At 47.0% G+C, this 72,089-nt stretch overlaps 2 protein-coding genes and 3 pseudogenes across 2 annotated transcripts; 3 read left to right on the forward strand and 2 right to left on the reverse strand.

Moving 5' to 3' along the window:
• Positions 1-17,819: 17,819 nt before the first annotated feature.
• Positions 17,820-28,051, reverse strand: LOC125546968 (uncharacterized). Its single transcript, XM_087515642.1, has 4 exons — positions 27,967-28,051; positions 26,808-27,916; positions 26,572-26,709; positions 17,820-17,936 (listed from the first exon to the last, which is right to left on the reverse strand). Exons 1-4 carry the CDS (start codon positions 28,049-28,051, stop codon positions 17,820-17,822), a joined length of 1,449 nt encoding a protein of 482 aa, XP_087371768.1.
• Positions 28,052-33,844: 5,793 nt separating this feature from the next.
• Positions 33,845-35,671, forward strand: LOC125544977 (cytochrome P450 CYP94D108 pseudogene; annotated as a pseudogene).
• Positions 35,672-37,009: 1,338 nt separating this feature from the next.
• LOC125545070 (cytochrome P450 CYP94D108 pseudogene) lies at positions 37,010-39,130 on the forward strand (annotated as a pseudogene).
• A 146-nt stretch (positions 39,131-39,276) lies between these two features.
• On the forward strand, positions 39,277-42,514 carry LOC125544975 (cytochrome P450 CYP94D108 pseudogene; annotated as a pseudogene).
• A 138-nt stretch (positions 42,515-42,652) lies between these two features.
• LOC125544978 (Ribosomal protein L34) lies at positions 42,653-45,093 on the reverse strand. Its single transcript, XM_048708794.2, has 2 exons — positions 44,825-45,093; positions 42,653-43,120 (listed from the first exon to the last, which is right to left on the reverse strand). The coding sequence occupies exons 1-2, from the start codon at positions 45,048-45,050 to the stop codon at positions 42,867-42,869; spliced, it is 480 nt and encodes a 159-aa protein (XP_048564751.1). The 5' UTR covers positions 45,051-45,093; the 3' UTR covers positions 42,653-42,866.
• Between the last annotated feature and the right edge of the window lie 26,996 nt (positions 45,094-72,089).

Raw genomic sequence — 72,089 nt, forward strand, 5'->3', positions numbered from 1 at the left:
CCATCCATTGAACAAGAAGACCATCAAGAACAAATACCCACTTCCCAACATCAACGAGCTGTTCGAACAACTCAAAGGTGCTCAAGTATTCTCCAAGCTTGATCTCCGTATGGGTTATCATCAGATTCGAATCCGTGAGCAAGATATTCCCAAGACGGCTTTCAGGATAAGCTATGGTTCATACGAATACACTGTCATGTCTTTTGGCCTCGTCAACGCTCCTCCGACGTTCTCTCGCATGATGAACTTCATCTTCAACGCCTACACCAATGACTTCGTTTTGGTCTATCTCGGCAACATTCTGGTTTTCTCGAAGAACAAGGAAGATCATGCCAAGCACTTGTGTTTGGTTCTTGATAAGCTCAGGGAACACCAGTTCTACGCCAAGTTCTCCAAGTGCGAATTTTGGCTCGATGAGGTTCTTTATCTTGGTCATATCATCTCTGCCAAGGGCATTGCCGTGAATCCTGAGAAGGTGTCTGCAATTGTGAATTGGGAACCTCCTCAGAACGTGAAGCAACTCCGTAGCTTCCTCGGTCTAGCAAGCTACTGCCGAAGATTCGTTGAAAACTTTTCTAAGATCGCGAAGCCTCTCTCAAATCTTCTTCAGAAGCACGTCAAGTACGTTTGGTCTCTGGAGTGTGACATTGCTTTCAACACTTTGAAAGAGAAATTGATCATTGCTCCAGTTCTGACTCCGCCTGATGAATCCAAACCGTACGAGGTCTTTTGTGATGCCTCTCTCCAAGGTCTTGGCGCAGTATTGATGCAAGAGAAGAAAGTTGTTGCTTATACCTCTCGCCAGTTGAAGCCTAATGAGAAGAACTACCCCACTCATGATCTCGAGTTGGCGGCAGTTGTGCATGCTCTTTTGACTTGGAGACATCTTCTATTGGGAAGAAAAGTGGACATTTTCACTGATCACAAAAGTCTCAAGTACATCTTCACTTAGCCTAATCTCAATCTCAGGCAAACTCGATGGGTCGAAATGATTCAAGAGTATAATCCGAGTATCGAGTATACTCCAGGCAAGGCCAATGTGATTGCTGACGCATTGAGCAGAAAGGCTTATTGCAACAGTCTTATTCTCAAGCCTTATCAACCCGAGCTTTGTGAAGCTTTCCGCAAACTTAATCTACAAGTTGTTCCTCAACGTTTCCTCGCAAACCTTCAAGTCTCTCCTACCTTGGAAGACCAGATTCGCCAAGCCCAGCTTCTTGATGCTATGGTGAAAAAGGTGAAGATTGGAATTGCCAAGAGTCAACCCAAGTACAAGTGCTACCGCCTTGATGACAAGGATACTCTCTTCTTCGAGGATCGTATTGTTGTACCCAAAGGTGACCTCTGTAAAGTGATCATGAACGAGGCTCACAATTCTCTCCTCTCCATCCACCCTGGGAGTACGAAGATGTATCAGGACCTCAAGCAGGCTTATTGGTGGACTCGAATGAAGCGCGAGATTGCTCAATTTGTGAATGAATGTGATGTCTGCAGAAGAGTGAAGGCAGAACACCAAAGGCCAGCTGGTCTCCTCCAACCTCTTGCCATTCCAGAATGGAAGTTTGACCACATTGAAATGGACTTCGTGACTGGGTTTCCAAAGTCCAAGCGTGGCAATGATGCTATATTCGTTGTCATCAACAAACTCACCAAAGTGGCTCACTTTCTGTCTATCAAAGAGTCGATCACTGCAGCTCAATTGGCGGAACTCTATACCTCTCGGATTGTCTTTCTGCACGGTATTCCACAAGTGATCTCTTCAGACCGTGGCAGCATTTTTACCTCCAAGTTTTGGGATTCTTTTCAGAAGGCCATGGGCACTAACATCCGCTTCAGCACAGCTTTCCATCCTCAAACTAGCGGTCAAGTCGAGCGTGTCAATCAGATTCTTGAAAATATGCTCAGGGCTTGTGTGATCTCCTTCGGCATGAAGTGGGAGGATTGTATTCCTTATGCTGAATTCTCCTACAACAACAGTTTTCAAGCAAGTTCGAGCAAGGCCCCATTTGAAATACTGTATGGCAGGAAGTGACGTACCCCTCTCAACTGGTCTGAAACCGGTGAACGTCAGCTTTTGGGTAATGACTTAATCACAGAGGCAGAGGAAATGTGCAAAGTCATTCGCGATAACCTCAAAGCAGCCCAATCCCGTCAGAAGAGCTACTATGATAGTAAGCACCGCGATTTGGATTTTGAGATCGGAGATCATGTTTACCTCCGCGTCTCTCCTATGAAAGGTACTCGTTGCTTCGGTATCAAAGGGAAGCTTGCCCCCAGATACGTGGGACCTTTCAAGATTGTCAGCAAGAGAGGCGACCTCGCCTATCAACTCGAGCTTCCTTCAAACTTTGCAAATGTTCATGACGTGTTCCATGTCTCTCAGCTTCGAAAGTGCTTCAAGACTCCTGACCGCACCGTCAACTTCGAGGACATTGAGCTCCAAGAAGATCTCTCTTATCGTGAGCACCCAGTTGCTATTCTTGAAGAGACTGAACGCAAGACTCGCAATAAGTCAACCAAATTCCTCAAAGTCAAGTGGTCACACCATTCCGACCGTGAAGCTACCTGGGAACGCGACGATCACCTCCGTTCTGAGTACCCGGCGTTCTTTCAGTCCTAGATCTCGGGACGAGATCCTTTCGTAGTGGTGGAGTGTTGTAACACCCTGGATATGACTTTCCCAATTTGTACTCCAACTCTTGCCATTTCTGGCTTTAAGTTATTCTATTTTCTCGGGTTCGGGTCTTTGTCTCCGTGTGTTGTTATCGTTGTCGTGCATCTCATATCATGTCATCATGTGCATTGCATTTGCATACGTGTTCATCTCATGCATTCGAGCATTTTCCCCGTTGTCCGTTTTGCATTCCGGCACTTCGTTCTCCTCCGGTGATCATTTCTAGCTTTCTTTCATGTGTGGGGATTAAACATTTCCGGATTGGACCGAGACTTGCCAAGTGTCCTTGGTTTACCACCGGTAGACCGCCTGTCAAGTTTCGTATCATTTGGACTTCGTTTGATACTCCAACGGTTAACCGAGGGACCGAAAAGGCCTCGTGTGTGTTGCAGCCCAACACCCTTCCAAAGTGGCCCAAAACCCACCTAAACCCTCTCCATCATCTAGAGCGTTCGATCACGATCGCGTGGCCGAAAACCGCACCTCATTTGGACTCTCCTAGCTCCTCCTATGCCTATATATAGTCCCTTCCCGAAATTCGCGGATCCCCTCTCCAAAAACCCTAGTCCCCTTCGTCTCCACGCGCCGGCGGACAAAATTTCGTCTGGCCGGACACATCCGGGATCGCCGCCGCCGCCCGCAGCCAGTGGCGTGGCGCCACGTGGCGCGTCGCCACCCGCGCCCGCACCGGCCCGCTCGGCCCAGGGAGAGCCCCTGCGGGCCCGACGCCGCGCGCCGCCTCCTTCGTGCCCCGCCGCCTTCTTCTCCGAGCCCGGCCGCGTCGCCGCTAGCCGCCGCCCCGCGCCGCCCAGCTCAACGCCGGAGCAAGCCGAGCCACCCGCCGCCCTGCTCGAGCTCATCGCCGGCCACCTCGACGTCCGCCCCGCTGCCGACCTCCTCCTCCGCCGCAGCCGCACCTCCCCGCCGCCTCTACGGGTCGGATCCGGCAGGATCCGGCGCCCCAACCTCGCCGGCCTTCTTCCCGGCATCCTTCCCGGCGATCCTTGATCCGCGCGCCGGCGAGATCCAGATCCAGCTACAGTAAACCCTAACCGAGAGGTGTAATTTTTCTTCCAAGTCCAAAAATCTCAGATCCTTATGCCCCTGTTCATCGTGTCGTAACTTTGCATCCGTAGCTCCGATTTGGGCATATAGCATATCAAAATGTTCATCTCAGAGAGTACATCATTTCATTCCAATTCATTATTTTCATTTGAGTTCATCTTTATGCCCGAAATGCTGTTAGAAGAGGGCTACTTGAGATATTTGTCAGATCTGCTGCTCCATTTAGATATTTGTCATTTTTGCCATGATTATTGTGTGCATGATATGCCCATGAGTTCTACATATGTTTTGTTAAGGGTTTTGTCATCTTTCCAGAGGTGCAACCCAAGTATTTTTGTGATGTGTGTGGTGACTAGCACAAGCTTGCAAAGTGGTGCACTTGGTAATTCTGATTTCAGGGACTTAGCATTTCCACTAAGTCCTTGAGCTGTTTATCTCATGTAGCCATATGTTCATGTTGTTTCCTAGTGATCCGTGCCTCTTTTGAGGATGATCAGTAAGGATGTTTTATTAATCTTGTAGTGCTCTATCCATCCATGTCTTTGTTTGCAATTATGGAGCACCCTAGCTTGAGTCAATCGAGCTCTACTTTTGCTACTTTGTGAATCTGGGCAGATTGTCTACTTGTTAGCGATTTTGCCGTGGATGTTGTAGTTGATCCGTGCATGCTATGCCATTGTTCTTGCCATGTCTAGCTTGCATTTTGTGTATTCTTGATAGATGTATGCTTAGCTTATCATAACTTGCTCCGTAGTGAGAGCATCGAGCTCGTAAACATGCCTACTTGAGATATGTTTCAGCATGTGCCAGTTTTCACTAAGTCTGAAAACTGATTATGTTTTTGCGATGTTCACATGCTTGCTAGTATATTTTCTGATCCCTTTTGGCTCAAGGTCCCTAAGGGACTTTTGTTAAGATTTTTGAGTAGCTCCATGCCATGTTTTACTTTGTCATGTTCAGGTCCTGTAGCATGTAGTTTTGTTGCTCCGCAGAGTGCTATCTGATTTGAAATTCCAGACAAGTGCTAATTTCACTAAGTCCAAAATCTGTTTGCCATATGCATTTTTTCCATGCTTGTTTGAACCTGTTAATGGATGATTTGGCCGTAGCTCAGTGCTAGACTTTTGTTAAGCATCTTGAATGCATCCCTTCCATGTATTTTGTCGTCATGTTTGAGTGTTGTAGCATGTTCATCTCATTGCATTAAATGGCTACTTGCTGTAAATCGCAGACCGGTGTCATATTTGAATCGCTTGCCATTTCCAAACCGTAACTCCGATTCCGATGATCTTTATATCGTTTTCAAGCGATTTCATCTCATCTTTCCAGTGGCACACTTGGATTCCCAAGTTGATGCCAGGTTAATGCTTTCCTTGTCAAATCTTGCATATGCATCCCGCATCGCATCCCGCATAGCATATCATCTTTGCATCATATTGTTTGATCCTTGCACGTGGTTGATTGTGTCCTTGTTGCTTGTTTGTCTTGTTTGGGTAGAGCCGTGAGATGAGTTCGCTAACAAGGAGCCCGTTGAGTTTGCTTTCGAGGATCTAGTCAACTCTGACAACTTTGCAAGCAAGATGATCATACCCTCGAAATCACTACTATCTTTGCTATGCTAGATTGCTCGCTCTTTTGCTATGCCAATGCTATGATGCCTACCATTTGCTTTCAAGCCTCCCAAATTGCCATGTCAAACCTCTAACCCACCTTGTCCTAGCAAACCGTTGATTGGCTATGTTACCACTTTGCTCAGCCCCTCTTATAGCGTTGCTAGTTGAAGGTGAAGATTTGAGGCCGTTCCTTGTTGGAACATTATTTACTTGTTGGGATATCATTATATTATCTTGTTATCTTAATGCATCTATATACTTGGTAAAGGGTGGAAGGCTCGGCCTCTCGCCTAGTGTTTTGTTCCACTCTTGCCGCCCTGGTTTCCGTCATATCGGTGTTATGTTCCCGGATTTTGCGTTCCTTACGCGGTTGGATTATAATCGGAAACCCTTGATAGTTCACCTTGATTAAAGCTTTTCCAGCAATGCCCAACCTTGGTTTTACCGTTTGCCACCTAGCCTCTTTTTCCCTTGGGTTTCCGGAGCCCGAGGGTCATCTTATTTAACCCCCCCCCCCCCCGGGCCAGTGCTCCTCTGAGTGTTGGTCCAAATAGAGCCACTTGCAGCGCCACCTCGGGGAAACTCGAGGGTTGGTTTTAGTTGTACGTAGTGTTCATCTGAGTGTGCCCTGAGAAAGAGATATGTGCAGCTCCTATCGGGATTTGTCGGCACATTCGGGCGGTGTTGCTGGTCTTGTTTTAACCTGTCGAAGTGTCTTGAAGAACCGAGATACCAAGTCTGATCGGAACATCTTGGGAGGAGGTCTATTCCTTCGTTGACCGTGAGAGCTTGTCATGGGCTAAGTTGGGACTCCCCTGCAGGGATTTGAACTTTCGAAAGCCGTGCCCGCGGTTATGGGCAGATGGGAATTTGTTAATGTCCGGTTGTAGATAACTTGAACCTTAACTTAATTAAAATGAATCAACTGAGTGTGTTACCGTGATGGCCTCTTCTCGGTGGAGTCCGGGAAGTGGACACGGTGTTGGAGTAATGCTTGCACAGGTTGTTCTCTAGTTTCTCGCTCGCGCTTTGCCTCCTCTTCTCGCTCTCTTTTGCGAACTGGATAGCCACCATATATGCTAGTCGCTTGCTGCAGCTCCACATATATTTTACCTTGCCTTACCTATAAGCTTAAATAGTCTTGATCGCGAGGGTGCGAGATTGCTGAGTCCCTGTGGCTCAGAGATTACTATTACACCAGATGCAGGGCCTGATGATTCCGCTCCAGGTGACGCGCTCGAGCTCAAGTGGGAGTTCGACGAGGACTCTCAACGTTACTATGTTTCCTTTCCTGATGATCAGTAGTGGTGCCCAGTTGGGGGTGATCGGGACCGTGTCGCATGTTAGGTTATCTTCTATTTTGGCGCCGTAGTCAGGCCTTGAGTGTTTGGATGATGTAATGTTATTTATGTACCTTGATTGACATGGCGAGTGTAAGCCAACTATGTTATCTCCCCTTCATTATTATATTACATGGGATGTTGTGAAGATTGTCTTACTTGCGACATATGCCTTCAATGCGATTATGCCTCTAAGTCGTGCCTCGACACGTGGGAGATATAGTCGCATCGAGGGTGTGACAATGGTAATGTCTCTACTGATAGATAGAAGCGTCACTGACGATGTCTGGCCTGGCGGGGAGGCGGATCTACAGGCGACGTCCATCCCAACCTGTTGGGTGCCCTAATGTTACGAGGAGGAATCTCAGACTCTCCCTGGTCATGCTTTGTATCCTGTGTGGGGCCTGATGAAGGAGTCGAAAACATGTTCATCCACTGGGTGTGTTGCGACACCTGAGCCTGTATGTTCTCCTCGAGATGTTGATCACTCCCCCACGTATCATGTGATGCCGGCATAGACGCCTGATATCCGTAGGCTCCTGCATGATGGAACGTTAAGTCATGAAGAATGAGGTCGCCTCAATTAATATTGTAAACAATAAATATGAAGACACATACACGCTGGCTGTGATGGCTGCTCTAGCTCAAACACGAAGCTCGACGAGGGACCGTGCTACTGCTGCTGTGGCTGTGGAGAAAACACGAAGCTTGACGTGGGACCATAGTGTTGTGGGTCTTGCCACGTTGAACTGCCAGATTGGTCAGGACGGGGTGGCCTGGTTGCCGGCTGATGTGCTAGACGTGAAAGTGGTTGATGTCGGTGCATGGAGGGACGCAGCTGCTGCTGCTGGTGCTGAACAACGTCGCTTCTCTGGATGCACGTGATAGCATCGTAGACAGCCCATATCTTGTTCTGCATTTGTTCCAAGAAAGGCTGTAGCACAGGACGGTGCTGAAGAAGAGGTCCAGACGACAATGATCGTCCAAAGGTGGTCACGTCGTTGTAGAGTTCATGTGTCAAGGTAGCCTGCAAATTTTCATGACGATTATTAAGTATGCACGTCGAAGTATGTGACACCATTACTTAAAGAAAATATATCTTACCGCGTACTGCCTAGAGCCCAAAGTATCATAGCTCGGGTACATATCCGACGGAGTAGGATTAGGTATCTCCTCTGGGTGAGAGTGCTCAACGATACGTAACCGTGTTCCGGTCATGTAGCGCCGCAAATAGAGATTGAATTCATTGAGATCAAAATTGTGATTCTCATGCCATAGATGTGTGTTTGCTGTCTCCCATTCTATAACATATGGCTCTAGTCTAACTAGTCAGTCAGCAGTTGTCCTGTTCATGCCCTTTCTTGTCGTCCTAAAATTGTGGTGTGTGTTCAACAATTACTTAATGCTTCGAATGGAGTACTATGAAAGATAATGCAACATTGAAAAACTGGTTAATACTTGTGGATGTGTGATGGCACCGGGTTCTTTGTAGGGGGAGGGGGGCAACTCCAACTGCAGAAGACCAAATTGCCTCATAACCCTCTGTTGTGATATCTGCTCGACGAGACATCAAATATGATCTTCAATTTCGTCATCCAGTAATCTCGGTCCCTTGTGCATAGCACAGACATACCACCAGGGTATCTCGCATGTATGGTTGCTTCCGTGTAGGGATGCCAGATGACCCCAGTGTATGCATCGAACTGCTCGTTCAATGTCGTGTATGTCTTCCTAGTTTGATCACTAGCAAAGCGTCTCTGCAGAAAACAAAAGTTAGTAGCCGCTAGCATTGAACTATCTCTTGTGCACCAAAAAGTTGCATTAAACTATAACACGATACATACCTCGCGACGTGTTCAACACAGACCGAAGGTAGGCATGTCGATGCCGTCAGCATCAAACATGGTGTCTATAGGCTGATAAACACATACATCTGGTCGCCCTATAGAGAACCTCTCCCACGACCACAGCTGTAGGAATAGAGGGCATCCAAGAAGGGTTGGCTTTCTCGATGTAAGCTGGCAACCGTTGCACATACCTCGGTATGTAGCCGCTAAGACCGCGAACCCCAACTCCTCTGTTTGATCTGATCCGCCCTCTCAGCGCTCGCTATCTCGAGTGCCATAGGGATGTAGAGTGCGCTAATAGTGGTGACATGGTTCTCTGTGAACATCACCTTGCCAAAAAGACACATTAAGTAGGCCTCCAGGCTCCAAGTGGTCTGTTCCGCACTCAACGGCGCCCAGAACTTCTGGATCTACATTAAGCAAAGATAAAATTTTAGTAAGACGCAGGTATTTTCTGTAAAACCATATGCACGATAACTTGAAGATAAGAGGTAGGGAAACTAACCTGAAAATTGAGAAACCAATAATACTTAGGTCCATGATGCTCCCATACCGGATCCGGGGCATCCTGAAAAACACCATAAAACATTGTGTAAAATCTCGCTCCCAACCAGCCGGTGTATCCAACAGTCCTATAGCATGACCTGCCAACGGTAGTCCAAGCAAAAGTGACACATCCTCGAGAGAGGAGCCATCTCTCCCCATCATAAGTGAAACGTGTGGGTCTCTAGTCTCCAACGGTCCACTAAGCAGCTCAACAAGGAGGAGTCGATGGCAAGGCGTTTGCAACCCGGGATAGACTCAACCAGACGCGCGAAAGGTAAAAGGCCGGCCCATTTCAACCTACATCAGATAACATTTCAGTTAGTGTCTCCCATTAATATGCACATTAGTGAGCAAATTAATAAAGCACGTACCGCTAAACCCATCCTGGGTGTATCATCCAGTTCTCCTTAGGAGTGCGAGTGACCAGAGGCTCAAGCTTGCGCTCATACAATATCATAACACGATGACCTCTATCAATGTCCCCATTCAGCAACCACATTCCCGACATTCCTGCACATATGAAATTTAGAACATAGTGCCACACTTAATACAAATTCAGAACATAGTGTCACACTTAATACAAATTCAGAACATAGTGCCACACTTAATACAAATTCAGAACATAGTGCCACACTTAATACAAATTCAGAACATAGTGCCACACTTAATACAAATTCAGAACATGGTGCCCACTTAATACAAATTCAGAACATGGTTCCCACTTAATACAAATTCAGAACATAATGTCACACTTAATACAAATTCAGAACATAGTGCCACACTTAATACAAATTCAGAACATACTACTGCTAACTTAGCTTCTTCCTCTCCCTCTTACTCATCTACTGCCTTTACCTCTTCGTCCCCGGTTGCCTCTTTCACGCCCAGTACCAATGGCAGTGACGAAAGTGGGACAATTAGTGTCCCTATGGCCAAATTCATTGCATAGACTGCATTGCCTAGTCGGACCTCCTGCTTCGGATTCATCCATATCATTCCGGATGCGCCGACACTGCCGTCTGCCTCTACTTGTACGCATATGTTCTGGGTTTGGAATGTAACGCCTTTCAGCGGGGTTGACGCTGTTGAAGTTAGCCATTGATCGAAAACCGACCAGCTCACCTATCCAGGTATTGACGACAGACTCTTTCAGAAAAAATGGAGACACAAACGATATTGCGTCCATTCCAAGTTGTCCGCAAGCAGCAAGTACATGTGAGCAAGGTAGGTGAAGCAATTTTGGTTTGTTGCATGTGCACTCACACATTGGCCAGGCTTCATTACCAATTTTCACCTCATGCATCCTCAACTCATTTGCACGCCCGAATTTTTTGTTGGCTAAGCAGACCTCAAGCCTTCTTTCTTGATTACCGATGGCGACTATGGTGTGTGACCTAGCTTTTGCATCTTGTTGTCCATGTACTTCGTGACTCTTTCATAGTAACGTGTATTCGGGTTGTTCAAGATATGCTACTCTGCTTTTTAATGTCTATCTCTGAAATACTTCACGGTGGCATAGAAAATACCCTCAACAATGGTTGTAAGTGGCAATGCCCGGTTTCCTTTGAGGACAAAGTTGTATGTTTCCGCGAGGTTCGTTGTCATGACACCGTACATTGCCCCATGTGTGTCATGTAGCAAAGACCACCTCTCCAGAGGCTCATGCTCTATCCACTGCTGGAAGGTTTTAATCGACCTCCCGAGCCTTCTCCTAGTACCAGGTGGGTCAAAGTCTGGCAGGTCACATAGCCCAACAGGCTCCTCCATGCCGTTGTTCATGTTGCCAACTGTGCATCTACTGCTTCAACATGTACCCTCAGCGCTGCATCTCTTGCAGATTTCCTGTCCCTAACGTGTCTCTGCGTGCACACATTAAGTCTGTCCCGATAGGTCGGCAGCAGGCTGACTGGGGCGCCCGTGACCCAACTGCACCGACAGCGCCCGGGGCGACGTGGCCCGACCAATAGTCGGCCTGCACGTGGCCGAGTGGCCAGCTGCCGGCCCGCAGTTGGCTGATAAGGCCGAGTCGGCCCACTGCTGGCTGAAAGGGCTTAGTCGGCTTGCTGGTGGCTGATTGGGTATTGTTCTTGAAAATAAAAATATCAGCGTAATATTTATGTAAATTGATAAAAAATGTATTATCTTAAAAAAAATAGCCTACGTCCGAACATAAAAACAAACAATGTCCGAGAAATTTATAGGTCGGCGTTGAGGATGCCCTAATATATTTTCCTCTGTGCCCGGGCAGTACGATCGAGTATCATGGATAGGCAGGGAAAAAGTGAGCGTAGTGGCGAATGACTAGCTAACGCTCTGGTTCAGGCTTAGTTTAACCTAGGAGAACGACGGATCGGATGGCAACTCCAACTAATGACGCATGCTAAGATCGCTTTACTTTGCCCGGTTGCCCCGCCCGTTCCAATCATTGTTAATTAATGGAGTATATATAAACAGAGTGCTGTGTACTGCGTGGTTACGCAAGCACGTATCTCACGCATGATGATTGATGAGCGCGACCATGATCACTCCTGCAGCCGACTTGATGGCCGCCACCCGTCGATAAAACCACATTTTTGGTGGAGCCAGGCCTCCGGCAGTAGCAGAGAGCCAGATTAATTTTGGCGTTTGCCTCCTGCCACGAGACACCGAGACATATATCGCGCGTGCAGATGAGCGATGGTTTATGTGCAAAGGCGTCTAACCTCAGTGCCTCCTGCAAGTGCAGGTGCACTAGCTGAGATGCATGGTGTGTGTGTTTTTCCTTCTCTTATGTTTTCCTGTGTTTTCCTTTATCGATTTTCTATGTAGTTTTTTCTATGTGTGTTTCTCTATGGTTTTCATCGCTCTTATTGCATTTTTATTTCGGGCTGTTTTTCATTCGTCAAATACATGTCAGATTTATTTAAATACACATTGGACATTTTTCATATGCATGTTTCAGATACACACGGAAAATCTTTCAAGTACACATTCGACATTTTCTGAATATATATTTTCCGTTTTTTGAACATATGTTGAAGATCTTTTAAATAGACGGTGAGCATTTTCTTAACACAAATTGAACATTTTTCATAAATGGCATGAATACTATTATTGTCAAAACGTGCAAAAACATCACAAATACTTTTTTGAAAACTATGAAGCATTTACGTGATATTTTTATAGTTTACTAATTTTCCTAAAAATGTGACGAACATTTTTTTAAGTGCGCAAATATTTTATTAAATGCCAAGACCTTTTTTTTAATAATACGAACATTTTTATAAATTGCTACATTTACATGACGTAAAGCCTTTTTTGTAAACGTCACAGACACATTTTTTAAACCGATGAACATTTTATTTCAAATGCTATCAATATTTTCTAGAAGTTGCGCAAATATTATTTTTACACTACATGAACAATTTTAAATGCGTGATATCACTTGTAAAATGTAAGCAAATTAATTTTTGAAATATATGCACTTATAATATTCCAAAAAATCTATATCCATAGCTACTAATAAAGGGAGGTGTATTTCTCTAAATTTTTGTTCCATTCAAGGTATAGAATCATTTTCTTCCGTACATATATGAGGTGCTACTTCAAAATTTGTCCGTCCATGCATAAATATATTTTCGGGCCGGGCCTCCAAACTGTGCAGTCAAGGGGCCTACTTCGCACCTTTTTTTCCCTTCGATTGTGCCTATGGAGTCAATCCCCTACATGGGCCAAGGGGCCTGTTCCGCATCTTTTTTCTCCTTTAGTTGAGCCACATGAAAAAATGCACAAAAATAAATTAGCATTTTTTAACCTACACTCCTAGGACGACTGCAATTACATAACGCATGCTGCGTTGGATCTCTGTTGGGCCTGGAAAAAACTACCAATTCAATAAGTCGTCTCTTTCTATTATTATTAAATAGTACCACCTCACCTCTTAGAGCCAAAACCACCAATTTATATACGTCTTGGAGTTACCTATTATCGATCAACTCAATAAGTCAGTGTGGAAATCGATAAGCGGAGCTGAGGATGATGTCGTGAGAAGAAAAGAATGAGTCTCGCTAAAAGATGAAAGCAATATGTTGTCCTACGAGAGATGATTAAGTGGTGCATAATAAACGACTTGCTACATAATTAAAGGAGGTTCCATGTTATGCATATTGGGATTCAGTAAGTAGTGCTTAATTAAACAAAGTTGGATGGAAGACTTCATTGATAAATGCGAAGAAACTCGTTGTCCGGCGTACTAGAGGAATGCTTCGAGGGAGAGGAGGATAGTAGGGCGGGACAGACGGAAATAAGTGAAATAGGTGGACGCATGAGACGGGTAACAATGTGTCCCATCGCAACACACGAATATTTGTGTTAATATATAACAAAGTAGAAAAAGGACAAACCAACCAAATAAAATAAAAAAGGTTACATATCAGTCCTAGGCCGGTCCACTAGCGAGTTCCCTAGGCGAGTCGAGCTACTACCATCTCGCAAGTGTTTCCTATTTCCCCATGTGAGTCGGTCGATAGCAACCAAACGTGCAGCACCGCTCGTGGGATAGGGCTGGCCCGTTAGTCTGATTATGTAATATTCTATTTGTCCTTTTGTCTTTTTCTTTGTTCCTTTTCTTCTATTTCCAAATCTATGAACTATTTGAAATTCATAAAAATTCATAAACAATTTTCAAATTCATCATGTGTTTTTGAAAATCATGAACAATTTTCAAATTCCTAAACTTCTGAAAATCGAGAACAAATTTCAAATTCATGAATAGTTTAAAAACTAATGAACATTTTTAAAATTCATGAAGTTTTAATGAAATTCGTCTTTGTAGTTGTGGTTGCGCAAAGACAAAGCGGTGGACGGCGGCCGCCTTGGGATTCAGCGCCACAACGGTGTCGGGAGCAACTAGCTGAGGTGTCGTGGTTTCGACCTAGAAGTGACTCAATCAAGTACAAAAGGGAAAGAAAAAGAAGAAGAAGAAGAAGAACGCACAAATCTTTACGTAAAATCAATGACATAGAACTTATATGTGCAATATTTAGGGCACATATACATGTGTTTTAGCAAAATTGTTGAAGTTATAATTAGCCCAAGAGGTGCTTATTACCGCATCAACTGGTCTGCCCTATGCCCATGAACTTTTGTTTTTCAAAAGTCAATGCTAAGATCCGCGTGACACCTTGATTTTAGTTTAAGAAAACCTTTTATATTAATGTCAATGCTAAGATCTGTGTACCACTTTGATTAGTTTTCCATTTTATTTTAAAATTTGAAAGAGTGGGGTGAAGGGTTGAAGCTTCCCCACATGAATTTTTCATATATATATATATATGAACGGGCCAAAGCCTGAAGAAGAGTTTTATAGGCGGAAATTTACAGGGGCACACATGTGAGACTAGCCACAATGGGAGTAACTTCAGTAGTAACATCGAGTCCAACTCAGCAAATTTGCTTATGTGGCAATGAGTTAATGAGGAGAGAGATAGTAGTAGTAACTTAGCTAGTTACCGTAACATCACATGTCCCAATGCAATATGAGTCTATAACCTAATAAATGAAGCTATGCATGTTACCACACTTATGTTACTACCCACTATTAAGGTAGTAACATGGTCTAGGAATACGTGTATGTTACTAGTGTATGTTACTCTCCATTGTGGCTAGTCTGAGGGAGCACGCACCTGCTCACCCATTCCGGACACAAGGTTCCCTCGTGATCTGCAAAGAAGCTGGATCCCGCTTGTGACACATTAAATTCTAAGTTTTAATCTCTGAAAATTAAATGTTACATTAAAAATTGTGATTTTCTCCGTTGCTCGTATCAAGTTTAAAGTTTAAGGTTACTCACGGTGGAAAGTATCACATATTACTAGTAGCATGCATATAATACTAGTGTATAATACACTATCTTCATAGTGCATAATATCATAGAGTATTATCATAAATGCTTATATTTATTGTCATGCATGACACAAAGTAGTACTTTCTCCGTCCCAAAATAAGTGATTCGACTTTGTACTAACTTTACTACAAAGCTAGTATAAAGTCGAGTCACTTATTTTGGGACGGAGGTAGTATAACATTTAATATGATATACTCGCAAAAAAAATATTTAACATGATATGGTATCTACTCTAACCCTCTTTTTTTTAATTCTGTGCCACGTCAATGTGTTTGCTATTCTTGAATGCATGATACCAGCTAAGATACCACCATTATGGCCACCCTAAGCGACTTTTTTATACGAAAGTTGTGATTTTGTCAATCGCTTGTACTAAGTTTTAAAGGTTAAAACTTAACATATTTTTTAGAACTCTTTTTTGGCGAATAGATGTTTTAGAACTCATCAAAATGCCTCTTATTTAAAAGCCCTTATCACGAGAAACATAGATATGTGGATATAATTTAAATTAGACTTTTCGCTTAAAAGATCTAAAAAATTGAAAATCAAAAGCCAAAAGAGAAAACACACGCGAGGTGATGCACCCTGCATCTGCGTGCCACAAATTCTTTCCCGTAAGGGCAACTCCAACGGGCCGATCCAAATGAATGGCGCATTTTTCCGCCTTTTGTCCATTTGAGTCGGCCGCCCGCCCGGCGCCCGTCCAGTTTTGCATTTGGGTCGGCAGTGCGCCCAACGCGCCGACCCATTTCTTGTCCACGCTCAATTTTAAAAAAAGGCACGTGGCCATAGATCATTCCGGCATCATGCCAGTTCCGGCATACATTGTTGGCTTCAATAAATATCACCGTGGTTCATGCTGGCGCACTCGCCAACGACCGGCACACATGCCAGCACACGAAAAAAGGGTGGGACTTGAGTTCGACCACGCCATCGCGGCCCCGTGGTCATGCCAGCACACAAGCCGGCAAACAAAAAAGGAAGGTGCTCACGATCACGAGATCACTCGTCGATGAACTTGAGCATGCCGGTCTGCATCTTCTCGAACCACGACCTCTTTGTTGGTGACACGGTGTTGAGATCCACCTTCATGATCTCCACCCCGGTCATCATGCTCGCGAGAGGCACTTCTTTCGCCTTGGTCTTGGCGTTGGCGGCCTCGATCTCTAGCATCTTGCCTTGCTTCTCTGCCTCCATCTCAAGCATCTTGGCTTGCTGATGACCCACAATTATAGCGGATCAATTGTAGCTCTTTTTGATAAGTAAGAGTGTCAAACCCAACGAGGAGCAGAAGGAAATGGCAAGTGGTTTTCAGCAAGGTAATGTCTGCAAGTGCTGAAATTGTAAGTAGCAGAGTAGTTTGATAGCAAGATAATTTGTAACGGGCAAGTAACGATAGTAGTAGCAAAAGTGCAGCAAGATAGCCCGATCCTTTTAAGGCAAAAGACAGGCCAAAACGGTCTCTTATAATAAGGAAAGTGTTCTTGAGGGTACACGGGAATTTAATCTAGTCACTTTCATCATGTTGGCTCGATTTGTGTTCGCTACTTTGATAATTTGATATATGGGTGGACCGGTGCTTAGGTGCTGTTCTTAATTGAACAAACTTCCTACTTATGATTAACCCTCCCACAAGTATCCGCAACTATGAGAAAAGTATTAAGAATAAATTCTAACCATAGCATTAAACTTTTGGATCCAATCGGTCCCTTACGAAATAGCGCATAAACTGAGGTTTAAGCTTCTGTCACTCTCGCAACCCATCATCTAATTGCTACTCCACAATGCATTCCCTTAGGCCCAAATATGATGAAGTGTCATGTGGTCGACGTTCACATGACACCACTAAAGGAATCATAACATACATACTATCAAAATATCGAACACATATCAAATTCACATGATTTCTCTCGTGACCTCAAAAACAAAAGTAACTACTCACAAATGATAAACATACTCATGATCAGAGGAGTATTAAATAGTATATTGGATCTGAACATGTAATTTTCCACCAAATAAACCGTATAGTAATCAACTACAAGATCTAATAAACACTACTAGTCACCCACAAGCACCATTCTATAGTTCCTGTAACAAGATTGAACACAAGAGATGAACTAGGGTTTGAGAGGAGATGGTGTTGTTGAAGATGTTGATGGAGATTGTCCTTCCCAAGATGAGAGAGTTGTTGGTGATGATGATGACGATGATTTCCCCCTCCGGGAGGGAAGTTCCCCGGGGAACCGCTCTGCCGGAGGGCAAAAGTGCTCCTGCCCAAGCTCCGCCTCAATGCGGCGGCGCTCCGTCCTGAAAGTCCTTCCTCTATTTTTTCTAGGTCAAATGACTTATATACCATAAGATGGGCACCGGAGGTGGGCCTGGGTGAGCACAACCCACCAGGGTGCGCCTGGGCTCCCTGGCGCGCCCAGGTGGGTTGTGCCCACCTGGTGGGCCCCCTCTGGTACTTATTGGCTCCAATATTCCTCATATATTTCATAAAAATTCTTCGTGAAGTTTCAGCTCATTTGGAGTTGTGCAGAATAGGTGGCCCGACGTAGCTTTTCCAGATCCAGATTTCCAGCTGCCGGAATTCTCCCTCTTTGTGTGAACCTTGCATATTATAAGAGAAAAGGCATTAGAATTACTCCAAAACGCATTATTATGGATAAAAACATTATAAATAACAGTAAGAAAACATGATGCAAAATGGACGTATCACTTGCTTCTTCGCGTCCATCTCAAGCCTCCTCCTTTGGATCTCCATAAAGGCGTTCATTTGCTCTTCTTTGAAACGCCGGCGCTCCTCCTCCCTTGAGTCCTTCTTGTTCATCATGCCATCCACGCTTGCGATCAAGGCATTCGATGCCGCATCCCGCTTGTCCTCCTTCTTGGAGTTGGTCTTCCCCGCGGCCGTGCTGGCTCGCCGTCCCCAACCTCCTCCACGGCTTGCTTTGTTGGAAATATTCCCTAGAGGCAATAATAAATTGGTTATTATTATATTTCCTTATTCATGATAATCGTTTATTATCCATGCTAGAATTGTATTGATAGGAAACTCAGATACATGTGTGGATACATAGACAACACCATGTCCCTAGTAAGCCTCTAGTTGACTGGCTCGTTGATCAATAGATGGTTACGGTTTCCTGACCATGGACATTGGATGTCGTTGATAACGGGATCACATCATTAGGAGAATGATGTGATGGACAAGACCCAATCCTAAGCCTAGCACAAAGATCGTGTAGTTCGTATGCTAAAGCTTTTCTAATGTCAAGTATCATTTCCTTAGACCATGAGATTGTGCAACTCCCGGATACCGTAGGAATACTTTGGGTGTGTCAAACGTCACAACGTAACTGGGTGGCTATAAAGGTACACTACAGGTATCTCCGAAAGTGTCTATTGGGTTGGCACGAATCGAGACTGGGATTTGTCACTCCGTGTAAATGGAGAGGTATCTCTGGGCCCACTCGGTAGGACATCATCATAATGTGCACAATGTGACCAAGGAGTTGATCACGGGATGATGTGTTACGGAACGAGTAAAGAGACTTGCCGGTAACGAGATTGAACAAGGTATCGGGATACCGACGATCGAATCTCGGGCAAGTATCGTACCACTAGACAAAGGGAATTGTATACGGGATTGATCGAATCCTCGACATCGTGGTTCATCCGATGAGATCATCGTGGAACATGTGGGAACCAACATGGGTATCCAGATCCCGCTGTTGGTTATTGACCGGAGGACGTCTCGGTCATGTCTGCATGGTTCCCGAACCCGTAGGGTCTACACACTTAAGGTTCGATGACTCTAGGGTTATAAAGGAAGTTTGTATGTGGTTACCGAATGTTGTTCGGAGTCCCGGATGAGATCCCGGACGTCACGAGGAGTTCCGGAATGGTCCGGAGGTAAAGATTTATATATGGGAAGTCCTGTTTTGGTCACCGGAAAAGTTTCGGGTTTTATCGGTAACATACCGGGACCACCAGGAGGGTCCCGGGGGTCCACCGAGTGGGGCCACCGGCCCCGGAGGGCTGCATGGGCCAAGTGTGGAGGGGACCAGCCCCAGGTGGGCTGGTGCCCCCCCCCACAAGGGCCCAAGGCGCCTAGGGTTTGGGGAAGGGGCGCCCCACCTAGCTTGGGGGGCAAGTTTCCCCTCTACCCCCCCCCCCCCCTTGGCCGCCCCACCAGATGGGATCTGGGCTGGCCGCCGCCCCTAGGGTGGAACCCTAGGTGGGGGCGCAGCCCCCCCTCTCCCCCTATATATAGTGGAGGCAAAGGAGCAGCCCACAGACGAAGTTTCTTCTCTTGTTGGCGCAGCCCTACCTCTCTTTCTCCTCATATCTCGCGGTGCTTGGCGAAGCCCTGCTGGATCACCATGCTCCTCCACCACCACCACGCTGTTGTGCTGCTGCTGGATGGAGTCTTCCTCAACCTCTCCCTCTCTCCTTGCTGGATCAAGGCATGGGAGACGTCACTGGGCTGTACGTGTGTTGAACGCAGAGGTGCCGTCCGTTCGGCACTAGGATCTCCGGTGATTTGGATCACGACGAGTACGGCTCCTTCAACCCCGTTCTCTTGAACGCTTCCGCTTAGCGATCTACAAGGGTATGTAGATGCACTCTCCTTCCCCTCGTTGCTGGTTTCTCCATAGATAATCTACACGTAGGAAAATTTTGAATTTCTGCTACGTTCCCCAACAGTGGCATCATGAGCTAGGTCTATGCGTAGTTACTATGCACGAATAGAACACAAAGTAGTTGTGGACGTCGATATTGTCAATTATCTTGCTGTTACTAGTCTTATCTTGATTCGGCGGCATCGTGGGATGAAGCGGCCCGGACCGACCTTACACGTACTCTTACGTGAGACTGGTTCCACCGACTGACATGCACTAGTTGCATAAGGTGGCTAGCGAGTGTCTGTCTCTCCCACTTTAGTCGGATCGGATTCGATGAAAAGGGTCCTTATGAAGGGTAAATAGCAATTGGCATATCACGTTGTGGTTTTTGCGTAGGTAAGAAACGTTCTTGCTAGAAACCCATAGCAGCCACGTAAAACATGCAAACAACAATTAGAGGACGTCTAACTTGTTTTTGCAGGGTATGCTATGTGATGTGATATGGCCAAGAAGAATGTGATGAATGATATGTGATGCATGAGATTGATCATGTTCTTGTAATAGGAATCACGACTTGCATGTCGATGAGTATGACAACCGGCAGGAGCCATAGGAGTTGTCTTTATTTATTGTATGACCTGCGTGTCATTGAACAACGCCATGTAATTACTTTACTTTATTGCTAACCGGTAGCCATAGTAGTAGAAGTAATAAGTTGGCGAGACAACTTCATGGAGACACAATGATGGAGATCATGATGATGGAGATCATGGTGTCATGCCGGTGACGATGATGATCATGGAGCCCCGAAGATGGAGATCAAAAGGAGCAATATGATATTGGCCATATCATGTCACTATTTGATTGCATGTGATGTTTATCATGTTTATACATCTTATTTGCTTAGAACGACGATAGTAAATAAGATGATCTCTCATTAAAATTTCAAGAAAGTGTTCCCCCTAACTGTGCACCGTTGTGAAAGTTCGTCGTTTCGAAGCACCACGTGATGATCGGGTGTGATAGATTCTTACGTTCGAATACAACGGGTGTTGACGAGCCTAGCATGTACAGACATGGCCTCGGAACACATGCGAAACACTTAGGTTAACTTGACGAGCCTAGCATGTACAGACATGGCCTTGGAACACAAGAGACCGAAAGGTCGAGCATGAGTCGTATGGTAGATACGATCAACATGAAGATGTTCACCGATGATGACTAGTCCGTCTCACGTGATGATCGGACACGGCTTAGTTGACTCGGATCATGTAATCACTTAGATGACTAGAGGGATGTCTATCTGAGTGGGAGTTCATAAGATGAAACTTAATTATCCTGAACATAGTCAAAAGGTCTTCGCAAATTATGTCGTGGCTCGCGCTTTAGTTCTACTGTTTAGATATGTTCCTAGAGAAAATTTAGTTGAAAGTTGATAGTAGCAATTATGCGGACTAGGTCCGTAAACTGAGGATTGTCCTCATTGCTTCATAGAAGGCTTATGTCCTTAATGCACCGCTCAGTGTGCTGAACCTCGAACGTCGTCTGTGGATGTTGCGAACATCTGACATACACATTTTGATAACTACATGATAGTTCGGTTAAACGGTTTAGAGTTGAGGCACCGAAGACGTTTTGAAACGTCATGAAACATATGAGATGTTTCGAGGGCTGAAATTGGGATTTCAGGCTCGTGCCCACATCAAGAGGTATAAGACCTCCGACAATTTTCTTAGCCTGCAAACTAAGGGAGAAAAGCTCAATTTTTGAGCTTGTGCTCAGATTGTCTGAGTACAACAATCATTTGAATCGAGTGGGAGTTGATCTTCCAGATGAGATAGTGATGTTTCTCCGAAGTCATTACCACCAAGCTGCTAGAGCTTCGTGATGAACTATGATATATCAGGGACATATATGATGATCCTTGAGATATTCGCGATGTTTGACACCACAAAAGTAGAAATAAAGAAGGAGCATCAATTGTTGATGGTTGGTGAAACCACTAGTTTCAAGAAGGGCAAGGGCAAAAAGGGATACTTCATGAAACGGCAAATCAGCTGCTTCTCTAGTGAAGAAACCCAAGGTTGAACCTAAACCCGAGACTAAGTGCTTCTGTAATAAGGGGAACAGCCACTGGAGCAGAATTACCCTAGATACTTGGTAGATGAGAAGGCTGGCAAGGTCGATAGAAGTATATTGGATATACATTGTGTTAATGTGTACTTTACTAGTACTCCTAGTAGCACCATGGTATTAGATACCGGTTCGGTTGCTAAATGTTAGTAAACTCGAAATAAAAGGTTGCGGAGTAAATGGAGACTAGCTAAAGGTGAGCTGGCAATATGTGTTGGAAGTTTTTCCAAGCTTGATGTGATCAAGCATCGTACGCTCCCTCTATCATCGAGATTGGTGTTTGCGTTGAGCATAGACATGATTGGATTATGTCTATCACAATACGGTTATTCATTTAAGGAGAATAATGGTTACTCTGTTTATTTGAATAATACCTTCAATGGTCTTGCACCTAAAATGAATGGTTTATTGAATCTCGATCGTAGTGATACACATGTTCATGCCAAAAGATATAAGATAGTAATGATAGTACCACCTACTTGTGGCACTGCCACGTAAGTCATATCGGTATAAAACGCATGAAGAAGCTCCATGTTGATGGATCTTTGGGCTCACTCGTTTTGAAAAGTTTGAGACATGCGAACCATGTCTATTGGTGTATATGCATGAAGAAACTCCATGCAAATGGACCGTTTGGACTCACTTGATTTTGAATCACTTGAGACATGCAAATCATACCACATGGGCAAGATGACTGAAAGCCTCGTTTTCAGTAAAATGGAACTAGAAAGCAACTTGTTGGAAGTAATACATTTTGATGTGTGCAGTCCAATGAGTGCTGAGGCGTGTAGTGGATATCGTTATGTTCTTACTTCACAGATGATTTGAGTAGATGTTGAGTATATTTACTTGATGAATCACGAGTCTGAATTATTGAAAGGTTCAAGTAATTTCAGGGTGAAGTTGAAAGATCGTCGTGACAAGAGGATAGAATATCTATGATATGATCATAGAGATGAATATCTGAATTACGAGTTTGGCACAGAATTAAGACATTGTGGAAATTGTTTCACAACTAATACAGCCTGAAACACCATAGTATGATGGTGTGTCCGAACATCATAACTGCACCCTATTGGATATGATGCATACCATGATGTCTCTTATCGAATTACCACGATAGTTTATGGGTTAGGCATTAGAGACAACCACATTCACTTTAAATAGGGCACCACGTAATTCCGATGAGATGACACCGTATGAACTATGGTTTAGAGAAACCTAAGTTGTCATTTCTTAAAAGTTTGGGGCTGTGACGCTTATGTGAAAAAGTTTCAGGCTGATAAGCTCGAACCCAAAGCGGATAAATGCATCTTCATAGGACACCCAAAACAGTTGGGTATACCTCCTGTCTCAGATCCGAAAGCAATAAGGGATTGTTTCTAGAATTGGGTCCTTTCTCGAGGAAAAGTTTCTCTCGAAAGAATTGAGTGGGAGGATGGTGGAGACTTGATGAGGTTATTGAACCGTCTCTTCAACTAGTGTGTGGCAGGGCACAGGGAGTTGTTCCTGTGGCACCTACACCAATTGAAGTGGAAGCTTATGATAGTGATCATGAAACTTCAGATCAAGTCACTACCAAACCTCGTGGGATGACAAGGATGCGTACTACTTCAGAGTGGTACGTAATCCTGTCTTGGAAGTCATGTTGCTAGACAACAATGAACCTACGAGCTATGGAGAAGCGATGGTGGGCCTGGATTCCAAAATGGCTCGAGGCCATATAATCCGAGAGAGGATCCATATATGAAAACAAAGTGTAGACTTTGGAAGAACTGCTTGATGGTTGTAAGGATGTTAGGTACATATGGATTTTAAAGGAAGACGGACAATGATGGTAAGTATCACCATTAAGAAAGCTCGACTTGTCGTTAAGATGTTTTCCGACAAGTTCAAGGAGTTGACTACGATGAGACTTTCTCACTCGTAGCGATGCTAAGAGTCTGTTGGAATTATATTAGTGATTACTGCATTATTTATGAAATCTTGTAGATAGGATGTCAAAACATTGTTTCCTCGACGATTTTCTTGAGGAAAGGTTGTATGTGATACAACCGGAAGGTTTTAACAATCCTGAAAGATGCTAACAAGTATGCAAAGCTCTAGCAATCCTTCTAAGGACTGGAGTAAGCATCTCGGAGTTGGAATATACGCTTTGATGATGATCAAAGATTTTGGGTTTATACAAAGTTTATGAGAAACTTGTATTTCTAAAGAAGTGAGTGGGAGCACTATAGAATTTCTGATGAGTATATGTTGTTGACATATTGTTGATCAGAAATGACGTAGAATTTCTGGAAAGCATATAGGGTTATTTGGAAAGTGTTTTTCAATGGAAAGCCTGGATTAAGCTACTTGAACATTGAGCATCAAGATCTATATGGATAGATCAAAACGCTTAATGGTACTTTCAAATGAGCACATACCTTGACATGATCTTGAAGGTGTTCAAGATGGATCAGTCAAAGAAGGAGTTCTTGCCTGAGTTGTAAGGTATGAAGTTAAGACTTAAAGCTCGACCACGGCAGAAGAAAGAGGAAGGACGAAGGTCATCCCCTATGCTTTTGTCATAGGCTCCATACGGTATGCCATGCTGAGTACCACACCTGATGTGTGCCTTGCCACATATTTGGCAAGAGGGTACAAAGGTGATCTAGGAGTAGATCACCAGATAGCGGTCTAAATTATCCTTAGAGGAATAAGGATATGTTTCTCGGTTATGGAGGTGATAAAGAGTTCGACGTAAAGAGTTACGTTGATGCAAGCTTAACACCTATCCGGATAGCTCTGAGTAGAGATACCGGATACGTATAATGGAGCAACAATTTAGAATAGCTCCAAGTAGAACAGTTATTTGAAATGGCTCCAAATGTAGCGTAGTAGTTGCATCTACAAGATGACATAGAAATTTGCGAAGTACATACGGATCTGAATGCTGCAGACCCGTTGACTGAAACCTCTCTCACAAGCATAACATGATTAAACCCAGAACTCTTTGGGTGTTAGTCACATGGGGATGTGACCTTGAGTGTTAATCACATATCGATGTGAATTGGATTATTGACTCTAGTGCAAGTGGGAGACTATTGGAAATATGCCCTAGAGGCAATAATAAATTGGTTATTATTATATTTCCTTGTTCATGATAATCGTTTATTATCCATGCTAGAATTGTATTGATAGGAAACTCAGATACATGTGTGGATACATAGACAACACCATGTCCCTAGTAAGCCTCTAGTTGACTGGCTCGTTGATCAATAGATGGTTACGGTTTCCTGACCATGGACATTGGATGTCGTTGATAACGGGATCACATCATTAGGAGAATGATGTGATGGACAAGACCCAATCCTAAGCCTAGCACAAAGATCGTGTAGTTCGTATGCTAAAGCTTTTCTAATGTCAAGTATCATTTCCTTAGAACATGAGATTGTGCAACTCCCGGATACCGTAGGAATACTTTGGGTGTGTCAAACGTCACAACGTAACTGGATGGCTATAAAGGTACACTACAGGTATCTCCGAAAGTGTTTGTTGGGTTGGCACGAATCGAGACTGGGATTTGTCACTCCGTGTAAACGGAGAGGTATCTCTGGGCCCACTCGGTAGGACATCATCATAATGTGCACAATGTGACCAAGGAGTTGATCACGGGATGATGTGTTATGGAACGAGTAAAGAGACTTGCCGGTAACGAGATTGAACAAGGTATCAGGATACCGACGATCGAATCTCGGGCAAGTATCGTACCACTAGGCAAAGGGAATTGTATACGGGATTGATCGAATCCTTGACATCATGGTTCATCCGATGAGATCATCGTGGAACATGTGGGAACCAACATGGGTATCCAGATCCCGCTGTTGGTTATTGACCGGAGGACGTCTCGGTCATGTCTGCATGGTTCCCGAACCCGTAGGGTCTACACACTTAAGGTTCGATGACTCTAGGGTTATAAATGAAGTTTGTATGTGGTTACCGAATGTTGTTCGGAGTCCCGGATGAGATCCCGGACGTCACGAGGAGTTCAGGAATGGTCCGGAGGTAAAGATTTATATATGGGAAGTCCTGTTTTGGTCACCGGAAAAGTTTCGGGTTTTATCGGTAACGTACTGGGACCACCAGGAGGGTCCCGGGGGTCCACCAAGTGGGGCCACCGGCCCCGGAGGGCTGCATGGGCCAAGTGTGGGAGGGGACCAGCCCCAGGTGGGCTGGTGCCCCCCCCCCCACAAGGGCCCAAGGCGCCTAGGGTTTGGAGAGGGGGCGCCCCACCTAGCTTGGGGGGCAAGTTTCCCCTCTCCCCCCCTTGGCCGCCCCACCAAATGGGATCTGGGCTGGCCGCCGCCCCTAGGGTGGAACCCTAGGTGGGGGCGCAGCCCCCCCTCTCCCCCTATATATAGTGGAGGCAAAGGAGCAGCCCACAGACGAAGTTTCTTCTCTTGTTGACGCAGCCCTACCTCTCTTTCTCCTCATATCTCGCGGTGCTTGGCGAAGCCCTGCTGGATCACTATGCTCCTCCACCACCACCACGCCGTTGTGCTGCTGCTGGATGGAGTCTTCCTCAACCTCTCCCTTTCTCCTTGCTGGATCAAGGCATGGGAGACGTCACCGGGCTGTACGTGTGTTGAACGCGGAGGTGCCGTCCGTTCGGCACTAGGATCTCCGGTGATTTGGATCACGACGAGTACGACTCCTTCAACCCCGTTCTCTTGAACGCTTCCGCTTAGCGATCTACAAGGGTATGTAGATGCACTCTCCTTCCCCTCGTTGCTGGTTTCTCCATAGATAGATCTTGGTGACACGTAGGAAAATTTTGAATTTCTGCTACGTTCCTCAACATGCTTCCCTCCACGCAACTTGAGGGCGGCATATTGCGCCTTGAACTTCTCCTCGTCTTTGATGACCCTAAAGCAATGGGAGAGGTTGAAGCACTTGCCATTGTGTTGGACCTTGAATGCCTCCAAAGCTTGAAATGCCTGCAAACGTTTTCATGCAAGCATATTGGCAAATGGTAGGCAAATGAACATGCAAGCATAAACTTGATGACACAAAAGCGGGCGGCTTGCTAGCATACCATGTCTTGCATGCCGATGCCACTCACAGGGCGGGCCTTGACGCTCTCAAGGGTGGCACAAAACTTGTTGCACTCTTGTTGGATCACCCTCCAACGCTTTAAAATGGACACCCACACGCGCGTGCTCACAATTTGGTAAGGCGGAAACTTCTTGCACTCATGAAACTCCCGGTGGACACGAATCCAAAAAGTTGAATGCTTTTGTTCGGCGCCGGTCTTGGGGTCTTGTCCAATGTCTCGCCAACACTCGCAAAGAAGATTGTCCTCGGTCGCCGTGTATGTCTTCGTCCGCTTGCTCTTGCGCATCGGCTTCGGCCCAGCGGCTTGGTTGGCGAGCTCGTCCTCAAACAAAGGCTCCACTTCGATGTTGCACTCGTCCTCTTCCTCTTGCCCGTAGTCGTCCGGAAACTCGTGGTCAAGTGGGAAGCCGTCCAGGTCCATGCCGACCTGATCACGCATGAAAGTCGCTTGATCGTTATCATAGCCAGCGGCCGGCGTGAACGCCCCGTGGCCATCCTGGCTTTGTGTCTCGTCGGAATCGTAGCCAGCAGTCGGCGCACCGCCCTTGAAGATGAGGTTCTGCATGTAGTCCTTGTCGCCGGCGGCCGGCATTCCCTCGAAGAGGTTGCGGGCGTCCGGTAGCACGTCGGTCGGCATCTGCCTCGCGCGTTTCCTTGCGCCTCCCAATGACGAGCCACCGGCCACCGGTGTGGCGTTGAGGTCGATGGGTGCGGGCGTGGGCATGGAAAGCGCCACCACGCTCACGTCGGGCGAGCACTCCCCGTAGAGGCGGGAGGCCTGCGGGTACACGTGGAAGCCGGGCATCGGGTTGCAAGCCGACGCGCGGGGCGAGTCGGGCAGTACCATCCGAGGAAACGCGGATGACCCGGTGCTGGCCGCGGTGGCATTGACGAGGCCGTGCTGGCTAGGGTTTAACCCTAGCATGTAGGGTGCCTCCCTTGTTGCCGCCGCGACGCGGGCGTTCGTGACCTCCTGCTGCACGGCGGCGACGACAGCGGTAGCCGCGACGGCTTCATCGCTCGCGTCTACGGCGTGCCTCCGGCCCTTCCTCTTGGCCGACTCCCTCGCCGTTGTTCGGGCATCAGCGCCTTCTTTGGCTTGGGTGCGGCGGCGGTCTTGTGCGGGGCACGAGGCTTGCCTTTGCCGAAGGGGGCGGTCGTCATGCCGGACGAGGCGAGGGAGGCGAGGCCGGCGGCGCCGTCGCGGTTGAGGTCGTCGTCCATGACGGGTTTGGGGCGGTAGCGCGCGTGAGGGCGGGAGGTTTTTAGGGAAAATGAGGGGAAAATGGTGGTGGTTGTCACCGACCGGCGGCCCGAGGGAAAGAAATAGACGCGCGCACGGGCGTCCGTCCCGTGTCCACGCTGACGCAAATCCGGCTTAAAAATGGGCCGAGAATAGGTCGACATACAAACGCCAAGCAAACACACGTCCGTTTAGATCAACGCGTTGGGCCGATTTTTGTGTCTACGCCGACTCTAACGGGCGGCGATGAATGAAGTGAATCGATCCATTAGAGTTGCTCTAAGGGATTCTCCAGAGAGAACCGGGGGCGTTTGCATAGGCATTACTAGAGCATGCCAGCAGAAAAGTCGGCCCCGATGCCATCGACTTGCATTTTTATTGGCTTTTCATTTTTATCCGTAAGCTGTGAGCAGATCCTAAAAAAGCATCTACAGACATACTGCATATGCAACCCGATGCATGAATGAATCAAATAATTGAACCGGGAGGCAACTCTGACCAGTCGCCGATCGACTGTACGTACAAAAAACAGTTTTGCTAGAACTCATTTAGATGAGATATAGTTTGATCTCATTCATCTTTTATAGCCATTGAATATGATGCTATAAGATGTATGTGTGCTGACGTGGGTTGTATCTGTTCTTGTTTTCAAAGTGAATGAGACCAAATTATATCTCATTTAGATGAGTTCTAGATACTCCTTACAAGAAAACTGAACAATCCATCACCTCTCATCGCAAGCAGATTTGATCGATCTAACTATCACCCGCGCCGCTCGCGACTTCGCGAGCTAAGGCAAGACTAACTCACTCACTCGCCATGGAACTCTCATCCCTTCCCCTCCTTCTCCTGCCTCTCTTGTTTGTTTATGTATGACATTGTTGAGCTAAGTAGCGATGGTCGAGAGTGGTATGCTCAAGGCTTGAGTTTCTTTGTTTCTAATGTTGTGAGCACAAAATTCTGAAAGTTTTTGAGAATGAAGATGGCCCGGCTAGCATGTTACATAAAATTCTCCACTTTGGGTGGCTGAATTGTTGCCAAAATGAAGTCATCATACACAAAATGATGTGCTAAAGAAAGAAAGAAAAAGAAATAAGTGGCTTGCTAGCTGGCGGATCCATGTGGCAAACAACAGCGGGCCGGCAGCAGAAATACACAAACGAGAGCCATCTCGTACGTGCAACAAGCAGCAAATGCGAGACTGAAATTGCAAGACTAAGGTTGCTAGATTGAAACTCGATATATATGGCCAAAGTAGTACGCAGCGTGTGTGCGTGTGCGTGTGTATATATAGGTAGTTATTAACCCTTCAAAAAAAAAGATGGCTAGATACTACAGGGAGATGCAAAAGTTTGTCTGGCTTCTGCATATCCCGCTAAGATAGTTGCTGCACGCTCGACGAAAAAACAAACAAGGAAGGATTGACGTAGCGATTTCATTCGCGCGAACCTCTTTCCCTTTAATTCACCCTTGCAACGAGGCGCCGTCTCCTCTTCCCTCCCTCTCGTTGGTGCTACTATCGGCCGCCTCTCATGGATCGACCTAGCATCCAACGCCTCCCCACGCTTCTCTCCCGCTCTCGCCGTCTTCCTCTCCCTATAAATCTTAATCCAATCCCTTCTCAACGCGTTCCCACATCCTCTCCATATCCTCACCTCGCGCTCATCTACAACGCATGCACACACGGAGACCCAAAGCCGTACCACACGGTTCCGGCTAGCATCTCCCATCCTTCTCGGTGAGCTCCCTTCCACCCTATCCCCTACCCCCTTTCCCTTCGTTTTTAAACCGATTTGGATAGATTTGTGTGCTGTGAGTTTTGTGAACTTATTTGTATGATCTGTTTCAGCTGGATATGTTGGCAGCCAGCATGGCTGCCGTGGCGAGTACTATGCGCATGCCAGAGGAGGTCCTGGGTGGAGGCGTTCCGAGAGAGGAAACACACTTTGAGAAGGAGCCAACGACGGATTGGTCAGAGGAGGAGAGGGCAGCAGCATCGGTACGTTACACCAAACACAAGCTTTAGAGACATTCTATATGACTAGCAATAGACGTGAGCTAGTCAATAATAATGATAAGACTGCATGTTCTACATATCTGGAGAGACATGTCCATTTTTTTTAGAACGAAGGCTCGCGAAGAGCCCGGCTTTGAATTAACAAAGCCATCAACCGGCCAGGAGTTACAGCAGACAACCCAACTTACAACGGTCAAAACGATACAACAGGGAACACTGGAAAGACTACTCACTACAACCTCCACGGGCCACAAATGAATACAGCTAGTAAAGGCCGAGCACTCCACACTAGGATCATATATGGCAGAAACGGAGCAGCGCATCAGGACATAGCCGACCTTCGAGGATGGACCGAGCTCCAGGAACACTTAGAGAAGAGAGGAACCAACATCTTCCTTCTCAATCACCGAAGAGGGACCCTTCCCCCTCGCCATGGCTCGTAGGCGCCGCACCATCGGGATTTCGAGAAGCTCACCCTAGAGCTGGAAGAATGTCGCCCTCGCATCGCAAGGTGGACATGGGATGACCACATCGATTTGGGATATACCTCGCCGGCTGCTCCACCACAGTCCAAGCCCAACTAGTTGGAGACAAGCTTCAGGAATCGGACGACACAGAGGAGGTAGTGCAATCCCTCACCTGCATAACCTCCCGACCGAGCCCCGCACCCTTGACGACGCCTCCAGCAAGGTCACGACGCGCAAGGCGCCGCCGCCGCCAAATCCGTCGGGGATAAAGGTATTCACTCGGGCAGGGGGATCGGGGTGGAAAGCAGGGGACCTCGGCTGCGCCCCCATGGAGGAAAGCAGCGCCCTTGGGCGTTGCCGCCGCCGGGCCGGCCGGACCGGCCAAGGTTTTCCCCGGTTCCCTGGCTGACCACCAACACACACCAACGCCGGAGCCAGGCAAAGCTAGCCCACCACGGAGGCGAGAGAGAAGCCGCAGAGACATGTCCATATATATGTTAACACATCTAGTATTTAGCTGAGTTTTGCTCAAGTTTTGAATAAACTCAAAGAAATATTTAAAATAATTCTGACCGTGGACAATTTATTTGTGAAATGTATGTCTATTTACATAGGTGGATACTAATGTAAATATGAATGCTAATTCAGTAGTCAACTCATAAACTTAGGTGGATCCTAGTTGTATGCAGGCATGACATATTCTACATGAAGTAGCCTAAGAAGTAGTTGCTTCACTGTTTCATAAGATGACACACTTTAACTTTTAACTGCTATGTGTTCGCTGCCGAACTTATGCTGTTTCTAAGCAATTAATGTCTGAATTTGCGTTTAAACTACCACTGATGTTGCTACGCTACCACTAATGCTGCTATACTACTGATGTTGTTGTTGTACTACTGGTTGCTTGTTTTTCAAAATAGGCAACGGAATTCACCGCTCAAATCAAAACTTAAGCTTCAAAACCACACACAAATATTGATGCATTTCATATAATCAAAATTTAGGTTGGTTCACTACCAGGCACATAATTTCTAGTAACGCATTATGTTAATCAATATACAAATATTAATGCATCATGCTAACAATTCTTACTACATTGATTAGGAACTTTTTTAACATAATACAGACGCAGACGCTCATACATACGCACATAGACTCACTCCCATGAACACACGCAAGCACACCCTATCCTTATGAGCACCTTCAATACACTGAGCTGGCACATCATTTTGAGATTGACAAAGTTGTCACGAACATCTTCGTAGTCGACGGGAACCGTCTCCTCCCACTGAGCGTCGGCCATGAGCTTGGTGGAGTGACGAAGCGTGGGTCGACGAAGAAGAAGGCTTCAGCGCACCCCTACCTGGCGCGTCAAATGTCGGATTTGGGGTTCCGGCAAAACTCTTAAGGTTCGAACACTAGGATGCGCACAAAGATCTCCCCCCTCTCTAGCTCGCGCACTCAACGATCTCACGGCCTAGCTTGACCCAAAGAACACGAGACACAAGATTTATACTGATTCGGGCCACCATTGTGCTGTAATACCCTACTCCAGTGTGGTGTGGTGGATTGTCACTTGGGCTGTGGATGAACAGTTACAAGGGAAGAATAGCCTCCCGAGGAGAGGTGTTCTTGTGCTTGGTGAGTTTGTGTGGTTGAGGATGATCTGTATCCTCTGGATCCTCCGTTATGGTGGTGGCTAGTCCTATTTATAGAGGCACTGGTCCTCTCCCCAAATATTAAGCGGGAAGGGATCCCACAACGGCCAAATTCGAAGGGAGACAACTAGTACAAGTTATCCTGGCAAAAGTAGTCTTCGCCTGCCAAAGGCTCTGGTGGTGACGCCGTCTTGGGCTCCACGGTGACCTCCGTCCTGCCGTCCTGCTGGTCTTGGTCTTGTTGCACCGATATGGAAACATTTGCCTGATGCCTTGAAACTTCTCGCATGCGCTTGCTTCCTTAGCACCAAAGAGAAAACGAGAAACACTGTGCGCGCTGGCGTCCACCTGGCGCCCGCCTCGTCTTGATTGTCATGGCTTACGTCATTGGAACCTCGCGAGGTTCGCCTTGCCTTGATCTCTCCGCCCCTCGCGAGCTAGCCTGGTGAGGCCGCCCCTGAGGAGGTCTTGCGTCGTCCGCCTCGCGTGGCTTGGCCCCTCGCGAGGGTCTTGGGTGTTTGCTGGTGAAGATGGGTCGTACAGGGCCGCTAGAGGAGCCACGTTGCGGGCCACAGGCAGGCAAGTCTGGGGACCTCTGTTCCCAGAATGCCGACATTCCCCCCTCTGGCAGGGTGCCGGAACGGGGTCCCGATTGGTTTTTGGTGGCTACAGAGGCTTGCGGCGGCAGAACTCCCGATCTAGATTTCTTTTTGAGGGTTTCTGTATTTATAGGAATTTTTGGCGTCAGGAACAAGTCAGGGGGGCCCCGAGTTGTCCACGAGATAGGGGGCGCGCCCAGGGGGTAGGGCATGCGAGGGTGATGGCGGCGGCGCGCCCTGACTCCCTCGCCCGCTGTTCGGGCGGCAGCCACGACGACTTCATCCCTTCGTCTTGGCCGACTCCCTCGCCCATTGTTCGGACGACAGCGCCTTCTTTGGCTTGGGCGTGGCGGCGGTCTTGCGCGGGGCACGAGGGTTGCCTTTGCCGGAGGGGGCGGTCGTCATGCCGGACGAGGCGAGGGAGGCGAGGCCGGCGGCGGCGTTGAGGTCGAGGTCGTCGTCCATGGCGAGTTTGGGGCAGGAGCGCGCACGGGCGTGAGGGTTTTGGGAAAAATAAGGGGGGAAGTGAATGGTGGTGGCTGCCACCGACCGGCCGGCCCAGGGAGGGAGGGGGAAGAGTAGGCGCGCGCGTCCGTCTTGTTTCTATGCCGACACAAATCCGACTCAAAAATAAATCGGGAATGGGTCAGTATGCGGACGTGTCGGCACGTTGGGCCGTCTTTTGTGTCCGCGCCAATTCAAACGAATGGCGACAGACGATATGGGTCGCCTCATTAAAGTTACTTTTAAGGAATGGATCGCCTCGTTGAAGCTGCTCTAAGGGATTCTGGAGAGAGAACCGGGGTTGTTTGCATAGGCATTACTAGAGCATGACAGCAGAAAAGTCGGGCCCGATGCCATCGGCAGGCATTTTCATTGGCTTTTCATTTTTATCCGTAAGCTGTGAGCAGATCCTAAAAAAGCATCTACAGACATACTGCATATGCAACCCGATGCATGAATGAATCAAATAATTGAACCGGGAGGCAACTCTGACCAGTCGCCGATCGATTGTACGTACAAGACAACTGAACAATCCCTCACCTCTCATCGCAAGCAGATTTGATCGATCTAACTATCACCCGCACCGCTCGCGACTTCGCGAGCTAAGGCAAGACCAACTCACTCACTCGCCATGGAACTCTCATCCCTTCCCCTCCTCCTCCTGCCTCTCCTCCCTCTTCTCTACTTCCTCTACCTGCGGCCGGACCCCAAGAGGCAGCCTCGCGCCCATGGCCTCAAGGTCTACCCCATCCTCGGCACGCTGCCGCACTTCGTCAAGAACCAGGACCGCTTCCTCGAATGGTACACCGGCGTCATGCAGGCCAGCCCCACGCACACCCTGGCCTTCAAGGTGCCCGGCCTCACCGGCGGCGCCATCACCGCCGACCCGGCCTGCGTCGAGCACATACTCAAGGCCAACTTTGCGAACTACCCCAAGGGCGAGCTCCAGGTCTCCATGCTCGACGACTTCCTCGGCCACGGCATATTCAACTCCGACGGCGAGCAGTGGCTGTGGCAGCGGAAGGCCGCCAGCTACGAGTTCAACAAGCGCTCGCTGAGGAACTTCGTGGTGGACGCCGTCCGCTTCGAGGTCGTCGAGCGGCTGCTGCCGCTGCTGGACCGCGCGGGGCGCGACGGGCGGACGCTGGACGTGCAGGACGTGCTGGAGCGCTTCGCGTTCGACAACATCTGCCGCGTGGCCTTCGGCGAGGACCCGGCCTGCCTCGCCGAGGAGGGCATGGCCGCGCCCCAGAGCGCCGAGTTCATGGCCGCCTTCAACGACGCGCAGAACGCCGTGATGGCCCGGTTCATGTCGCCCGCCAAGTGGCTGTGGCGCGTCAAGAGGCTGCTGGGCATGGAGCCGGAGAGGCGGATGCGCTCGGCGCTCGCCACCATCCACGGCTACGCCGACAAGATCGTCCGCGAGCGCAAGGAGAGAGGGGAGGCTGCTGGGCTGGTGAGCCGGGACGACTTCCTATCGCGCTTCGCCGCGGCCGGCGAGCACAACGACGAGAGCCTCCGCGACGTGGTCACCAACTTCATCCTCGCCGGCCGCGACACGACCTCGTCCGCGCTGACCTGGTTCTTCTGGCTGGTGTCCACGCGGCCCGACGTGGAGGACAAGATCCTGCGCGAGGTCCGCGCGGTGCGCGCGTCGGGCGGCGGCGCAGCGTCGACTCCCAGCTTGGACGAGCTGCGCGAGATGCACTACCTCCACGCGGCCATCACGGAGTCGATGCGGCTGTACCCGCCGGTGCCCGCCGACACGCACAGCTGCAAGGAGGACGACTTCCTCCCGGACGGCACGTTCGTCGGGAAAGGGTGGCTGATGACGTACTGCGCGTTCGCCATGGCGCGGCTGGAGGGCGTGTGGGGCAAGGACTGCGAGGAGTTCAGGCCGGAGCGGTGGCTCGACGAGGAGGGCGCGTTCCGGGCGGAGAGCCCGTTCAAGTACGCGGTGTTCCACGCGGGGCCGAGGATGTGCCTCGGCAAGGAGATGGCCTACATACAGATGAAGTCCATCGCGGCGTGCGTGCTGGAGAGGTTCAGCCTCCGGTACGCCGGCGGCGAGGGGCATCCCAGGCTCATAATGTCACTTACGCTGCGGATGGGAGGCGGCCTGCCGATGCAGGTGAAGAGCAGAACAGAGGTGGCTAGCTAGGATGCTTGGAGTAGTCCATTTCGTCACGAATCACAATTGCTCTACTCCATTTTCTGTTGTGTTCTTGCTTGGTTCGGGCAAAAAAATCGCTAGCGGGTTTAAAGGTGTTCATTTATAATTGCAACCTTTAATAAACTACTAGTACAATATTTATGTGTTGTTGTGAACACCGTATAATATGCTGGTATTTGTTCATGGCTCAGTTGTGTTCAAGTAATTATTTGGTTATGTTTTGGGTTCAGTTACACATATTGTTCAGGAATTATCTTAACTTAACTTGTGGCAGAAACCATGGGGACATGCCAGTTATGGGAATGTGGTAGAAACCAACGAGACAACTTTGTGGCCATCCAACGGGTCCAACAAAACGGACACCACCAAATGTCCACGGAACATGACCCGGAAGTCATACAACCGCATATATCGAATGCCCATATCCTGTTTTTTTTACACTCGGCCTACTCAAACAGTCAAACATAAAATAGTTCTTAAGCAATTGAAAGATAATATTTTAATGCAATAATAATTCAAATAAAAATATTACAATCTGAACATAAAATAATTCATATTTGAATTCAACATATTAGACACATGTTTCAATTGTCCATATGAAACATCCAAGGATTCTCGACTAGATCATTTTGCAGTTGCGCATGAGTTCCCGACGAAGATGGCTCCATGAACTCGCTCTGAATCCCACGTGTTTGCTTCAAACTAAACAACAAAAGTAAAAATAATAATTGGCAATGACATTTGGCCAAACACTTGACGGGCGTGGCGTCCAGTATGGATGGGATTGGCAGATAGCGGATGATACTTGGGCTACGGTCAGATGATACTTGGGCTACGGTCAGATCTATGGTGGAACGGCGGCGTAGTCAAAGGTGGGAGGGGCCTGGGTGGAGCAGCGAAGGTCCGACAAGGCCCATGACGGTGGTTGGGGTGGTACGGCGAGGTCGTCGGTTGCCGAAGGAGCGGATACAAAGCACAATGGAGAGAGACATAATGGGGCAAAAGGTTCTCCGGATGTGGTATTTTGGGCGGGTCGGGCGTGCCAGAGTCCAACGTGTTAGAGGTCCGAACGCTCGCAAACATCTCATACATTTGGTGTCGGTTTGTGGGATTTCGAGCATCTAAACTGGTCCAGGATGAAAGACATTGGATTGCAAAGAATGGCCGGATAGATCGGTCTGGACAATTAGGACCGATTTTGTGGACCACGTTGGAGTTGTCCTTACAATATTTTTTTTGAAAAAGAAAAGCCTTTTGATCTATTCATGAACTGTCAACGAGGTACAAAGAATACCAGAAGTAATGAAAATTACATCTTGATTCAAAGATCATCTAGCGACTACTACAAACATTGTAGTAAGGAAAGGCGTTGTTGTCATCGCTCCTCCCTCATAGGGGCTCGGTAGACCTTGTTATAGTAGGCAGTCGAAAAGTCATCATGCATGCTATGGCCTCATAGGACCAGCACATCAGAACTACAATCGTCGTCAGTGAAGAAAAGTATAGATCGGAAGAATCAAATCTATAGACACACAAACGAAGACGAGCGATGGCCGGATCCAAGTAAACCCACTGAAGACAAACACAATCGAATATGAAGATATTAACCTAGACACACTTTCACACGATCTTCAACGACGCTAGGCACACCGCTAGAGCCGCCACCGCTTCACCTTTTTGAGTGGTAGATAGAAGCGATAACGAAAATCAGAAGAAAAAAAACACCAAAAAACGAAGCATGTGTGATCAGGATCCACCGCGCCTCTTCCATTCACCAAAAAATCGTGCGGTCAACTTTACTGAAGTCTAAAGTAGTCAACTTTACTGCAGTAACCCCGTAACTAGACTAGATTAATCAAGAGAAATAATAATTAATGGTTATGTACATAGTAAAAATGCAACAACTCTAACTGCGAATCTTGCCCTTTTGCTGTAACTGTCAAGCACGGAGCGCCAACTCACTCCTACAGTTTGGACTGGCAAGCCTGAGATCCCGATCGCCATGGAGCTTCCGTTGACCTCGGCCCTGCTCCTGCTCCTGCCTCTGCTCTGCTTCCTCTGGCTACGCCGGGAGACCAGGAGGCAGACTCGCCCCGACGGCCTCAAGGCCTACCCCATCATCGGCACGCTCCCCCACTTCGTCAAGAACCAGCACCGCCTCATCGAGTGGTCGGCCGGCGTCCTCGCGCGCTGCCCCACCCACACCATGACCTTCAACTTCCGGGGCCTCGGCCTCGGGGCCGGCGTCATGACGGCCAACCCGGCCAACGTCGAGCACGTCGCCAAGACCAACTTCCAGAACTACCCCAAGGGCGAGTTCGTGGTGTCCGTCATCGAGGACCTGCTCGGCCGCGGCATCTTCAACTCCGACGGCGACCAGTGGCTCCGGCAGCGCAAGGCCGCCAGCTACGAGTTCAACACGCGGTCGCTGAGGAGCTTCGTGGTCAGCGCCGTCAGCTCCGAGGTCGTCGACCGGCTGCTGCCGCTGCTGGAGCGCGCGGGGCGCGACGGGCGGACGCTGGACGTGCAGGACGTGCTGGAGCGCTTCGCGTTCGACACCATCTGCTGCGTCGTCTTCGACGAGGACCCGGCGTGCCTCGCCGAGGAGGAGGAGGAGGAGGACGGACCGGGGGCGGACGGGGACGGGCGTGCCGAGTTCATGCGCGCCCTGACCGACGCGCAGAACATCGTCATGGCCCGGTTCATGTCGCCGGTCAAGTGGGCGTGGCGGCTCCAGAGGCTGCTCAACGTGGGGCCGGAGAGGCGGATGCGCGACGCGGTCGCCACCATCCACGGCTACATCGACAGGGCCGTCCGCGAGCGCGGCGAGAGTGGGGCGGCCCGCAAGGACGACTTCCTGTCGCGCTTCGCGTCGAGCGGCGAGCACAGCGACGAGGGCCTCCGCGACGCGGTCACCAACTTCATCGTCGCCGGGCGGGACACGACGTCGTCGGCGCTCAGCTGGTTCTTCTGGCTGCTGTCCGGGCGGCCCGACGTGGAGGGCAAGATCGTGCGCGAGATCCGCGCGGCGCGCGCGTCGAGCGGGAATGGGGATGCGGCGTTGGGCTACGAGGAGCTGCGCTCGATGCAGTACCTGCACGCGGCGATCACGGAGTCGATGCGGCTGTACCCGCCGGTGGCCATGGACACGCACTGCTGCCGGCGCGAGGATGTCCTGCCGGACGGCACGCTCGTCGGCAAGGGGTGGCAGGTCACCTACAGCGCGTACGCCATGGCGCGGCTGGAGGAGCTGTGGGGCGCGGACTGCGCGGAGTTCCAGCCGGAGCGGTGGCTGGACGAGGAGGGGGCGTTCCGGCCGGAGAGCACGGCCAAGTACCCGGTGTTCCACGCGGGGCCGAGGATGTGCCTCGGCAAGGAGATGGCCTACATACAGATGAAGTCCATCGTTGCCGGCGTGGTGGAGAGGTTCAGCCTCCGGCACGTCGGCGGCGAGGGGCACCCCCGGCTCGTCATGTCGCTGACGCTGCGCATGGGAGGCGGCCTGCCCATGCAGGTGAAGAAGAGAGCAGAGGGAGCTAGCTAGGCTAGGCTAGGCTAGTCGCAGGAGTCCATTCCGTCAGAGGTCAACAATGCTCTGTACGAGTTCTCCATTATTTCGGGTGTAAATCTTCCGTTATTGCACACCTTGTTGATGGCATGGTACGCTTCTACACGTCGGGACACCACTTGCCGGAAAAGTAGAAGAATGGCATAGCGAGCTTGATACGTTACGCCGACCCGGAGGGGCAGACACTTCTCATCAGTCATCTCTCTTTCTTCAACCGTCTTCAGTAGGGCCTCGCTGAACTAAAGCCACGACTCTCTTTTTGGATCGGAGGGAGTAGTAATTTTGTTGTTGTTGTTGCCGTCGTCGTTGAGAAAAATCAATCTTAGTAGCAGAGAAATAAGCTAGCTAGCCACTGGGAGAAGATGCCGGATGATCTATGCAGGAAATGCCACGCTGCACGTGAAATCGACGTGGGTTCAGAAGGGCACTCAGCAGCAGAACAAGGAGGGAAAAAAAACTTAACACCAGATTGCTCAGAGCCTCAGACCTTCATCGTTATTGCATGACTGCTGGTTGCAGTGCACCGTACGTACATCCAAACTAGCTGACTTGTCACGACTCATGAGTTTCTCGTGTGGATGCTGGAGACAGAAGAAAAAAAAAGAATGATACTCGTTGGGTCAGTTATGGCCCTGAACAAACTATAATCTTCCTCTCAACTTGGGCCGGAGGCATTTCACGTACCGAACGTAGTATGTGGCGTAGTTTCGTTATGCGAGTATGAAAAAACCATTTCATTCAGTTACACAGTATAAAATTATCTATGCATCAAACATAACTTTTTAGACGCCACTCCTTGAGCGAATCAGTTGCGAGCATCACAATTTTGCAGTGTTTGTCTATGGTTCAGTTGCAGTTGATCGAATCAGGTAGCCGATCAACCGACCGAGGCAGTTTATTTTTTTAATATATTTTTGGAAATGTAAGCAGCATTAAACTATTCAAGTGCAACGGAATATAAGCCTCTCCTTTTTTGCGAAGATGTGGACATCAAAATTGACTAGTCTTTGTTCATGGTTAAGTTTGTGTCCAAGTGATTTATCTGGTAAGATTGGTCATGTTTTAGTTGATGGTTCACTTGCTTATAGTAGTTGCCAGGAAGCAGGAATCACGTCAACTTGTAGTTTCCCATGGACATGCCTGAAACCAACAGCAGTATTCTGAGCAATTGGTTGGTGTCGCATCCGCACAAACTAATTACACAACCCCAATCAGTGTTCATCTACAAGTGCCCTTGACATATACTGAAGCCAAAGACTCAAAGTACACTCATCCAGCTCACACCTCCAACTAGACCAGATAAATCAAAGAGAAAAATGGTTATATAGTACTCCCTTCGTAAAGAAATATAAAAGCGTTTAAATCACTAAAGTAGTTTGAAACTTTAGTACACGGATGTATCTAATGGAGGGAGTATCAGTACGTCACGTACTGAAGCCGAAGACTCAAAGTACACGGATGTATCTAACATTAAAACGCCTTTTTAGACTTTTGAGACGGAGGGAGTATCAAAGATGCAACAACTCTGCTTCAGAATCCCCTTTTCCGTGTTAACCTCCAAGCACCCCCACTCACTCCTACAGTTTTAGACTTGGCAAGCCAGAGATCTCGATCGCCATGGAGCTCTCGTTCACCTCGGCCCATCCCATGCTCCTCTTCCTGCTCCTACCTCTACTCTATGTCCTCCGCCTACGTCGGAACACCAGAAAGCAACCTCACGCCGACGGCCTCAAGGCCTACCCCATCATCGGCACGCTCCCGCACTTCGTCAAGAACCAGGACTGCCTCGTCGAGTGGTCGGCCGGCGTCGTCGCTCGTTGCCCCACGCACACCATGGTCTTCGACTTCAAGGGTCTCGGCCTCATGGCCGGTGCCATCACCGCGAATCCGGCCAATGTGGAATACATCGTGAAGACCAACTTCCAGAACTACCCCAAGGGTGAGTTCGTGGTGTCTGCCATGGCGGACTTCCTTGGCCATGGCATCTTCAACTCCGACGGCGACCAGTGGCTCTCGCAGCGCAAGGCCGCCAGCTACGAGTTCAGCAAGCGCTCGTTGAGAAACTTCGTGGTCAGCACCGTCCGGTTCGAGGTCGTCGAGCGGCTGCTGCCTCTGCTCTCCCGGGCGGAGCTAGAAGGCCTGACGCTGGACATGCAGGACGTTCTCGAGCGCTTCGCGTTCGACAACATCTGCTGCGTCGCCTTCGACGAGGACCCGGCGTGCCTCACCGACGACGGCCTGGGGTTGAATGGGCGTGCCGAGTTCATGCATGCCTTGAACGACGCGCAGATGATGATCATGGCCCGGTTCATGTCGCCGGTCAAGTGGGCATGGCGGGTCAAGAAGCTACTCAACATGGGACCGGAGAGGCGGATGAGCGAGGCACTCGCCACGATTCACGGCTACGTCGACAGGATCATCCGTGACCGCGGCGAGAGGGGAGCGGCCGGGCTGGCGCGCAAGGACGACTTCCTCTCACGCTTCGTCTCCAGCGGCGAGCACAGCAACGAGAGCCTTCGTGATGTGGTCACCAGCTTCATCATAGCCGGGCGGGACACCACCTCATCAGCGCTCACTTGGTTCTTCTGGCTCGTGTCCCGGCGGCGCGAGGTGGAGGACAAGATCGTCCGCGAGATACGCGCGGTGCGAGCGTCCAGCGGGAGCGCGGATGCAGCCTTCAGCTTGGACGAGCTGCGCGAGATGCACTACCTGCACGCAGCGGTCACGGAGTCCATGCGTCTATACCCACCCGTGGCCATGGACTCGCGCTGCTGCAAGCATGACGACGTCCTGCCCGATGGCACGTTCGTCGGTAAAGGTTGGCAGGTCTCCTACAGCGCGTATGCCATGGCGCGGTTGGAGGAGATATGGGGCGAGGACTGTGCAGAGTACCGGCCAGAGCGATGGCTCGATGAGGAGGGTGCGTTCCGGCCAGAGAGCTCGTTTAAGTACCCGGTCTTCCATGCCGGGCCGAGGATGTGCCTCGGCAAAGAGATGGCTTACATACAGATGAAGTCCATTGCTGCCTGCGTGTTGGAGAGGTTCAGCTTCCAGTTCATCGGAGGCGAGAGCCGGCCAGGGGTTGTGTTCTCCGTGACCTTGCGTATGGAGGGCGGCTTGCCGATGCAAGTGAAGAAGAGGGGGGCACTGAGCAGCTAGGCATGTTCCCTTTGCCTACAGGCTGCTCCTCTCTCACGCCTACTTGTCTTAGTCCTACATATTCAGGTTCTAGCCAGTCTTGAGGTACCATGTATTCAGGCACTCAACATATTCACTAGATGACTCAACCAAGAGCAAGCAGGTACTGGTACTTAATACTCCCTCCGTCCCAAAATAAGTGACTCAACTTTACACTAACTAACTTTGTACTAAAGTTACTACAAAGTTTAGTCACTTATTTTGGGACGGGGGGAGTACATGATAGCGTAGAAGATAAAACTTATTCCAGCGACTGCCTGAAGTTTTCAACCAAAGAAGTGTTCTCAAAACTGTTAGGGTGTAGGTAAGCACCAATTTGTCCTACTGCACAAAAATACTTGGATGATATATAGCATTGGGGTCCTACAAAGTTACAGAATGCAGCGCCCAAGATGATATAATCTCACAAAACAACATAGCATTAAAGACTGCCACTACCAAAAAGGATAAATTGTACCGGTGTTGGAACTTAATTCAGGTATCAAGTTATCAACCAGAGTAACAGCGAAAAGATGTGCAGCAATTGTTACAGATGAACATGGCTGAGAACATGGGGTGCAAAAAGAGTAAAACTTACAGCTGGAATACATAACGCCTCACATTGCGCTGTAATCAGTACTTTGTCCCAGTGGGTGAGTTCGACTTTGTGCACAGAATCTTCCTTCCTCTGTCACGCCTACGCTTCAGAACCTTTCTTCCAGCAGTAGTCCGCATCCGCCTTCGGAAACCATGCACACGGGCAAGTGACTTCCTGGATCTTGACCTCTTGGTCAGGCAGAGGGCAGCCTTTCCGGCCCTAATCTGTAGACCGCGAGGTCTGCGTGTTGTTAATCTGTTGTAGCTGAACTCAATTCCCAAAGATGAACCTGGCGTACATAATGATAAAATATCATAGTCAGTTCTACGTAATCAATACTAGGATTGGATACATAAAATCTTCTTTTAGTGAACACCCATGAGGTCTAAGCTTGATCGTATTAAGGAAGAAAAGGTTATCTGTTACAAAGACGTAAACAGTATACTTGATCATTAGACAAATGCTGTAATAGATCAAAAGAGAAGCTCTAAACAACAAGTTACAACTAAGAACTTGTGATTTGCCTTGTTAACCCACTACTCTGTGCAGTTCTAAATTAAATGCCTTGATGGTCTCCACAATTGCTGTTGCACTTAATTCTAAAATTTGCTAAACATAAGTTCAGACAAACGTATTCCAAAACAAACTATTAGCTGCCTTTTGGCTGTTCTCTGAAGATTACTTCGTTGTGTATGAAAATATTCTACTATATTGCATCGATTCATTCCCACTTTAGCTAGTTCATTTAATATAACATTGTTGTGCTGGGTTTAGAAGCATACTGGGTCACTTTTAACCATTTAAGAGGATAAACTGGTTGAGAATGAGCAAGTATTGAAGCTTGAGAGGCTTCATTCTTGAAGTTATCCGTTTGTTGTTTAATTAACTGTGGTAGACAATTTATTACATTATGAATTTGTTGTTCAGCGACGTACAGTTGCTTCCCCAAAATTGAGTGGTAGTTAAGAAAACATGAGCTACATTTATGTCTGAAGGATCTGTGAGACTTTCCATCGTCTATATGATTCAGGATTTTAGGCCCTCAAATTCAGATACATATACTAGTTGTATCCCATTTCTTCCTAACACTTGAGTTCTAATTAACAAAACAAGAACCCCAGTCATATGTTAATATGTAGCTTCTTTGTGAGAATTTGAAATTTCGATTGTCTAACGAAATTGGCGGTCACACTGCATCCTCAAAAAAAAAGGAACCAGTAGAAATTGCAGGACGCGATGACACAAATAAATCCTCAGCCATGCACATTTTCCTAATTTTAGCGATTTATATTCACTCAAAGTGATGTTTGAAATATAAACATTCTTTTTTATTTTTGATAGAGATAAATATGAACATTCTCAGTTCAAGTATGGACAAGAAAACAAAAATTGGGTCTAAGACTACAATGACTTGTGCAGAACTTGCTTGCTCTCAGATAACTGCACCTGCAGGCCAGACATTGTAGATTCCAAGATTCCATTGCACTATGTACATGAACCAACATGTCCAACAATAATGAAATCTAATATATGTATTTTCAGAAAAAAATGCTGGAGACGTTTAAGTTTGCGAATGCCTGCTGAGGTACATTTTCCTTCGACACCTAAACCAAATCGAAGTGCGTAAATTCTGCTGTTTACAGTTTTGTACAAACACAGCAAGTGTCAAAAGGAGCCCATAACTATGGAGGCTCACCCTGTGTTCATAATGTTTGACTCTCTTCTTGTCACTGAATTTGCAGAGCACGCGACAGAAAAACTAAGACAAATACTTATACAGCACAATGGCATTGTGCAACAGCAGAACATCCATAGTTTACACACTTCTACCGTTCTACGCTTCAAACCCGCCATTTCCATTGCAGGTAACTTTCCCCTCCAACTCCAACTCCAACTCCTCAACCCAATAAAACTAGCTGAACAGTACCAACATATCGAACACATTCAATAAAGAATTTCCCTCGTGCCAAAGGGAAGGAGGAGTTTCTCTCACCGCCGAACGACGAGGCGGACGTGAAGGCGAGCGACGCCGAGACCGCAGCCGAGAGCGAGGAGGTGGTGGAGGAGGAGGAGATGAAGGAGCTCCGGAGAAACGGGGAGGCGGAGGCCCCCATAGGGCCCGCTTTGTGGGGGCGGAGACCGCCGCCGATAGCCACCGCCGAGATCCTCCCGGAGTGGAGCGAGAGGGACGCCATTGGGGAGGCGAGGGCAAGCGCCATGTCTGGGCAGCTAGAGTGCGGGCTATCCTCTCACACTCGATGCTGTTATCATCATATCCACGGCTGGATGAGAAGTTTGGGCTTTGTGGGCCTTAATTTTGGGCAGCTAACCTGTTAACAAGCCCATCTGTAGGCCCGCTTGTGATTCTCTAACAGCTCGTTTGATACCCTCATTTTAATTCTCTCGGATAGAGTGTTAGAGTGTGCGTACTATATAGTGAGAAATACCCCCTCGTTTCATTTCATTTGGTACAAATAAAATCTCTGTTAGGATTTCAGTTGGTTGAAATGGAAATCCAACTGCAAAAAAACATGCTTGGCTGCCACAAGGATTTATAAATTGAAATCATTATTGTGTCACGTATGGCTGCCATTTTGGCAAGAATCAATGAAACCAAACATCATCTTTCCAAAATTTGACATTCATGTCAACATTAAACAAGTTGCGACACACAATCTTTCATATATGAAGCTGTTCCATAAAGCACAAATCCATATGATCAAATTCAAATACAACCGCCATGTTCATATCATAAAGCACAAATGCACGTCTAACACAAGTAAAACAAAGGTTCAAAGCTTGTATTCAACAAGGTATGGAGGAAAAAAATACTAAAGCTTGTCATAAAAAATGTATTAGGACAATAAAATTAATTCTTTGAATCCAAGAAATATCATGTGGCTTGACTTGCATCAGGACACATTTTTTTCATTCCATCTTGCATCAAGGTATGAGTTGGAGGAACTAGCCCATTTTTTTCATCCCATCTTGCATCAAGGTAAGGGTTGGAGAAATCTTGTGGCCTCATTGTTGGCCTGCAAATACGATGATAAACATGTTGGTGAAGTTACTAAAGTAGTTGCTAAAGTTGAATTGGAGGCACCAACAAATGTCACATCAATATTTTGGTTGCATCTATCGTAAAATAATAATATTAACAACAACAACAACAACAACAACACCAACCCTGATTTGTACTACTTTCTTAATTCCATCCAGTATTGTAGGAAATTAGGAAAATGAACATTTCTCTCTTTTTTAACAAATGTTTGGACAAGATATTTGTTAATCTCTTACATTATTCATGTCTTTTGAGCTCGTTGTCTGGCAACATGTGATTCAGTGAGCATGCAACTCCTTCTACTCCTATGTTCTTGGTGACATGTGATTCGCTGAGCAATGTCTCATTGTTCATCAACAATTTAGTCAATGTCTGCTCTCTTCTACTCCTATATGGAATTCACATTTCTACTAGTAAACTTACTAGGATCCAAAAGAAGAGCATGATCTTGAGGATGTTCTGGAAAGAGGATGAAGTAGATGAGGTATTGGATCACCTTTGGCTGTCCGCACCATAAGTGTTCATCCAACGGAATGATGGCCAGGTCACCCTTGATCGTCGAGTGCTTCTCTGCGACCTCCTAGGGGCAGTTTGATGCCAACGAGCAACAAAAGTTGCACAAGGAAGCGATGGCAGCCCGGTAAGAACTTCTCTCACTGCAGGTCTTCAATGCCTACATAAATTTATGCTTGTATACATGTGCTGGGGTTCATGGACACTTATGATAACCTTATGTAATTGCAAAATATAGGTGAGAGGGAGGGGGCCAAGGCCCCTCCCCCCAATGCACTAGGCTCACATATGGGACTAGCAACCTTCTAAGAGACATAAGTAAACATATACACATTTACTTAAAATGGGCGTGTGAGACCAATACTCTTCAAAAAATACACAATAACAAATATGAAATGATTTCGTGCTTTTAGTTTTAGTTTCTGCACAATTTTCTCTGTCTTCAATGATCAGATCAAATGATCGAGGCGATAATCATTATTATGACTAAGATTGTTGATTCCTTTTAAATAGATGAAGCCAGGTGGTACACCATATCTAAGCTTTCAAAAAAAGTTACTAGTCTGAAGGAACTAGCTATAAAGGTTGAGCAAATAAGAAAGTAGTTGGCCATGAGGAGTAATGTTATAAGGCCGATAGGCACGATATACCTCACAGGAAAAGTTCACAAGAGTTGGATTGGGGACATCTATAAGGTGGCCTACCAAGATGAAGATGTAATGGATAAATGCTCATACCATGTTCTTCAACATGAGGAACAAGGTGTCGGTGTCAAAACCAGCGGATCTCATAGTAGGGGTCCTAAGCTAGGTGTCTTGGAGCGATGGTAACATGGACATAGGATTTTACCCAGGTTCGGGCTCTCTCGAAGAGATAATGCCCTACATCCTGCTTTTGATTGTATTCATATGGGGTGTAGTACAGGGTACATGTATCTACCACGAGATTGTTCTAATTAATATGAGATTATCTATTGACTAGCCTGGCCTCGGTTTATATATGCACCGTAGGCCTAGGGTTTAGAGGAGTCCTTGTCGTGTGCGCTAAGTCTTGTGGAATCCTCCTTGTATTCGGCATGGGCTGACCAAAGTGGCCCATTAGTGAATCATCATGGGGGTCCTCGGCCCGACCCACTGGTCGGGAGACGACATGGTGAGTACCCCCTAGTTCAGGACACCGTCAGTAGCCCCCTGAACCGGTCTTCAAGTTGAGGACACTCCTCGGTTCTTCTGAATAATTCTTTGTCTTCGATCGTAGGTCTTGAAAACCGGCTCAACAAATCTTCCCATGTCCGATCTTAACGATCACCGGGCTGAATCCGAAGAGTTTATATGTCGGGCATCCGAGGAGCCCCTTTAAGTTATTGGCCTTTATCAATGCCTTGTAAGTTTTTTACGCCACACTTGGGGTTTGAAGTGTTTTCTGTGCAACGACATCCTCTTGCGTCCGAGCTCTAATGATGAACTAAATCCGAGGTGTCTTTTCACAGCCGAGCTCCAACACTATTCGGCATTCAAGGTATCCTCCTGCGTCCGAGCTCCAACGCCGAACTAAATCCAAGGTGTCTTTTCACAGCCGAGCTCCGAGGATGGTCGGCATCCGAGGTATCATAGATTACCTTGGCCTCTGAAAATTGGAATGGGTTCATCCGAGCTTAAATGCTAGAGTAGTCTTCTATGGAACGAGCCATTCGAATCCGAGCTTTATGCCGGACCGCTTCCGAGCTCCAACGCCAGACTGCATCTGAGCTCTAACGATGGTCAACGTCCGAGGTGTCATAAACTACCTCGATCTTTTAAAAGATTGAGCGAATTCAGCCGAGCTTAATACCGTAAATGCCCTCTATGGAGCCAGCCACTAGCGCCCGAGCTTTATGCCAGACTGCTTCCGAGGTGGTGCACCACCCTGATTGCGGGCTGATTTCTTGTGAATATTTTTGATTGGTGCAATTTATTCTCTACCGAGATATATAGCCAATAGCCCTCAAGATGTGTGTCGGTCTAAAACCCGAGATGCACCTGAAGGATGACATAAGACCGCTGATCCCAGTAGCCCCTGAGACATAGGTTGATTCGCAAAATCGGAGGATCAACTCCTAACTCGGCAGAATACTTCGGGACACAAAAAGCGATGTGCACAGTCCTCAAGACTCAGGTTGGGTGCAGCCGACCAATATGAGGATCATAATCTCCTCAGAAAAAATATTGCACTTAAATTTTCTGCATTGGATTGTCAATGCAGTAGCCCCAAGAATTGGGTTGGGCAACATGGCCGACCCTAGGATCATACCTCCTTGGGAATTAGTTCAACTGTCATGTATGTTTTGACAATACTGAGGTGGAGTTCAGCAGGAAAGATCCCGAACTGTAGTTTTAGGAAAGAGTTTCGCGCCAAACACCTCAATCAAGAGAATGTTCCGCTTCCTGAAAGGAAAACATAAAATTGGTGAAAGATGTTATAGGCTCAAAAGACCAAAAAACATGCGTAAAAAACTTTACGTCTAGATTGAATCAAGCTGTTTTGGTGCCAATACGAAATTGGTCTTAAAATTGTACTTCCGTCGTGCTTTGACATGACACATCCGATCTGTAGACTTCAAGTGGGTCAGCCTTCGGCTCCAACCTCCCTATCCCGAAGGCGGAGTGTTTCTCAGGCCAGTTTAGCAAACTAAACACGAGCGAATAAAGAGAGAAACCAGGCTACCCGGCTATTGATCATACACCTGAGTTGTTGGAAATATGCCCTAGAGGCAATAATAAAATGGTTATTATTATATTTCCTTGTTCATGATAATTGTCTATTGTTCATGCTGTAATTGTATTAACCAGAAACCGTAATACATGTGTGAATACATAGATCACAACATGTCCCTAGTGAGCCTCTAGTTGACTAGCTCGTTGATCAATAGATGGGTTGTGGTTTCCTAACCATGGACATTGGATGTCGTTTGATAACAGAATCACATCATTAGGAGAATGGTGTGATGGACAAGATCCAATCCTAAGCATAGCACAAGATCGTGTAGTTCGTTTGCTAGAGCTTTTCTAATGTCAAGTATCGTTTCCTTAGACCATGAGATTGTGCAACTCCCGGATACCGTAGGAGTGCTTTGGGTGTATAAACGTCACAACATAACTGGGTGACTATAAAGGTGCACTACAGGTATCTCCGAAAGTGTCTGTTGGGTTGGCACGAATCGAGACTGGGATTTGTCACTCCGTATGACAGAGAGGTATCTCTGGGCCCACTCGGTAATGCATTATCATAACAAGCTCAATGTGACTAAGGAGTTAGCCATGGGATCATGCGTTACGGAACGAGTAAAGAGACTTGCCGGTAACGAGATTGAACGAGGTATGGGAATACAGACGATCGAATCTCGGGCAAGTAACATACCGATGGACAAAGGGAATTGTATACGGGATTGATTGAACCCCCGACATCATGGTTCATCCGATGAGATCATCGTGGAACATGTGGGAGCCAACATGGGTATCCAGATCCCGTTGTTGGTTATTGGCCGGAGAGATGTCTCGGTCATGTCTGCATGGTTCCCGAACCCGTAGGGTCTACACACTTAAGGTTCGGTGACGCTAGAGTTGTTATGGGAAATTGTATGTGGTTACCGGAGGTTGTTTGGAGTCCCGAATGAGATCTCTGACGTAACGAGGAGTCTCAGAATGGTCCGGAGGTGAAGATTTATATATGGGAAGTCCAGTTTCAGTCGTCGGAATAGTTTCAGGGGTTATCGGTATTGTACCGGGACCACCGAAAGGTGTCCGGGGGTCCACCGGGTGGGCCCACCTGCCCCGGGGGACTTAATGGGCTGAATATGGGAGGGAACCAGCCCCAGTTGGGCTGGTGCCCCCCAAGGGCCCAAGGCACCTAGGGTTGGAAACCCTAAGGGGAGAGGGCGCCTCCCACCTTGCTTGGGGGGGAAGTCTCCCCCCTGGCCGCCCCCCTCTAGATGCATCTAGGGGGCCGGCTCCCTCTTCTCTTCCCCTGTAAATAGTGGGGGGGGGGGAGTGTGGGAGGGCAGCCGCACCCCTTCCCTGGCGCATCCCCTCCCTCCTCCAACACCTCCTCCTCCTCCGTAGTGCTTAGTGAAGCTCTGCCGGAGAACCACGAGCTCCACCACCACCACGCCGTCGTGCTGCCGGAGTTCTCCCTCAACTTCTCCTCTCCCCTTGCTAGATCAAGAAGGAGGAGACGTCCCCGGGCTGTACGTGTGTTGAACGCGGAGGCGCCATCCGTTTGGCGCTTGGATCAGATCTTCCGCGATTTGAATCGCCGCGAGTACGACTCCATCGACCGCGTTCTTGTAACGCTTTCACTTAGCGATCTTCAAGGGTATGAAGATGCACTCCTTCTCTCTTGTTGCTAACATCTCCTAGATTGATCTTGATGACACGTAGGAATTTTTTTGAATTATTACTACGTTCCTCAACAGTGGCATCATGAGCTAGGTCTATGCGTAGATTCTATGCACGAGTAGAACACAGGTAGTTGTGGGCGATGATTTGTTCAATTTGCTTACCGTTACTAGTCTTATCTTGATTTGGATACATTGTGGGATGAAGTGGCCCGGACCGACCTTACACATACGCTTACGTGAGACTTGTTCCACCGACTGACATGCACTTGATGCATAAGGTGGCTAGCGGGTGTCTGTCTCTCCCACTTTAGTCGGATCAGATTCGATGAAAAAGGTCCTTATGAAGGGTAAATAGCAATTGACATATCACTGTTGTGGACTTTGCGTAGGTAAGAAACGTTCTTGCTAGAAACCCATAGCAGCCACGTAAAACATGCAAAAAACAATTAGAGGACGTCTAACTTGTTTTTGCAGGGTATGCTTGTGATGTGATATGGCTAAAAGGATGTGATGAATGATATATGTGATGTATGTGATTGATCATGTTCTTGTAATAGGAATCACGACTTGCATGTCGATGAGTATGACAACCGACAGGAGCCATAGGAGTTGTCTTAATTTATTGTATGACCTGCGAGTCAATGTAAACGCCATGTAATTACTTTACTTCATTGCTAACCGTTAGCCATAGTAGTAGAAGTAATAATTGGCGAGACAACTTCATGAAGACACGATGGTGGGGATCATGATGATGGAGATCATGGTGTCATGCCGGTGACGAAGGTGATCATGCTGCGCCTCGAAGATGGAGATCAAAGGCGCAAGATGATATTGGCCATATCATGTCACTTTATGATTTGCATGTGATGTTTGTCATGTTTACATCTTATTTGCTTAGAGCGATAGTAGCATGGATAAGATGATCCCTCACTAAAATTTCAAGATATGTGTTCCCCCTAACTATGCACCGTTGCGAAGGTTCGTTGTTTCGAAGCACCACGTGGTGATCGGGTGTGATAGATTCTAACGTTCGCATACAACGGGTGTAAGCCAGATTTACACATGCAAAACACTTAGGTTGACTTGACGAGCCTAGCATGTACAAACATGGCCTTGGAACACTAGAGACCGAAAGGTCGAACATGAGTCGTATAGTAGATACGATCAACATGGAGATGTTCACCATTGATGACTAGTCCGTCTCACGTGATGATCGGGCATGGCCTAGTCGATTCGGATCATGTATCACTTAGATGACTAGAGGGATGTCTATCTGAGTGGGAATTCATTAAATAATTTGATTAGATGAACTTAATTATCATGAACTTAGTCTAAAATATCTTTACAATATGTCTTGTAGATCAAATGGCCCACACTAATGTTGCCCTCAACTTCAACACGTTGCTAGAGAAAACCAAGTCGAAAGACGATGGTAGCAACTATACGGTCTGGGTCCGTAACTTGAGGATCATCCTCATAGCCGCCAAGAAAGCATATGTCCTTGAAGCACCGCTAGGTGACGCACCTATTTTCCCAGCAACTCAAGACGTTATGAATGCCTGGTAGTCGCGTAGTGATGATTACTCCCTGGTTTAGTGCGGCATGCTTTACATCTTAGAACCGGGGCTCCAAAAGCGTTTTGAGCAACACAGAGCATATGAGATGTTCCAAGAGCTAAAAATGGTTTTCCAAGCTCATGCCCGGGTCGAGAGATATGAAGTATCCGACAAGTTCTACAGTTGTAAGATGGAGGAAAACAGTTATGTCAGCGAGCATGTACTCAAAATGTCTGGGTTGCACAACCGCTTGTCTTAGCTGGGAGTTAATCTTCCAGATGACTCGGTCATTTACAGGATCCTCCAGTCACTTCCACCTAGCTACAAGAGCTTTGTGATGAACTAAAATATGCAAGGGATGGAAAAGACCATTCCTGAGTTATATTCAATGCTGAAATCAGCGGAGGTGGAGATAAAAAAGGAACATCAAGTGTTGATGGTGAATAAGACCACTAGTTTCAAGAAAGGCAAGGGTAAAATGAACTTCAAGAAGGACGGCAAGGGAGTTGCCGCGCCCGGTAAGTCAGTTGCCTGGAAGAAGCCAAAGAATGGACCCAAGCCTGAGACTCAGTGCTTTTATTACAAGGGAAATGGTCACTGGAAACGGAACTGCCCCAAGTACTTAGTGGATAAGAAGGCCGGCAACGCCAAAGGTATATGTGATATACATGTTATTGATGTGTACCTTACCAACGCTCGTAGTAGCTCCTGGGTATTTGATACCGGTGTGGTTGCTCATATTTGTAACTCAAAACAGGAGCTGCGGAATAAGCGGAGACTGGCAAAGGATGAGGTGACGATGCGCGTCGGGAATGGTTCCGAGGTCGATGTGATCGCCGTCGGCACGCTACCTCTACATTTACCTATGAGATTAGTTTTAAACCTCAATAATTGTTATTTAGTGCCAGCTTTGAGCATGAACATTGTATTTGGATCTCGTTTAATGCGAGATGGCTACTCACTTAAATCCGAGAATAATGGTTGTTCTATTTATATGAGAGATATGTTTTATGGTCATGCCCCGCTGGTCAATGGTTTATTTTTATTGAATCTCGAACGTGATGTTACACATATTCATAGTGTGAATGCCAAAAGATGTAAGGTTGATAATGATAGTCCCACATACTTGTGGCACTACCGCCTTGGTCACATTGGTGTCAAACACATGAAGAAATTCCATGCAGATGGACTTTTGGAGTCTCTTGATTATGAATCATTTGACACATGTGAACCATGTCTCATGGGCAAAATGACCAAGACTCCGTTCTCCGGAACAATGGAGCGAGCAACCAACTTGTTGGAAATCATACATACTAATGTGTGCGGTCCAATGAGCGTTGAGGCTCGCGGTGGCTATCGTTATGTTCTCACCCTCACTGATGACTTAAGTAGATATGGGTATGTCTACTTAATGAAACACAAGTCTGAGACCTTTGAAAAGTTCAAGGAATTTCAGAACGAGGTAGAGAATCAATGTGACAGGAAAATAAAGTTCCTATGATCAGATCGTGGAGGAGAATATTTGAGTCACGAGTTTGGCACACACCTAAGGAAATGTGGAATTGTTTCACAACTCATGCCACCTGGAACACCTCAGCGTAATGGTGTGTCCGAACGTCGTAATCGTACTCTATTGGATATGGTGCGATCTATGACGTCTCTTACCGATCTACCACTATCATTTTGGGGTTATGCTTTAGAGATTGCCGCATTCACTTTAAATAGGGCTCTATCGAAATCCTTGAGACGACACCGTATGAATTATGGTTTGGGAAGAAACCTAAGTTGTCGTTTCTGAAAGTTTGTGGATGCGATGCTTATGTCAAGAAACTTCAACCTAAAAAGCTCGAACCTAAGTCGGAAAAATGCGTCTTCATAGGATACCTTAAGGAAACTATTGGGTATACCTTCTACCTAAGATCCGAAGGCAAGATCTTTGTTGCCAAGAATGGATCCTTTCTGGAGAAAGAGTTTCTCTCGCAAGAAGTAAGTGGGAGGAAAGTAGAACTTGATGAGGTACTACCTCTCGAACCGAAGAGTAGCACATCTCAGGAAGATGTTTCTGTGGTGCCTGCACCGACTAGAGAGCAAGTTAATGATGATGATCATGAAACTTCGGATCAAGTTACTATTGAACTTCGTAGATCCACAAGGACACGTTCCGCACCAGAATGGTATGACAACCCTGTCCTGGAAATCATGTTGTTGGACAACGGTGAACCTTCGAACTATGAAGAAGTGATGGCGGGCCCGGATTCCAACAAATGGCTTGAAGCCATGAAATCCGAGATAGGATTGATACATCTCCAATGTATCTACTTTTTCTCACACTTTTCCTCTTGTTTTGGACTATAATTTGCATGATTTGAATGAAACTAACTCCGAACTGACGCTGTTTTCAGCAGAACTACCATGGTGTTGTTTTTGTGCAAAAATAAAAGTTCTCGCAATGGAATGAAACTTTGCGAGGATTTTTTATATCAATAATAAGAATTTCTGGAGCCAAGACCCACCAGAGAGGGGGCCCTGGGTGGGACAACCCACCAGGGCACGCCCCCCTCTCCTGGCGCGCCCAGGTGGGTTGTACCCACCTGGTGGCCCCGCTGACGACCCCCCTGATACTATAAATTCACATATTCCAGAAAAAGGGAGAAAGAATTATCACGATCCATGAGACGGAGCCGCCGCCAAGCCTTATTCTTCCTCGGGAGGACAGATCTGGATTCCGTTTGGGGCTCCGGAGAGGGGGATCTTCATTCTTCGTCATCACCAACCCTTCTCCATCGCCAATTCCATGATGCTCCCCACTGGATGTGAGTAATTCCTTCGTAGGCTCGCTGGTCGGTGAGTAGTTGGATGAGATCCATCATGTAATCGAGTTAGTTTTGTTAGGGCCTGATCCCTAGTATCCACTATGTTCTTAGATTGATATTGCTATGACTTTGCCATTCTTAATGCTTGTCACTTTGGGCCCGAGTGCCATGATTTCAGATCTGAACCGTTTATGAATTCATCATTATATCCATGTTTTAGATCCGATCTTGCAAGTTATAGTCACCTACTACGGTTATGATCCGACAACCCCGGAGTGACAACAACCGGGCCCACTCTCGGTGATGACCGTAGTTTGAGGAGTTCATATATTCACTATGTGTTAATGCTTTGCTACGGTTCTCTATTAAAAGGAGGCCTTAATACCCTTAGTTTCCAATATGGACCCCGCTGCCACGGGAGGGTAGGACAAAAGATGTCATGCAAGTTCTTTTAATATCGATGAACTGGAGCTAGTGCCGTATCGCCCTAGGTTATAACTGTCTCATGATGAATATCATCCAACAAGTCACCGATCCAATGCCTACGAATTTATCCTTATTGATTTTGCTGTGTTACTATTGCTATAATCACTGTTACACTTGCTACAAACTACTGCTATCACTGTTACTGTTACCGTTGCTACTGTCACTATCATCAAAACTGTCAAACTACTTTGCTACTGATCACTTTGTTGCAGATAATTAATCTCCTGGTGTGGTTGAATTGACAACTCAGCTGCTAATACCTTCAAATATTATTTGGCTCCCCTTGTGTCGAATCTATAAATTTGGGTTGAATACTCTACCCTTGAAAACTGTTGCGATCCCCTATACTTGTGGGTTATCAAGACCTTTTTCTGGCGCCGTTGCCCGGGAGCATAGCTATATTTGTTGAGTCACTTGGTATTATTATCATATTATCACTACGAAGAATCTGAAGGATCCAAAGACTAAGATATTTCCCTCAAAGACGAGGGGAGGTAAGGAACTGCCATCCAGTTCTGCTTTAGATTCACCTTTTGTTTTGAGTAAACTTGCACCACCACCACATGTTATTAATTCTGATATGTCGCAAGTTATTGATGATGTTACTTATACTATGGATAATGCTTATGATGATGCTAGTACCTTGCTTGATAATGATGATGTGCCACTTGGTGAATTTCTTGATAAATAAATTGCTAGAGTTATACAACATGATGTTGTTGAATCTGATGATGAGCTTGAAACTGAATCTCCTGAGACACCTGCTAGAACTAGCCTTCCTAGATATGAATTGCCTAAGGTACCAGAAGGTTATGTTATGAGTGAAGAAACAACTAGAGATATTCTTGCTTGTAATGACAGAGATGATCTAGAGAAATTACTACACAAGTATAAATAAAAATCTCTGAATGCTAGAATGAAGTGTGATCCTAAGTTTGCAACTTCACCTATCTTTATTGATGATAAGGATTATGAATTCTCTGTCGACCCAGAGTTAATCACTTTGGTTGAATCTGATCCTTTCCATGGTTATGAAACTGAAACTGTTGTGACACATCTTACTAAGTTGAATGATATAGCCACCCTTTTTACTCATGATGAGAAAACTCGCTACTACTTTATTCTCAAATTATTTCCTTTCTCATTAAAGGGTGATGCTAAAGCTTGGTACAACACTCTTGCTCCTGTTTGTGTGTGTAGTCCCCTGGATATGATTTATTACTTCTCTGAAAAATATTTTCCTGCTCATATGAAACAAGCTGCCTTACAGGAAATATTTAACTTTGTGCAAACTAAAGAAGAGAGTCTCCCACAAGCTTGGGGGAGGCTTTGCCAGTTACTTAATGCTTTGCCTGATCATCATCTTAAGAAAAATGAAATACTTGATAGCTTCTATAATGGACTAACCGATGCTTCTAGGGACTTCCTAGATAGTTGTGCTGGTTGTGTTTTCAGGAAACGAACTATTGTTCAAGCTGAAGAATTATTGAATAACATATTGAAAAATTATGATGATTGGACTATTCCTGAACCACCGCCTAAACCCACTCCGAAGAAGATGGGGTATATTATATCTCAGTCTCGAAAATATGCAAGAGGCAAAGAAATCTATGAAGGAAAAGGTATTAAAGCCGAGGATGTTAAAATTTTGCCTCCTATTGAAGAAATACATGGGCTTAATACACCACCAATGCCTAAGGTGGTAGAGGTAAATTCTCTTATGAAGTTTAATGATAATGATAATCCTCACAATATCCATCCTAGTCCATGCCTTTATGAGTTTGAAAACTACATTAGAAAACAAGATCATTTCAATGCAAATGTTATGAAATAGTTGAAATATAATTCTGCTATGATTGCTCGCTTGAGTGACTTGTTGTTTAGAATATCAAATGATGTTAGAGGTGTTGGAAAACATGCTTCTATGGTTCAAACTCAACTAGAACAAGCTGCTAAATCACAAAGAGAATTGCTTGATGAAATGAATCATAATATGCATGACTTTGCTGTTAGAGTTGCAACTAGAGGAGGTAAAATGACTCAGGAACCACTTTATCCTGAGGGACACCCTAAAAGAATTGAACAAGATTCACAAAGAGCTAACACTAGTGCACCTAGTCCTTCTAGGAAGAAAAAAGAAAAATGATAGGACTTTGCACACTCCTAGTGAACCTGAAATAGAGAAACCTCCTGATAATGAAAATGAAGTTTCTATCTCAGATGCTGAAACTCAATCTGGTAATGAACACACACCTAGTGATAATGAAAAATTTAATGATGAGGTTTATGAAGACTCTCAACCAACAATGATAAAGAACCAGATAATGATGTTGAGATAGAACCACATGTTGATCTTGATAACCCACAACCTAAAAATAAAAGATATGACAAAAGAGACTTCATTGCTAGAAAACACGGTAAAGAAAGAGAACCGTGGGTTAAGAAACCTATGCCTTTTCCACCCAAGTCAACTAAAAAGAATGATGATGAAGAGTTTGAACGCTTTGCTGAAATGCTGAGGCCAGTCTTTTTGCGTACTCGCTTGACTGATATCTTGAAAATGCCTCCTTATGCAAAGTATATGAAAGACATCATCACTAATAAGAGAAAAATACCGGAAGCTGAAATCTCCACTATGCTTGCTAAGTACACTTTTATAGATGGAGTACCGAAAAAACTTGGAGATCTGGGAATACCAACTATACCTTGCTCTATCAAAAAGAATTATGTGAAAACTGCTTTGTGTGATTTAGGAGCTGGTGTTAGTGTTATGCCTTTCTCTTTATATAGAAGACTTGACTTGAATAAACTCACACCTACTGAAATATCTTTGCAAATGGCTGATAAATCAACTGCCATACCTATCGGTATCTGTGAGGATGTGCCCGTTGTTGTTGCTAATGTTACTATTTTGACTGACTTTGTTATACTTGAGATGCCCGAGGACAACAACATGTCGATTATCCTTGGTAGACCCTTCTTGAATACTCCAGGGGCTGTTATTCATTGCAATAAAAGCAAGGTCACTTTTCATATCAATGGTAATGAGCATACGGTGCACTTTCCGAAGAAACAATTCCAAGTGAATGGTATTAATGTCATTGAAAAATCTCCGACAATCACTATTGGAAGTTTTCAAATACCTATACCTACTGTCAAAAAGAAATATGAAATGCTTATTGTTGGGGAAATGCATATCCCATTGAGGTAACTTAGTGATTTACGAAAGTTCTTCGGTTTCATGCTAATCGAAAGTGGTTGTTAATAAGACTTGATCAACCTTATTAATGGATCATTTTTGAACGGTATGAAGTTCATGAATTTAGTAAGCAGTACTTTCTGTCCCTACTTTTCATTCTTTGTTTTTATTAGTTAAATCAAATAAAATTCCATGTTTTGTCTATTTTCTGAATTTCCCATGCAAAAAAAGACCCAAAAATAAAAGTTCTCAGAATGCCCTGAAAATTTAACACGATTTTTTCCGAATATTTGAGAATTTTTGGTGCAATAAACATTAGAGGGAGGTGCACCAGGTGGGCACAACCCACCTGGGTGCGCCAGCACCCCTAGGCGCGCCCTGGTGGGTTGTGGTACCCATGTGGGGCCCCTCACTTGCCTCTTCATACAACATCATCACTTACCTCCAGAAAAAAATCCCCATTGCTCTCTCTCCCGTGTTCTTGAGCTCAAACCCACGGATTTCGATCTCTTTGCTCGAAGCTTCATTTTCGAAACTGTTTTGGGGGATTGTTTCTTGGTATGTGACTCCATCATTTGCCCAATTAGTGTTTGTTTTAGTTGCTTATACTTTGAATAATTAGCTACTCTTGGTGTTGCTGTAGATGTGTGTCGGTGTCAAAACCGGCGGATCTCGGGTAGGGGGTCCCGAACTGTGCGTCTAGGATCGATGGTAACAGGAGGCAGGGGACACGATGTTTACCCAGGTTCGGGCCCTCTTGATGGAGGTAATACCCTACGTCCTGCTTGATTGATATTGATGATATGAGTGTTACAAGAGTTGATCTACCACGAGATTGTAGAGGCTAAACCCTAGAAGCTAGCCTATGGTATGATTGTTGTATATGATATATCAACTAGCCTGGCCTCGGTTTATATAATGCACCAGAGGCCTAGGATAACAAGAGTCCTAGCCGAATACGCCGGTGGGGAGGAGTCCTTGTCTTGATCGCCAAGTCTTGTGGAATCTTCCTTGTATGTGGCAGCTGTCCGAACCGGCCCATGAGTATACGGCCGTGGGGGTCTTCGGCCCAATCTAACAGATCGGGAGATGACGTGGTGAGTACCCCTAGTACAGGACACTGTCAGTAGCCCCCTGAACCGGTCTTCAAGTTAGGGACGCTCCTCGATTCTTCCGAACCGTTCTTCATCTTCGGTCGTCGGTCTTGAAAACTAGTTCAACAAATCTTCTCATCTTCGATCTTGAGGATCACCGAAATGCATTCGACAATTTTACACGTCAGGTATCCGAGGAGCCCCTTTAAGTTTCCGGCCTTTATCAATGCCTTGTTATTTTTATGACACACCTCGGGTTCGAAGTTGTTCCCGGGAGGCAGTGTCCTCTTGCGTCCGAGCTCCAATGCCGGACTGCATTCGAGGTATCTTTTGCAGCCGAGCACCAACGCCGGACTGCTTCCCAGCTCTAACGCCGGAATGTATCCGAGATCCAACGCTGGACTGTGTATCCGAGCTCCAACGTCGGACTGTATCTGAGCTCCAACGCCGGACTATGTATCCGAGCTCCAACGCGGGACTGTATCCGAGGTGTCGTAAATCACCTTGGTTCAAAGAAGTTTGAAGGAGTATAGCCGAGCTTAATGCCGGAAATGCCCTCTATGGAGCCAGCCACTAGCGCCCGGGCTTTATGCCGGACTGCTTCCGAGGTGGTGCACCACCCCGAATGTGGGCCGATTTTTGTCAATATTTTTGATTGGTGCAATTTATTCTCTGCCGAGATATATAGCCAGTAGCCCTCAAGGTGGGTATCGGTCTAAAACCCGAGATGCACATGAAGGATGACATAAGACCGCTCATCCCAGTAGCCGCTGAGACTCAGGTTGATTTGCAAAATTGGTCTGAGGATCAAGTCCTAGCTCGGCAGAATACTTCGGGACACAAAAAGCGGCGTGCTCAGTCCTCGAGACTCAGGTTGGGTGCGGCCGACCAACCTAAGGATCAAAATCTCCTCAGAAACTGTATTACACTTAATTTTTTTTGCATTGGACAGGCAATGCAGTAGCCCCCGAGACACTGGTCGGGTGGCAACACTAGATCAGGGGATCGTTGTGCCCCTTTAATATTTGTAAATAATAAGCCCGAAGCCCAGTAGCCCCCGAGCCTTAATGCGGGCACGGGTGGCCGAATTAAGGATTGATATCCATAGTAAAATCACAAATTATGTGTAATGACTCTATGTATCCAAGTACTTTACGTCATTAATGTTCGGATCCGCATTGTACAAAACTTTGTTGACCGACCATCAGCTTCCACCTCCTCGGCCAATAGCCGAGGAGTGTTTGTCCTACTTTATAAAGCCTTTATGAGGGCAAAGATTTACAACAAACAAGGCAATCTGGCCATACGGTTTTATAAACAAAGGTACGCAGAGAGATATGTTATATTACTGTTTAACAGAAGAAATGTCTTCCAAAGAAAATAGTCCCGCTATCGGTTCCTTTCTTTGAGTTGTCATGCTAAGCATGATCATGAAACCTCAGCTCCAATGTAAGAGCAAAATATTGAGGATTTAGTTTGGGAGGCCAGTTAATAGCCCCCGGTAGTGTTTGGCGATAGTCGAGGTCAAGCCGTAAACACTTCGGCCATTGTTATGAATGGCCCGTCATTTAACACAGACATCGGATCGCTGACTAGTTTACGCTTATTGTGACGGTCAGTTTTCGGCTTTCTCCACTGAGGTGCTTAACCATGTGAGCTGGAAGCACAATCACAGTGGTTCTCCCTTTGCACGCCTAGCCGAACAAAGCGGAACGTAGGAAACAAGTGCAGGAGCCGGGCAACCCAACTATTGACCGAAGACACAATTCGAAACCGATGCATATATAGCAATATCCGAGAATGTTTTTGCCGAATCTCTAAAGGTGTCCGGCGTTGCACTGCGAGACTTGTGCTGAAAACACACAAATAGTTTAAAAGTGCCATAAGCTTGGAAAACCAAAAAACGTTAGTAAAAACTTGACGTCTGAACAAGATCAAGTGTTTGGTGCCAATCCGAAAATTGGCCTTCGCAAAAGAAGTGCTTCTGTCGTGCTTTAACATCACACATCCGATCTCAAGACTTCAAGCGGGTCAGCCTACGATAGCAGCCTCCTATCCCGAAGGCGGAGTGCTTCTTGTTAGACCAGTTTAGCGAACTAAACTCGAGCGGTCACTAGAGAGAAAATGGGTTATCTGGCTATTGACCACACACTCATGTCAAAAAAGGAGCGATAGAAAAAGACTTTGCAACGACCAAGAAGAAAACACATTTACTATAAAATAGCTCATATAAATTTTAAGAGCCCCCAAGTGACTTGGGTAAAAGATTTTATGTATAATGATTGTATGTACCGAAGTACTTATATCATATCTTTGTTCAATCGAACTTTAAACGCGTCTTAACCGACCGTCGGCTTCTCCCTCTTCGGTCAAGGACCGAAAAGTGTTATGTACTCCACCTGTCGAGAATATCGACAGTGTTTCCGATAACCAGGCAACCGGGCCATAAGGCTGTAACAGGCAAAGCGCGCTCAGGGAACTTATGCTATATTACAGACGAAGTGTAAGAAGCATCTTCGAAGAAAATAGTACCCCCACCGATACCTTTCTTCGGTGCTCATTATTACTATGAGACTTGTGCAATAGATTTTTTGTACTCATGAGTTCCGTTGTGTGCCGACCATGATTGAAAACAATAAGAGCGCTAGCTTTCGGCTTCACCCAGTCTGAGGTCAGAGCTCGGAGGACCCGGTCGTGACAATCGCAGAGGTGCTCCCTTTACTCCCTAGCCGAACAATCGGGAACGTAGGGGTAAGCACAGGAGCCAGGCAACCCGGCTTGCAAATTGCTTAAGTCAATATGGTGCATATTGTGGCGTAATACACGAACAAGGAACGAAGCCGTACAAGTATAATCATATGCAAGAGGAAAAGCTTCATAAAGGAAGCCCCCAAATAAACGGGGTATTTGAATTTGTGCGTCACAAACAAAGTTTGGACAAGGAAATTCTCTACAAGCAACTTTTTTTTCAAAAAGGTAAAATGCTTGGTCGAACCGAACATAAGTTAAAAATTTAAAACTTTGAGCATGAAGGCAACTTAGCTGGTTAATGTGTTCGGTATTGATGACGCGGCCCGAGCTTGATGCGGGACAAGGTTCCATCCCCCAAGCCGGTCCCAAGGTGGCGGAGCAAAGAGCTCGGCACTCCGAAGTGGTGACATAGCACGGTCAATGCGGGCCGGCAGAGTGATGCCGAAGTCCCTGGCATGGGGTAATGAAGTGTTGACGAAGCCCCCCGTCTAGCCGAGGTGGCGTGGTATGCCAGTACGCCGAGTTGACGATACTGCCCAACCCGGATCATTTTCCTGTGCACAAAAAATAGTGCAAACCGGAGATAATAGTAATAATAATAATAAAAAAAATCATCGCATAATAAATAATTTATGCAAAGTGAGTAATAAAAGAAATATAGCCTGGTGCCGAAGTCAATGTCGATGCAGGGCGTCGGCGTGATGCGGCAAAGGCGTGGCAAAGCCTGAATTCACAGGTCGGTCCGAGTTCCGGATGCGGCGTTCGCCGGACTATGTACGGAAACTGACCAAACCACCACGCGACCGTCGTTAATGCGGCCATCATTTGATAGACCTGTGTATAGATGATGGATAAAACAGAGTAATAATTCCTTGGGAAAATAAACCCAAACAAGAAAAAAATACTAGGATTAATAGCACCTGGTTTATTTGTTGTAGAATCCAAAGAAAGGTGATTCCCCAAATTGGGACTCGATCCGCACACCCATTGCCTGATGGGTGATAAAACAACGGTATGGCGATGCTGGCAAAGGTTGGCTCGCCGAGGCAAAGCCCTCGGTCCAGCTAACGTGACGGAGCTGGTCGGCTAGTGACGCCGAAGTCTCCGGAGTAGGTTGATGAAGAGATGGCGAAGATGTCAGCCGATGAGTCGAAGTAGGTCGGTGTGATGGACACCACCTTGAAGAAGCAATAGTGCGGCCCTGCCGATGCAGGTCGTGACGTGGTCGATGCCGGCTTGATGAAGTGACCGTGCAGTGATGCCGGTATGCCCGCTCCGTGTAATCCGTGGGGCGGCGATGTTGGTGATGATTTATCCTTGGCGATGCCGGACTCTTGTACGGCTTGCCGAGATGATGATCCGAAGAAGTTCAGCTCGGCTCAACAAAGTGACGACGTGTCTAGCGCAGGTCGGCAGCCTTGGAGCAATATCGCCGGACTGGTTTGACACCAGCATGATGATGAAGGCGACCTCAGGGGAGGCTTAAAAATTTACGGGCACGTGTTTAAAAACAACGCACAATACCCTAGAAGAGAATTCCTCTAAAAAGGTTGTCCAATGTCACGTTCATAAAGAACCATGAATTCGGGTCGGATCCGTATTCCCGCAGAAAACGGATCCAAAAATTGATCCACTCATCGGAAGGTTCCCAGAGTTTGAACCGTCGGATCGAGCTGAAATTTGGAGGGGTGGTAGATATGGGAATTCCGCAGTAGATGAGCGGTTGGATCTTCCAAAGGACCTTCGAGCTAGGCTCTGGAGACCACGCCCTAAACTCGTCCAGATTCCCGTCCAGATTTGACAGGGCTCCGGTATATCGTAGATTGTCGGAGATTCCTCCATCGGAACTTGACGAAATTTTGCATGGCTGTTGTAGAATCAATTCCTCATAATTCCATCAAAGGGATCGTCAAAGAGATTCTCCAAGAGGTGGTGGCAGCAGATACAAGTTTGCTGTTCAAAAAAAACAGCACAGCCGCCCGAGGGCAATGTTGACGTTGAGCCCCCGAGCTCCATGGATGATTCCTTCATGATCTTGATAGAGATCGGAGTTGATGTTGATGAAGGCCCTCGTCTGAACATGACGGTCGGAGATGGAGCATGGTCCTCGGTCGAGCCAAGGTGACCAGTCGAGCCGGCGACGAATATGTCGGCATCGCAGTTGACCTGCAGACGAGCCATCGATCCTTTTGCCGATCACACAGCGGAACTCTCAATGAAAGCACCAATGTCGGTGTCAAAACCGGCGGATCTCGGGTAGGGGGTCCTGAACTGTGCGTCTAGGATCGATGGTAACAGGAGGCAGGGGACACGATGTTTACCCAGGTTCGGGCCCTCTTGATGGAGGTAATACCCTACGTCCTGCTTGATTGATATTGATGATATGAGTATTACAAGAGTTGATCTACCACGAGATCGTAGAGGCTAAACCCTAGAAGCTAGCCTATGGTATGATTATTGTATATGATATATCGACTAGCCTGGCCTCGATTTATATAATGCACCAGAGGCCTAGGATAACAAGAGTCCTAGCCGAATACGCCGGTGGGGAGGAGTCCTTGTCTTGATCGCCAAGTCTTGTGGAATCTTCCTTGTATGCGGCAGCTGTCCGAACCGGCCCATGAGTATACGGCTGTGGGGGTCTTCAGTCCAATCTAACAGATCGGGAGATGACGTGGTGAGTACCCCCTAGTCCAGGACACCGTCAATGTGCTTGCATGTTGAATTCTTAGTGTTCTAAGTTGTTTGAATGCTTGTTATGGCTTTTATGTATCCCTATGAGTAGTTGCTATCAATCTTACAAAGTTTTGTTGAAAATTTTTGTCACTCCAAATTTTTTTATTTTTAGAAAATTGTACGCGGACATGAATATCTTCAGGAAGTTTGGCTCTAAGAAGAACTCCAAGGGTGTTATTGGGGAGTCTTTTGACACTGATCTCCACCCTCGGAGGTTGGCGGAGGTACAGCCGTGCGAATGGCCACACACCCCATTTCTACAAGAGGCTGGAATTCTTGAGGAGTTCATGCAGTATATTGCTAATGCCGGCCTCACCGACTTCATCGCAGATGAGTGTGACCATCACCAAATCCTCACAAACATCTTTGTTTAGAGCTTTACTTTCTTGCCTAGAAATAATCCTCCTGAAGTGAGCTTTGATTTATATGCTGAAAACCATCAGATACCACTTACCGAGTTTTGTGACATATGTTTGATCTCGTCTGATGGGAGCTTGGCTGAGCCTAGGCCGACCGAGTTTGAGGACTTTTATCGCACTTTGGCAGTGGGTGATGAGAGAAGAGTGTCAGCCATCACTGCCGCTGGCTTACATTTTCCCGTTGTTCATTACTTTGCACTTCTTATTGCCAAATGCTTTCTTGCTAGGGAGAAGGTGGGTGCACTTAGTTCACCAGACCTTGTTGTTTTACGTCGTGCATTAGAGGGCGACAAGACTTATAGCTTGGGAGCTACTGTGGCTCGTCGCCTCCATATTAATAAATCTCAGGGCAAAATACATGGTGGGATTTATCCTACTCGTTTGGCGGCTCACTTCGAGGTTGAGATACGCCCTCATGATTTTCCTCTTACCACAGTTTACCTAGACCGTGCAGCCATGCTGTCGGTGTCAAAACCGACGGATCTAGGGTAGGGGGTCCCGAACTGTGCATCTAGGATCGATGGTAATAGGAGACGAGGGACACAATGTTTTACCCAGGTTCGGGCCCTCTCTATGGAGGTAATACCCTACGTCCTGCTTGATTGATCTTGATGAATATGAGTATTACAAGAGTTGATCTACCACGAGATCGTAATGACTAAACCCTAAAAGTCTTGTCTGGATATGATTATGAGGATTATCCCCCCTCCGAACTAAGTCCTCCAGTTTATATAAACACCGGGGGGATCTAGGGTTACATAAGGTCGGTTACAAAGAAAGGAATCTACTTATTTGATCGCCAAGCTTGCCTTCCAAGCCAAGGAGAGTCCTGTCCGGACACGGGTGCAGTCTTCGGTCTTCGTATCTTCACAGCCCATCAGTCCGGCCCATGGCTAACAGGCCGGAATCCCGAGGACCCCTTAGTCCAGGACTCTCTCAGTAGCCCCCGAACTAGTCTTCAATGACGAGCTATTAGGCGCATAGATTGTCTTGGACATTGCAAGGCGGGTTCCTCCACTGGTGACTTCCAAGTAATGTGTTCGGCCTTCCATTTAATGGTGTACCCCTCGGCTTCTGCGCATCGACAACTTTAGTTTCCACGTGTCGAGCGAATGCGAGAGGTCAGGGTATTTTGCACATACCACCCTGACGGTACCAAAAAGGTGCCTATTTAAAGGGAATAGATCTCAGATCCCCTCCAAATCTCATGGAAGAAACCCTCAGAGCTTGTGGAGAAAAACCACCCCAACATGGCTAGCTCTCCCAGCTCTTCCTCTCGTCCCCACAACTCCGAAAAGGGGGATTGGGAGAGATGTTCAGTTTCTCACAGTCAGCTGGTGAAGCTGCAAACACAGGGCTTTCTCCCCCCCGCGGATTTGGTCCCCGTACGAGCAGGGATGACATCCTTCAAGGGCGGGGCTCAAGCGGAGAACTTCCCCAATCCTTCCAGGGGAGAACGAGTATGCTTCGTCCTCTTCTTGTTAAGAGGCATCGGATTTCCGATCCATCCCTTCCTCCGAGGTCTGCTGGAGTATTACGGCCTCCAACTGCATAGTCTCACTCCCGCTTCTATCCTTCATATCGCGGGTTATGTCGCTCTATGCGAGCTTTTCCTAGGCTGCGAGGCCCATTTCGATTTATGGAGAAGACTGTTCTGCCTCGTCCCTCGTAATCAAGGTGGGTCAATTTTTCAAGTGGGAAGAGCCGAAGTGTGGCGCATCGCCGGGATCGGATACCTATCCGTCACGCCGAAGAAAGCTTCCGAATAGTGGCCTTCCGAATGGTTCTACATCGATGACGTCACTCTTCCCGACCCCGTCCGTATGGGCCTCCCCGAGTTTTCAAGTGCTCCGTTGAAGAAACGCCATAGCTGGCATCCTCGGAGCCTCGAGGAAGAGGATAGTGCAGAGATCAGCCTACTGCTGGGCAAGATTAAGATGCTTGCCCAGTCCGGATTGTCAATAGTCGAGGTAATGGAGATCTCCATAACGTGGGGGGTCCAACCACTCCAATACAGAGGGCTGCCCATGTGGCATTATAATGGGGAAGACGACGCCTCACGCTATGGTCGGAAGGGCCCAAAGACCCCCGCCGCTATGGCCAAAATATTGGCCGAATTGTATAAAGGGGAGAAGGAGGAGTTCACCCGTCTCCAATATCGAGACGGATTTTCCATGTATAATCCTCCTAGTTGGGTAAGCTCTAACTACACTATTTTACTCCTATCCCTGAATCATTCTTGACAGGCAGTATCTTATCCGCTTATAACAGGAATGGCGAAAGGCTGTCCAGGGGATCCACGACCCTGCCCCTCAGCCGGAGAATCGCAACCGGGATCTTGACCCCGGATATGAGGAAGATCCAGACATATTTGTGGAGCTCGAGGATGGAATATTCTATCAGATGAGCTATGATGGTACGAATGTACCCATCATCACCGATTACCCCGGTCTCCTTCCTGCTTCGCATGTAAGTAATCCGGAGATACCTTGTCCAAGAGAGTTTTCTCATTCCTCCTCACCCACAACACTGTCCTGTGTCAAAAGGGGAGGCATTCGGCACGCCATGCTGCCCCGGGGGCATCTCCGAAGAGAGCGGCCCCCACACCGGGCAAGCCTTCAAAGAGGAAGGCAAACGAATGTACGGCCGAGCCTTCATCAAAGAGGTATGGATTTGCAAATATGCACCTTGGCAGTCACATCCAACTGTGACCTTTCCGTTTACCCTGTATCAGGAAAAAAGGTGTGCCGGACTATATCCAGGGGTCTGGCCAGTCATACTTCCCACAACCAGGATCCAGATCCTGCCGTAAAGACGGGGGCTGATGCGGGGGTAACGCCAGACTGTCCTCTAGCCAAGGATTCAGATGATGTATCCGTCACTAACTTGGAAGTGGAGAGCGCCATGAATCATCGGCGCCGCAGGGCCGTTTTAAAAGACCCTGACTTTTCAAAAGAGGCATTTAACGCCTTCAGCTCAGCTGATGCATACATCCGAGCTGCTTGAGATGGGCTTAACAGAGCCACAAAGCAGCATTTAAAAGATGTGCGGGTAAGTTTACTTTGTCCGAATATGATAACCATATGCCAGTAGCCCCCGAGACTAGACTTGAAGCAGTTGGTACAACTGATTTAAGTATCATTGTATAACTAGGTTCTTACAGAGAAGAACGACCTGCTAGGCCAGGAGCTAGAAAAGTGTCAGATGAAGCTAACTGCTTGTAACACCCCGGATATGACTTTCCTAGTTTGTACTCCAACTCTTGCCGTTTCCGGCGTTAAGTTATTTTATTTTCTCGGGTTCGGGTCTTTGTCTCCATGAGTTTTTATCATTGTCATGCATCTCATATCATGTCATCATGTGCATTGCATTTGCATACGTGTTCATCTCATCTATTCGAGCTTTTTCCCCGTTGTCCGTTTTGCATTCCGGCGCTTCGTTCTCCTCCGGTGGTCATTTCTACCTTTCTTTCGTGTGTGGGGATTAAACATTTCCGGATTGGACCGAGACTTGCCAAGTGGCCTTGGTTTACTACCGGTAGACCACCTATCAAGTTTCGTATCATTTGGACTTCGTTTGATACTCCAATGGTTAACCGAGGGACCGAAAAGGCCTCGTGTGTGTTGCAGCCCAACACCCCTCCAATTTGGCCCAAAACCCACCAAAAACCTCTCCATCATCTAGAGCGTTCGATCACGATCGCGTGGCCAAAAACCGTACCTCATTTGGACTCTCCTAGCTCCTCCTATGCCTATTTAAAGATCCCCCGAAAATCTCCTTCTCCCCCCCCGAAAACCCTAGATCTCATCATCGCGCGCCGCCGGACAATTCGCCACTGACGGACATTGTCTGGATCCACCCCGCCGCCGCCACTTGGCCGCCCCGCCGGCCCGCTGAGGCCCGCCGCGGGCCCTCCCGGGCTCAGCCGCCAGCGCCGCCCCGCGCCTCCTCGCCCCCGACACCGGCGCCGGCCCCGCCGCTCCGCCGCCACCTCGATGCGGTCCGGCCGCCCGCCGCCTCCGCGACATCGCCGCCCAGCCTCGCCCGAGCCGGCGCCGCCCCGTCCGCGCCCGGCGCCGACCTCGCCGCTTCGGCCGCCCACCGCCTCCTCCTCGTCGCCGGCGTGCGCCACCACCGCCAAGTCCCCACTCCGGCCGTCTACAGTGTACCCCGGCGAGAGATCCGACGAACCTCGAACCGCGTGCCCCGGATCTGGAATTAACTCGGTTGACTTTTTCTCCCGAAACCCTAGCTCATGTGCTCATGTTCATAGCCTCGTAACTTTGCATCCGTAGCTCCGATTTGGGCATATAGCATATCAAAATGTTCATCTCAGAGAGTACATCATTTTATTTCATTGCATCATTTTCATTTGAGTTCATCTTGATGCCCGAAATGCTGTTAGAAGAGGGCTACTTGAGATAATTGTCAGATCTGCTACTCCATTTAGCTTTTTGTCATTTTTGCCATGATTAATGTGTGCATGATATGCCCATGAGTTCTACATATGTTTTGTTAAGGGTTTTGTCATATTTCTAGAGGTGCAACCCATGTATTTTTGTGATGTGTGTGGTGACTAGCACGAGTTTGCAAAGTGGTGCACTTGGTAATTCTGATTTCAGGGACTTAGCATTTCCACTAAGTCCTTGAGCTGTTTACCTCATGATGCCATATGTTCATGTTGTTCCCTAGTGACCCGTGCCTCTTTTGAGGATGATCAGTAAGGATGTTTTATTAATATTGTAGTTCTCTATCCATCCTTGTCTTTGTTTGCAATTATGGAGCACCCTAGCTTGAGTCAATCGAGCTCTAATTTTGCTACTTTGTGAATCTGGGCAGATTGTCAACTTGTTTGCAATTTTGCCGATGATGTTGTAGTTGATCCGTGCATGCTATGCTATTGTTCTTGACATGTCTAGCTTGAATTTTGTGTGTTCTTGATATATGTATGCTTAGCTTGTCATGACTTGCACCGTAGTGAGTGCATCGAGCTCGTAAACATGCCTACTTGAGTTATGTTTCAGCATGTGCCAGTTTTCACTAAGTCTGAAAACTGATTATGTTTTTGCTATGTTCACATGCTTGTTAGTATATTTTATGATCCCTTTTGGCTCAAGGTCACTAAGGGACTTTTGTTAAGCTATTTGAGTAGCTCCATGCCATGTTTTACTTTTCCATGTTCAGGTCCTGTAGCATGTAGTTTTGTTGCTCCAAAGAGTGCCACCTGATCTGAAATTTCAGACAAGTGTTAATTTCACTAAGTCTGAAATCTGTTTACCATATGCATTTTTGCCATGCTTGTTTGAACCTGTTAATGGATGAATTGGCCGTAGCTCAGTGCTAGACTTTTGTTAAGCATCTTGAATGCATCCCTTCCATGTATTTTGTTGTCATGTTTGAGTGCTGTAGCATGTTCATCTCATTGCATTTAGGTGGCTACTTGCTGTAAATCGCAGACCGGTGTCATATTTGAATCGCTTGCCATTTCCAAACCGTAACTCCGATTCCGGCGTTCTTTATATCGTTTTCAAGTGATTTCATCTCATATTTCCAGTGGCACACTTGGATTTCCATGTTGAGGCCAGGGTTCATGCATTCCTTGTCACATCTTGCATATGCATCCCGCATCGCATCCCGCATTAGCATATCATCTTTGCATCATCGTGTTGATCCTTGCACGTGGTTGATTTTGTCCTTGTTGCTTGTTTGTCTTGTTTGGGTAGATCCGGGAGACGAGTTCGCTAAGGAGGAGCCCGGTGAGTTTGCTTTCGAGGATCCAGTCAACTCTGACAACTTTGCAGGCAAGATGATCATACCCTCGAAATCACCACTATCTTTGCTATGCTAGATTGCTCGTTCTTTTGCTATGCCAATGCTACGATGCCTACCACTTTCTTTCAAGCCTCCCAAATAGCCATGTCAAACCTCTAACCCACCATGTCCTAGCAAACCGTTGATTGGCTATGTTACCGCTTTGCTCAGCCCCTCTTATAGCGTTGCTAGTTGCAGGTGAAGATTGAAGGCCGTTCCTTGTTGGAACATTTAATTACTTGTTGGGATATCATTATATTATCTTGTTATCTTAATGCATCTATATACTTGGTAAAGGGTGGAAGGCTCGGCCTCCTGCCTAGTGTTTTGTTCCACTCTTGCCGCCCTAGTTTCCGTCATATCGGTGTTATGTTCCCGGATTTTGCGTTCCTTACGCGGTTGGGTTATAATGGGAACCCCTTGATAGTTCGCCTTGATTAAAGC

This window comes from Triticum urartu, chromosome 3A (genome assembly GCF_056163025.1).
Source record: "Triticum urartu cultivar PI428250 chromosome 3A, HENAU_Tu73, whole genome shotgun sequence".
Classification (NCBI taxonomy): domain Eukaryota; kingdom Viridiplantae; phylum Streptophyta; class Magnoliopsida; order Poales; family Poaceae; genus Triticum; species Triticum urartu.

Bases quoted from the DNA above. Each gene is read 5' to 3' on its own strand.
- LOC125546968 (XM_087515642.1), bottom strand. From the start codon at position 28,051: ATGGACGACGACCTCAACCGCGACGGCGCCGCCGGCCTCGCCTCCCTC. The intron at 27,917-27,966 runs GCAAGCCTCGTG...AAGCCAAAGAAG, and splicing joins GACCGCCCCCTTCGGCAAAG to GCGCTGATGCCCGAACAACG. The intron at 17,937-26,571 runs GTTGAGGAACGT...TATTGCCTCTAG, and splicing joins AGTTGCGTGGAGGGAAGCAT to GGAATATTTCCAACAAAGCA.
- LOC125544978 (XM_048708794.2), bottom strand. From the start codon at position 45,050: ATGGCGCTTGCCCTCGCCTCCCCAATGGCGTCCCTCTCGCTCCACTCC. The intron at 43,121-44,824 runs GTGAGAGAAACT...TATGTACGCCAG, and splicing joins GTCCGCCTCGTCGTTCGGCG to GTTCATCTTTGGGAATTGAG.